Raw genomic sequence first — 72089 nt, 5'->3', positions numbered from 1 at the left:
CATTACCGGCCCTTATTTAGAGGACTTGGTTTCTGTAATCTCTATACATGCTTAGGGGTTTTGTGTTCAGGTTTATGTGTCTTAGGAATTTTCGGCAATGTAATATATGATGACCTTGTTTGACCAGTTTAGGACATGATGATGGTGTTTGAAGTCTAAAGATCTGAAGGCTACAGTGGCATTATCTGCATGTAGGGGAGCTAGGATTAGAAAAAATTATCAAAAATTCTGGCACTGGATTATAAAAAGTATTGATCCGAACTGAAGCACAACTCCTCTACCCCGCGAACTGGAGGGCGCCACTATTTTTGGGGGAGTGTCGGTCTTTGATGACATCTTTGGGAGGGACAACCCTGCCCAAAATAGCACTGAGCGGTGCAGCCGGCATGCTAGTGCCACTGGTGACTTTGCCAATATCATTTAACCCTTCATATTGCAGCCTTATTTTCTTCATAACAAATTGCACTATTTATTATTCCATGCCATGTACTGGAAAGCTAGAAAAAAATGCAATGAAAATACATTAGTGCCATTTTCTTGTGGGCTTGGTTTTTACGGCTTTCACTGTGCGCTCCAAATGATACGGCTACTTTATTCTGTGGCCTGGTATGATCATGGTGATCCCAAATTTATATCGGTTTGATAGCGTTTTAATACATTTTTTTAAAAAAGGAGACCCGTAGGGAAAAAAAAATGCCCTCTTCTGATGCCAATAACTGTATGGATTTGCTTAAAACTGCATTTTTGCGTGAAATAAGATGTTTGTTTTCCTTGCTACCAATTTTAGGATGTTCCAACCTTTTGATCACTTTTTCTAAAAATGTTTATATTTTTTTAAAATGGCTTAAAAGTGATGTTTCCCGTTATTGAGTTCACCGCCGTGTTCCTACCATATACTGCAATACAGTAGTGCCACTTTAGCCACTGGCACATTGTAACAGATCAGCAAAAACCATACAGCCTCAGGTCTTAAAAAGTCTAAAAAAACTGATCGCTGCCCCCCCATGACATCACACAGAGTGACAATCAAAAACAAGATGGTGTCGCCCATGTGTAAAGGTTTACCACCCGTGATTGGTGCTAGCACCGATTGCGGGTTCTAGCAGTGGGTGTTTGCTGCAATATGCAGCAAACTCCACGTCTGTATGATGACAGCTTGCCCCATGAGCCCTCCTCATACATCTGTAACAGCTCCATGCAGTAATAGTACGGTGTGGAGCATTAAGAGGTTAAACAGTTAACACCTGCGATTAGTGCCAGCACCGGACCGGTACAGATTTTTAAAATTCAAGTTCAGCCAAGACAAAATTTTAAAGAAGTCGGCTCATGACTACAGGCAGTCCCCAGGTTACGTACAAGATCGGGTCCCTGGGTTTGTACGTAAGTTGAATTTGTATGTAAGTTGGAACTGTACATTTTATAATTGTAGATCCAGGCAAAAAAATTTTTTTTAACATTGACAATTGGATTTTGTAATTCTTTTGCTGTAATGGGGCCAAGGATTATCAATAAAACTTCATTACAGACACCTTACAGCTGATCATTGCAGTCTGGGACTAAAGTAAATTATGTAAAAGTATTCCACAAAAAGCTTTAGTAAAGATATGGGCATTCTGCTATGTCTCATATAAAGAAATTATAAAGGCTAAAATTGTTCTAAAAAGTGAAATTTAAGCTTAGAAAACAAGGGACAGAAATAGTTCACCAATTTCCTGTCCAGCAGGTGAGATTTCACCAGTTACACCTGAGCCGTCTTATACTGGTCTGTGCACAGGATTAAGCATCATTCTTGGAATCACTTCCTTCCTGTGAATCAAATACAGAAATACAGAGGAATTAAAGTCATGAAATATTCAAGATTATGTTTCCCTCCTTACTAGGCTTCATCGGAACAATGCAGAAATGTAGAATTTATTATGATCTTACATCACGGGACTCAAAGGAGTTTACTATCACAGAGAATATGCCATATCCCCAGGATGTGCCAACAATGTCCAAGCTTTAGCGTTGGGTCAACATTGGGTCTGAAAAAACACTCACCTCTCCACATATCAATGAAGAGTACAACATATTCATGTAAATCATCTCATGAGGGTCAAAACCCACCTCAAGGTTCTCAAGGTTGTGGATACCATTAATGGCCGAGGCATGTTCCCATATAGAATATCACTTACTGATATTGAGTTGCAAGTTTATTAGTCAAATTCACTAGTCTAAACTGTAGTTTTATGGCTGAATCCATAGACTAATGGCTAGGCAGGACGAGGATTGGGGTGAATCTTCCACAAAAGATTTAAAGTGACCAAATCTTTTTTTAAAAAAGAAAATCTGACCAACTTTGGGATCTAACTGGTTTTGGACCATGCTTGAGAAAAAGATGGAGCTCCTAAACATTGCAAGCGAGTTCCACACTTGTTATTGTCCAAGGCAGCGCATGTCCATTGCATTTTCCCCATGTTTGATTTACAAATATTTTTAAATGGACTATTATAACAAGGTCGCTTTCAATGGCGTATTGGTTTTAAGTGACTTGAGTTAAGAGATATTTGGCTTTGGATCACTCCTTAGGGACATGTTCCCTTAGCTTTCCCCTCATATTGGGATCTCGTCTATAAGGACCTTGTAATGAGGAGAGGGTTGTTTATCCACTTTGTTATTGAGCTGGTTTGCTATGGATCACTTGTTACCTGCATGATTCCTTGGTATTCACTCTCATATTGAGACCACGTTATATATGACCTTGTATGGAACAGCAGGTTGTAGAACCACCTTGTCACCTAACTGGTTTGACTTTGGATCACTCTTAACCTTCATGACCCCTTGGTATTTTCTCTCATATCTTCTCTAGAAAGACCTTGTATGGAGTAGCCATTGTGGGCCCACCTTGTCATTTAACTGTTTTGACTTTGGATCACTCCTTAGGGGCATGATATCCTGTTTTTCACCCTTTCACTCTCATATTGGGATCTCCTCTATAAACACCTTGTATGGAGCAGTGAGTGGTGGACCCACCTTGTCACCTAACTGGTTTGGCTTTGGCTCACTCCTTAGGGGTATCAAATCCTGGCTTTCACTCCTTCACCCTCATATTGGGATCTCATCAATAAAGACCTTGTATGGAGCAGCGTCTTGTGAACCCACCTTGTCACTAAACTGATTTGACTTTGGATTACTCCTCTCCGCCATGACCCCTTGGTATTTTCTCTCATGTCTCTCATTTTCTCTCATATCTTCTCTAGAAAGACCTTGTATGGAGCAGCGGGTTGTGGACCCACTTTATCATTTAACTAGTTTGACTTTGGATCACTCCTTAGGGGCATGATATCCTGGTTTTCACCCTTTCACTCTCATATTGGGATCTCCTCTATAAACACCTTGTATGGAGCATTGAGTGGTGGACCCACCTTGTCACTTAACTGGTTTGGCTTTGGCTCACTCCTTAGGGGTATCAAATCCTGGCTTTCACTCCTTCACCCTCATATTGGGATCTCATCAATAAAGACCTTGTATGGAGCAGCGTCTTGTGAACCCACCTTGTCACTAAACTGATTTGACTTTGGATTACTCCTCTCCGCCATGACCCCTTGGTATTTTCTCTCATGTCTCTCATTTTCTCTCATATCTTCTCTATAAAGACCTTGTATGGAGCCGCGGGTTGTGGACCCACCTTGTCACTTAACTGGTTTGGCTTTGGCTCACTCCTTAGGGGTATCGAATCCTGGTTTTCACTCTTTCACCCTCATATTGGGATCTCATCAATAAAGACCTTGTATGGAGCAGCGGCTTGTGGACCCACCTTGTCACTTTACTGATTTGACCTTGAATTACTCCTTAGCGGCATGGTCCCTTGGTATTTTCTATCATTTTCTCTCACAGCTCCTCTATAAAGTCCTTGTATGGAGCAGCGGGTTGTGGATCCACCTTGTCACTTAACTGGTTAAGCTTTGGATCACTCCTTAGGGACATGGACAGAGATGGTGTCAGAGGACAATCTGAGGTCAGGCAATGTTTAGTAACACAGTGATGGGTCAGGGCATGCAGCACAGGGATTAGAGGGCAAGAACTAGTCTGAGGTCAAAGACCAAATAAACAGACAAATAAATACTTAGAATAAAAAGATGTCAAAATCTGTACAACCTGACGTCCTAATACTCTCATATACAAACTGAAATCATTGTAAAAGACCAGGGAAAATCCACCTACCAGCCCAGCATGGAAAGGATTAATTGTGACACCAAGTGGGCCGTACTTGTAGGACCAGATTTGTGCTGTTAGCCGCACTAGAGTGAATAATGGGTTTTGTGTGCACATGTTCTAATGCACAGATCCCGCTGCAGCGCGCAGTTAGCATGTCTCCTCTATTATGTGGTCAGCTGTGTCTTTGTAAACCTGGCCAATGCAGGATGGAGGGATGAATAAGTGCTCTTGTATGAGCACACCTGGGCCTGGGACACAGCTGTTTGCTTCACAACAGGGTTGCTGTTTGCAGTTGCGAAACATTTTCACACCCGCCACCCACTCGCTGCTTCTTTAAAACATTTATTGGCTTCCGAAAGACGAGGACTGGACTGTTTTTTCTCTCTGTGCAGCAGATATCCGTGTATCATCTCATAAAATCACTAAAATATCCTGCAAACTGCGGCTTTGCCCTTGATAACTGCAGCTAATCCTTTAATATATCGGTGACAAGTCAGAACTTCATAGTGAGCCTCAGAGACGCAGGAAGAGGAGCAGCCGGGAGCCGCTATCACACCCAACACTCCGCACATCAACCCGAATACAAAGGGTTAAACACATGGAGGGAGGGAAATGATCGTGTTACTATAAGGTCACAAATAGTTTGTTTCATTTTGACTTTATTTTGACATCATGTTTTACTACTACTAATAATAATCTTTATTTATATAGCTCATACAGTCTATGAGGATGAGGGGGTGACACAGGAGCTTACAGTCTATGAGGATGAGGGGTGACACAAGAGCTTACAGTCTATGAGGATGAGGGGGTGACACAAGAGCTTACAGTCTATGAGGATGAGGGGGGTGACACAAGAGCTTACAGTCTATGAGGATGAGGGGGTGACACAAGAGCTTACAGTCTATGAGGATGAGGGGTGACACAAGAGCTTACAGTCTATGAGGATGAGGGGGTGACACAAGAGCTTACAGTCTATGAGGATGAGGGGATGACACAAGAGCTTACAGTCTATGATGGTGAAGGGGTAGACACAAGAGCTTACAGTCTATGAGGATGAGGGGTGACACAAGAGCTTACAGTCTATGAGGATGAGGGGTGACACAAGAGCTTACAGTCTATGAGGGGGTGATACAAGAGCTTACAGTCTATGAGGATGAGGGAGTGGCACAAGAGCTTACAGTCTATGAGGATGAGGGGATGACACAAGAGCTTACAGTCTATAGGGATGAGGGTGTGACAAAAGAGCTTACAGTCTATGGGGATGAGGGGGTGACAAAAGAGCTTAAAGTTTATGGGGGTGAGGGAGTGACACAAGAGCTTACAGTCTATGAGGATGAGGGAGTGACACAAGAGCTTACAGTCTATGAGGATGAGGGGATGACACAAGAACTTACAGTCTATGAGGATGAGGGGGTGACAGAAGAGCTTACAGTCTATGAGGATGAGGGGATGACACAAGAGCTTACAGTATATGAGCATGAAGGGGGGGGCACAGGAGGTGACTTGTACTATAGTTATAATTATAGTTAAAATTAAAAAAATTAATAACTAATGCTGAATGAACCAGTGCGAGCTACTATCAATATGCACTGAAACCAGGGTCCATCAGTCTGGAGAGAAACCTGTATAATTGTATCAAGTGATGAGGAATTACATAGACGGGAGGAGAAATCAGTGGAGGATTAAAGACAGTGACAGTGAAAGTTACATGCAGATAGGAAATGTGATTGGCCTGCCTGAAAAGATGTGTTTTTTGGGCAGGTTTGAAAGTTTGGTAGCTAAGTATTAGCCTGATAGATCAATGTAGTGCATTCCAGAGAATAGGTACAGCTCTGGAGACGTGAGTAGGTGGTTCAAATTAAGGAAGAAACTAATCTCAGCACACTGAAACATCAAAGAGCACAGGCTTGACAATTGAATGAGATGAGGGCAGCGGGGTAGAGAGGTGCAGCACTGTGCACAGCTATATGGATGAGGGTGATTCATCTGAATTCAATACAGAAGGTGATGGGCAGCCAGTGCAGCGACTGACACAATTAAAGTTTGCTTCACATGTAAATTGAAGAGAGTTACATTAAAACTTAGTGACAACATGCAGGTCAGTGCTATCAAATATGGTCCTTATTATTCTGCCAGCCCATGGAGACCTATGTTGGAATACAGTATTTCAGTGAATTGACATGCCTGTCATTGCGCAGCTGCATGCTCTAATACCAGCCTGCGTACAGCACTGTAAATAGATCTGGTCAGTAGCTGCAGATGGCTGTCAAGAATAGCTAATAACAGCAAACAATAACAATTACCATGTGTAAAAGGACAGACTGAAGAATGGAGGAAATCATGTTGACATCACTTAATGTGCCGCGTTGTTTGCCCGGGTGTATAAAGGAATAATGTTAAATCAATAATATGCAGCGATATTGACTTACTAGGAAAGAGCGCAATGCAAATTATCCTGCAGAATAAACAGTCAAATATTTATTGTTATTTTGCAGGATCCTGGGACCCCCGGGGGGCCGCAGTACAATCAATGGAAAGTTTATCATTCGTCTTTTGAACAGAAATTATTTGTTTTGTTGAATGGAAACATTTGTTACAAATAAAAATGATGTCTAAACGTTCACTTTGTCTAAAACTGGGGCAGATCATGGATAGAAGCAGGACAAGGCCTTTTTGATGCTCTAGGTGGACAGGACTATGGTGTCCCCTCCCCCAATAAACGTATACACTCTGACTATGACCAGAACAATGTTGACATACGAAGCCCCCTGGAATAGTAGATAAATAATAGGTACAACCAGACACTATACATTATATAAGGCCTCATGTACAAAACGTATGTTTCCTTTATTAATATAGTGCACACAGATTACGCAGCGCTGCACAGAGCTTGCCAAATCAGTCCCTGTCCCCAATGGGGCTCACAATCTAATCAATCTACCAGTATGTTTTGGAGTGTGGGAGGAAAACCCATGCAAACACGGAGAGAACATAAAAATTCTTTGCAGATGTTGACCTGAATGGGACTTGAACCCAGGACCCCAGCACTGCAAGGCTAACCACCGTGCTGCCCATTTCTATGAGCTCTTACACACAGCTGTAGTTTACTGAGCCAAATGTATGAGCCAACAGCCAAAACCCAGAGCATATCCTATTCTTTCCTTTGTTTGAGGCTCAGGTAGTAGACCTCACAGATCAATGACACGTAGCTCCCAGCTCCTGGGCTAGAGAAAGAGGGACAAAGTCCCTCACATTTTTTTAAACCACGCCAATTGTTCCGACCCTTGCACCACCCCCAAACATAGTATAATATCGACCTTAATGGCCTGAACATAGTATAATGCCCCCTTCCTTTGCCCAATCACCCTAATGACCTATATAATACCCCCTAATGCAACTCAGCAACATATAACCCCTCCTATAATTATATCCTCCCTTTACTTTTTTCTCTACTTTTATTTATCTCCCTCTCATAATGCTCTAGCTTTCTGTAACCCGGCCCTCCTCCCATCTCCTCCACCTCCATCCCCCATCCCCCCATGTCCTTCATCCCCCTCATTTTGTAGCCTCCCATTCCCCATCCTCCTCATATTGTGGCCTCATGTCCTCTATCCTCCCTCATATTTTGGCCTCCTATCCTTCACCCTCCCTCATATTGTGGCCCCTGTCCTCCATCCTCCCCCATATTGTAGCCTTCCCATTCCCCAACCTCCTCATATTGTGGCTTCCTGTCCCCTCATATATTGAGGCTCCCCGATCCATTCCCATATTGTGGCTTCCCTGTGCTCCCCTGATCCTGTGCCAAATATCTTTCTCCATTCCATAGCAGTTTATCTTTGCTTTGCATTATGTAAATAATGTGTTAATCCCTTTATGAAAAGTGACAAAAAGATGCCATTTGTAGTGAAAAGTCCTTCTGTACCAGACTCCACACAAGCAACACAAACACACACCCCTCCCCCACTGACAATGCACAAGCTCCCCCTCACTGACAACACACACCCCCCCACCACACAGACAACAAACACCCCACCACCACACAGACAACACACACCCCACCACCACACAGACAACAAACACCCCACCACCACACAGACAACAAACACCCCACCATCACACAGACAACACACACCCCTCCCCCACTGACAACACACAAGGCCCCCTCACTGACAACTAACAACCCTTTCCTCACTTGAAGCATCCAAGCTCCTCCTAACTGACAACACACACCCCTATTCCACTGACAATAAAAATCCCTCCCCCACTGACAACACACATCCCTCCTCCTGTGACTCCACACACATGTTTCCTGTTTGCTCTTGTAGCTGGAGGAGGTGTAAGTACCTCTCCAGCTCTGGAGCATGCAGCCACATGATGAGAGACCACGTGTTGGCATCACAGGACTGAATAAAAGTGAAGCATCATCCCTAGGTGTCAGCCCTGCACATCCAGGATGCACCCATTCATCCAAACCAGAGCAGAGGTGGCACCGTAGCCCGTCACCTACCTCTACCTACCCCTCATCACAGCCCTGATTAGAATATTGAAACACAAGAAGATTTGCTGTAATGCTGTAACTGTGTGAGGATCGGGGAAGCTCCACAAATCGGGGGCTCTCCAAGACCAGTTATTAATTCCTCAGCCCTTTTGCATTTTTATTAAGTCTTTTTCTTTTGCTCTGCTCTTTCCAGAAGCCTGATTTTTTAAAAATGTGCATTTCCATGTGAAGACTTGTTTTCTGTTGTACATATTTTACTTGGAATATAATATTATATGGAATTTAATATTTCATGCAATGTACAAGAAAGCTGGTAAAAATCCCAAAATACCATTTTGTTATCGGCTTTATTTTTGCTCCAAATGAAGCATTCTCTTGTGCAGACCCAAACCTGTGATGTTTAAGGCAAAGTTTTTGGTTCGGCTGGCCCCCCATTCCACACCCGGCCATTTAAAGGGGTATTCCCATCTGGGTTTTCACCTTTAATTTAATTAATTTAATTAATTTAACAAAAACCTTTTGTTTCTTTGTGCAATCACCCCAGCAGAGGTGGCCGTATCCAAGGACACAGTCTTGTTTCCAAGGGGCAACATGACTACATTTATGAGAAATTATCTTCACACAGGAACATTTTTTTAATAACATCTAATTGAAGAAATATTTATCTATGGCAGATTAATGAAACTGAATGTGAATGCCCAGACGAGAATACCCCTTTAACATCCACTACCGGTGCTGACATGCGTGCTACCAATTTGCTGTGAATTGTTGCTCCCTAAGATGTCATCATATCCTCTGCAAAATGGTGGTTGGCAACATTTATAGAGTTAACACCAGTGATCGGTGCTGGCCTGTTACTTGTGGGGGTTTGGATTCAAACAAAATTTTTAGGTGAATTTTGAACATTATTTTTAATGGGTTCACTCATCCCTAATTCTCTTAATTCTTTTGGTCAGTATGATCACAGAGATACCACATTTATTAAAAAAAAATACAAGAAAAGACAATACAAGATAAAAATTGAACAGGCACTTTGGGGCACAGAGAAATTCTGGTTTTGCTTGATTATTCACTATTATTTGCATTTTAGGGAATGGGGTGATGTGAATACTCGACCTGCTCTCGATTAGTTACCGTATTTTTTGGACTATAAGGCGCACTAAAAATCCTTAGATTTTTTTAAAATCAAAGGTGCGCCTTATAGTCCAGTGCGCCTTATATATGAACCGCACTTACAGACAACAGCTGCCTTGAACTGTGCACAGGTCTGCCACCTGCTGGTCATTCACCCTTATAATCAGGTGCACCTTATAATCCAGTGCGCCTTATATATGAACCGCACTTACAAACAACAGCTGCCTTGAACTGTGCACAGGTCTGCCACCTGCTGGTCATTCATCCTTATAATCAGGTGCGCCTTATAATCCGCTGCGCCTTATATATGAACCTAGACGTTTTAGTAGGCATTTATTGATGTATTGATGGTGCGCCTTATAGTCCGAAAAATACTGTAGTAAGAATAGGACTCCATTCTTGTGAACGATGGACAGACCCCATTTGTTCGATTGTTATGCCCTACACTGTGGACAAATGGTGTTTTTTGCCATATTCTGGATGTGTAAAAATGCTGAACAGAAGTAAATTAAGTGTAAGCTCGAAGACAAGTTAAATGAATAACTGGAGAAAACATTGATATTTTGAATGTTGTTTGGTTTCCGACACGTTGTAAAACCTGTTACCATTCAATTGAACAAATCACTTAGAGCTTCTAGTAACCGCTTATAAAAAGTTTATGGATATTAGCTGTAGCTGATAGTGAGGTTATTGCTCCATCACTCAAATTCCTCTTGTATTCTAGATTACGGTAATAAATGTTTATGGCCTGTTTGTTCAACTGAGATTCCAATATACAAGATCTAAGTTTAGCTCATTATATCTCATCTGTCTGAGAAATCTGTCTGAACTTGTTTATACTGAATAGTTACGGAAAAAAGTTACGTTAAATGGGTGGCTATGTGCACCATGCAGAGTGACAGGGGACAGAGTGTGGGGTCAAAAGGGACAATGTTCAACCACTGGTACATTCACCTATTTCAAGGATAGAGGTTCGTTTCCCTCATTTAAAGGGAGTGGCAGAATGATCAAAGACGATCTGTTCATTCCCTATGAAAGTGTGGGGTATAGCAGAGTATAGAAGTGGAAGGAGCGGTGGTGCGCGGGCAACCGGCCACTCCAGTTATACCACAGTACAAGGAACACAGCGAGGTGGGCATCTCAACAGTTAAACCCTCATTTATCCATGAGTAATTTTGTAACAAACCAGAGGACCAAACCATGGGATCAATAAAGTTGTATCATATCGTATTGTATTATAGATGGGCACTGGTTTAAAAAAAAAACCAATAACAATTTGGGACACTAAACCAAATTATGGACCTATTTTACCTATATCCTATATCATCCCAGTCCTTGGCTGCTTTAAAAAAACTTAAAATTTATAGTTTATACATTTGTATAAATTCTATAGAGTTTATACAATGATGCCAGTGCAGTACACCTGGTAGCTGGGCTACTTCGGCTTCAATGAACAACTATGCAGGTACCAAGAGCTAGAAACCAAGGTGAGTATAAGTGTCCTGAAAAGAGATGATATAGGGGAGTGATAAATAAATCAATTGTCCATGGGGATTTAGTGTTCCAAATTGACCTCACAGGTTCCCATTATAATAACTGGAATATCCCATTAATACCAAAATCCCCAAATTTTACAAAATATCATTTCTCTGGGTGATCGGCAGTGCACTGACCTATTAGCTCATCGCTTTCTTGCTCCTTTTAAAGTTTGATATTAAAACTGTCACTAGATTAAACTTGTGTTTGATGCTTATTTTTCATTATTTTTCCGTGACAATTAAATTTAAAATAAATTAAAACCGCTTACACAAGTGTTTATGTAAAATTAATAAATAGCGCCTGAATATTCATGATAGCGAATGAGATTAGCCTATTGTTCTTTTTTAGAAATGTATAAAGTGATAAGCGGGTCCCCGGAGAAATCGTGAACATGTTATCAACTTCACATACTTTGCATATTTTGATTAAAAACAAATACATGGAGGTATCGGAGGAAGGTTATCGCCGGAGATTTTAATGAGTGTGTGATCCAATAAGGGGGAGGGGGGGGGGGAGATATTTTCTTTCGTTTACAAATCTGATAATTGTTTACATTTATGCTTCTGATTTAATTACACAAACGGATATTGAGTTGCTTTTTAATAAAAAATAATATCTTACGTTTCATCAGAATCCTTACAGCTCCCCCCTCACGCTTTTTCTCTGCATTTCCATATAGACCATATAGAAAAAACAGTAACACTATATGCAGTGAGACACTTAAAATCATGAATGCAGGAGTAACATTCAATTCTTTTGCCCCCTATGTAAGAAATCCAGACCATCGCTATGAAGACACCAGTAAAAGGATAGCTCGATCTATATAAGGACAGATTAATGCTGACATGGGCTCTGGGCTGTATAAAAATTGTACGCCCCGCACTCAAAGTATACGTTTTTTAAAAGTCATTTTACACTAATTGCCTTTTTATAGCACCAGAACCCCCAGATTTTTGTTTTGTCACAAAAGCAGATTTACAGTAGTAGTAGTTTTATATAGTGCTTATATATGCAGGTTAAGGCTACATTCACACTGCTGTATGGGGGATGTATATACGGCCGATGTACATATGGCATATATAGGTCCCCCATAGACGGCAATTGGTGCATGGTGCTATACGGGAGTGGTACGGTGCGGAACACGTGTGTCTTCGCACTGTTCCGTAGCCGGGAGAAAGATAGGACATGTTACAAAAGGGACGGGTATGCTACAATACGGGCAAATGTTAGAGTGAATGTAGCCTAAGGCTACATTCACACTAACGTATAGGGGACGTATATACGGCCGACGTATATACGGACGATATACGTCCCCCATAGGCAGCAATGGGCGCACGGCACCCTACGGGAGCGGTACGGTTCCGTTCCGTACCGTTCCGTTCCGTACCCGGGATAAACATAGGACCTGTCCTATCTTTTCCCATAATACGGCGCCGTGCGCCATAGGTTGCTATGGAGAGGGGCGGGGGTGAGCTGCGCTCACCTCCTCCTCCTCCTCTCCCCGTACACTGCCGTTGCCCGCTATGGTACGGTACGGGCGGGCAACGGCAGTGTGAATATAGCCTAAGAGTAATAGTACTGTGCAAAAATGTTTTAGCTCAATGTTGTTGGTAGTGACCAGAGAGTGGACCAGTTGAAATTCGTCTGATCCCAACTCTTAGAAACCTGGCAGTTTAACTTTGGGTACCGAACCCAGACTTGAACCCCACCAGAAAAACCTGTGATCATAATGGCAATTAATGGAGTGTGAAAGCGCCAGCACTAACATGCTAGCAGCCATTTAGGGTTAGGGTCATCTCTTATGATGATGTCATTGGGCAGTGCCGATCCTCCCCAAAATGGCGGAGCTCCATTGATTTGAATGCTGCTAGCAACTTTGGAAGGAGCATTTACATAGTTAACACTGGGTATGCTTAGCAAAGACCTGAGATGGATGCAATACTTTGTTTGTCTCCCATAGCCTTCATTGGCCTACACTGAATGTATATGTCACTTGATGCGTCTTTGGATTTTGTATTTTGCACTGTATGTGATGTATACTGCGCAGATAGAGGCAAAAAGGATGCCATGGATATGTCTATGCATATGATGAGTATACATCAGGAGTTTTTTCTGGTATGTATGCTTAGCATATCAAGGAAATGAGGCATGAATGTAAATGTAATAGTAATAGAGGTTCTGTACTCATTTATTTGCCCATTTATACCGGGTAAGAGCAGTGCTGTGAAGCGGCCATACATAAAGAAGGTCCAACATAGTGAGTGATTTAGGTAGCCATAGGCCCCAGGCCACCCTCCAAAATTCCCATATTATAATCCGCTACTGAACGCGAAAAAATTTGTTGACACAAGTCAACTTCTACCCTTCTAGATACTGCACCATGATTTATTTCTGAGAAATAGGATTAGGACTAAATAATACTGCCATAATGGGGCAGATTTACTTATCCGGTCCATTCGTGATCCAGCGGCGCGTTCTCTCCGGTGGATTCGGGTCCACCCAGGATTCACTAAGGTAGTTCCTCCGACGTCCACCAGGTGGCGCTGCTTCACTGAAGTTCCCCGAGGCCCGTTGGAATGCACTGAAGTTCACCGGCCTATTCCTGGTGAAGGTAAGCGCGAGTCCCGCGACACGTTTTTTTTTTTTAAATGTGGCGTTTTTTCCGAACCCATCGGGTTTTCGTTCGGCCACGCCCCCGATTTCCGTCACATGCATGCCAGCGCCGATGCGCCACAATTCGATCGCGTGCGCCAATATCCCGGGGCAATACAGGGAAAATCGGCGCAAATGGGAAATATTCGGGTAACACGTCGGGAAAACGTGAATCGGGCCCTTATTAAATGACCCCCATTGTGTTTGTATTATGCTGGTTGATAATAATACTGGTAATGATAGAACCCCTAGTTTCACAAGGTACTCGTGGTGCTTCATTCTAAGATTACTCTTGAGGATCCAGTTCTTTGTAGACTCATTGTAAATTGGGATATTCCCCCTAAAATTACAATGACCCCTTCTATCCCCAAACTAGGAGCAAAATGAAGTGCGGTACAAAATGAGTAAATATTTAGATTACAGAAAAAAGGGGCCAGGTCCAGAAGTAGACCTCGCTGTTCCATCTTCAGAATGGGGCACATTTAGATACCGGTCACCGGAGTTCACAGAAAGTGCACTGTCCGACAATAAAGCAAATAAAATAATGGGATGTATCAAGAGAGGAATAGATTCTCATGATAAAGACATAGTTCTGCCCTTATACAAATCCCTGGTCAGACCACACATGGAATATTGTGTACAGTTTTGGGCACCAGTATATAAAAAGGATATAGTAGAGCTGGAACGGGTGCAGAGGAGAGCAACCAGGATTATTAGGGGAATGGGAGGACTAGAATACACTGACAGATTACAAAATTTGGGATTATTCAGTTTAGAAAAAAGACGACTGAGGGGAGACCTCATTACAATGTACAAATACCTGAACGGACAGTACAAGGATCTCTCCAAAGATCTTTTTATACCTAGGCCTGTGACCAGGACAAGGGGGCATCCTCTACGCCTAGAGGAGAGGCGATTCTACCATCACCATAGACAAAGGTTCTTTACTGTAAGAGCAGTGAGACTATGGAACTCTCTGCCGCAGGAGGTTGTTATGGCCGACTCTATGTACATGTTCAAGAGAGGCCTGGATGCCTTTCTGGAGAGAAAAAATATCACAGGTTATGGGGATAAAACATTTATTTAATCCTTGAAGGTTGGACTTGATGGACTTGCGTCTCCTTCCAGCCTTATATACTATGATACTATGAATAATGCCGTGTGCCGCGATTCACTAAGATCGTGCGCCCGATATCCTGCATGTGTTGCTTCCCCGCTCAGGTCCGACAGAGTTCTCCTTCTTCCTGGTAAGTGCATTGTCTTAAGACACAATTTGAAAGGGAGTCTAACAGCTCCCAAATGGTCTAGTGGGGAAGACATGATGCTTAGTTCTGATCTAATTTCCTAAGTCTGCCTTTGCCTGGACCTTGTTGGGTTGGGGTCCTGTTGAGTAGGCAGTTTTGGAAAGCCATCTTTGTTGTTCCCTGATTTTATGATACAGAATGTAAAAGGCGTAGGGTATCAGTACTACATCCCTCACATTGACATTATATGATCTATCACATTGGTTGCAGCTGAAAATTATGGAAGTTGTAACAAGCAGATAAAAAATTGAAGAACTTTTTGCCCTTTTGTGGATTATGTGCAGTTGTAGGGATGTCATACTGGCCTACGATGAGTGTAAGTAGATCCTGCAAACCGAGGCAATGGATGTGTTGAAGTCGGAGGTGTGAAATGAATTATGTGCAGCCCTTTGTATCAAGGTTTTTGTCTAGTGTCCCACTTTTTTTTCCCTTCGGATCCAGAAGTAGACCTCGCGGTTCTATCTTCCATAGACAGAATGTGTGACATATGATTTACTTAAGGAATAGCAGACTCACAATGTCCTTGGTTTTGGCACTGAGCTTCCTGCAGACGGCTTTCTAAATTTATTGATCTCATTAGATGATAAACGTGCTGCAGATCGCTCATAATACTTTGGAGAAATGTAAAATCATTAGCAGGTCATTGTCAAAGTTATAACATGTCGCTTTAAGCTGCTTAGCAAACTGGTGGCAGTGTATGATACGGGGATTAACCTGTGCCTGCCGAACGTGTGCAGAAAAATGTGGAAAAGGCAGATTCACTCTGCATAAAAATTGCAGCTCTGCTCCTCAGACATAGGAGAGGGGAGGGAGACGGAACGATTCGGAAAGGTCAATGAGATGTCGGAAGAAAGCTGAAAATTTACCTTTTTTTTGCATACAGGAAAGCAAAGTCTTTAGAAATTGAGAAATGACATTTTATGCAAAATATTAAAGCGAATAGAAAGCATTAACCTTTTCTCTTACTAATGTACAGGATATGGTAAAGGTCTTGTCTCAAGAGTTGTGTCCTTACTAGCGCAGTGTCTGATCTGTGAAGGTGCCACCACTGGAGTCCTTTGCAGTCATGAGAATGGAGGCTATCAATAGGTGGCAAGTGTTCCATAGGAGCCTCACGTTCATTGACCGTTTGCTAGTTGTACATGCTACGGGTAACTCACGGCCCCATATTACGGGTAACTAGACGGGTAGCTAATCGTGCAAGCTACGGGTAACTCTCGGCCCCATAGTCTTCTATTGGGCACATTCATGGTGCCCCATGCCTCACATCGGTAACGTGCTGACTGCCCACAAGGTAAAAGATATAACTGGCCATCATTGCAACCATAGCAGTCACTACCTATGGACATTGTTGGGTTGGGCAGGGTATGGCCGGTTCTTGCTGCCCAGAAAATGCACATCACAGATCCAGTCACTTGTGTCACTTATGAGATCCAGCAAACCCTCATAGGGGATACATTTCTATAAAGAGAAAAACCCTTAAAGAGAACTTGTCATGCAAATTAACCAACTCAAAATAGAGACTTTATTAAAAACTATGAATAAAAAGAATGGCCCTTATATAAGGAAACTTATATTCAACTCAGCTGATGTGAGTCCATCACACTAAGTGAGTCCTGCATGGTAAATTTTACCTGCATTGCCCTGCCTCCGGATTGATAGACTATGAACTTCTGCTATATGGAGATCTCTGTTACATCCATCCTTGAGCACGTAAAGTCATGTAACCAGGATGGCATCATCCAAGGTCTTGTTGCATCTGCAATATCTACCTCATGTATGTATCTGATCACATGATATCACAGCAGCCTCCATTGAGAATCATGAGAAGTAGAATTCCTTGGAGGATGGGGAGGAGTAGAAGTCCAAGAATTCTGTTGTGATTTCATGTGATTAGATGTATGCATGATGTACAGTTTGATAATGCTAGGAGGCTAAAGGACCTGTGATGATGTCAATCTAGTCGCATGACATGCTACAAATGGCATGGGATAGAGAGAAGTAGATGGGAAGGGCTGGGTGAGTAGGAGACACCCCCTCTGATGCCAGGGAGTATAACATAAAGTTGATTCATGTGGATGTCAGGGAAACAAGTTTTAGTAAACGAAGGCTGTTATTTAATATGACACTATAAGAACCTGTCACTAGCTAAATATGTGAAAATGCGGTGACAGGTTCTCTTTAAATCCTTTAGATATGCTGATTCCCTGAGGTATCCATGTTAACGTTAACTAATTGGGGCAGATTTACTTACCCGGTCCGTTCGCGATCCAGCGGCGCGTTCTCTGCGCTGGATTCGGGTCCGGCCGGGATTCATCAAGGCAGGTTCTCCGACGTCCACCAGGTGGCGCTGCTGCGCTGAAGTTCCCTGAAATGCACTGAAGTTCACGATCCTATCCTGGCTGAAGGTGAGTGCAAGCTCCGCGACACAATTTCCTTTTTTAAATGCGGCGGTTTTTCCGAATCCGTCGGGTTTTCGTTCGGCCACGCCCCCCGATTTCCGTTGCATGCATGCCGGTACCAATGCGCCACAATCCAATTGCGTGCGCCAAAATCCCGGGGCAATTCAGGTAAAATCGGCGCAAATCGGAAATATTCGGGTAACACGTCGGGAAAACGCGAATCAGGCCCTTAGTAAATGACCCCCATTGTCTTATTTTTTGTCTAATTCTGGCCTGTTATAAGAACACCCCTTCACCCTTATTGTCTTCACATATTACTGGGGCCCCCTAAAATTATTAAACAAAATCTTAGAATAATGTAAGATAACAAACTGAGTTTTGCCTTTGCAATTGCTTGAAGCACCTTGGCTACCAAATCTTTGCAGACACGTGACCATGGCAACCTTTAAACGGCACCTAACTTAAAGGACTTGTCTGGGATAAGTATTTTATTTTTAATCGGATCCAGGTGAAGTAGAAATACTTACTACTTCGATCATTACCTCTGGTCCAGCCTGACAGCTCCTGACAACTGCCAACAGTAGCTCAGCGGTGAAGTTGCGTTGACACAATGGGGGATATTTATCAGGGGCCTCTACACCACGTCAATGGTCAGAAATGCTAAATTATTGCTAGCACTTGTGATTATTTACCCCAATCCGCCACCTTCACGCCAGTGGCGCGTGGAGAGGGGCGCGGCCAGCCGAGCAGAGGGAGTGGCCAGGAATGGGCCAGTGCAAGGCGTTACTGTCCCCACGTCTGCGCACTCGCTGTGAAAATTTGCCGGCTGTGTTTATTTCTTCTCCAGGCTATTTGAGTCTATATACAGACCAGAGCGGTAGACTGCAGCCGATATTCTCCCTCCATGTAAAGTCGCTGTGGGAGAGACTAAGCAGGAGGTAAGTAGACGTTATTTTCATACCATTCGAGACCCAACAGAATAAAACTATTTTAAGCTAGTCCTGCCTCACAACAACATGAAACAACCCCGCCCATGAGTTGCAGGAGGAGATATCCAGATCTAAAAGTAACATAAAACAGATAACTTTATATATATATAGACATAGACTGTAGGGCAGAGCCCCTGTAAACCACCTGTTAGGGCACTTTAAAAAAATTACCTGTCACATAAATATCAGTAAACTTTAACAGTATAAGTAAACTTCCAAAATATTACAGATACTTCCTTTATTTCTTTATTTATATTTATTTATTTTTATATATTCTATTGGGATAGAAACACACATTTCTGAGCCCTGGGAGCTGCATGCCCAGGTGGACTCCCAGATGGCAAGTCGGCCAACCGAGCAACCACTATCTAAAATCTTCTGCCATTCCTCCTGCTGTGACTTAAAATAACTATAAAATACAAAGGAAAAACATTAACAAAAACATTAAAAAAAACAAAACATGCCGGCCTCCTCAATCTTAAAATTAAAAGAGAAAAATCTCAAAATTCTAGAAAAGTGTCATATGTTTTTGCTATCGGCTTTTAATAAGTAAAAAAGAAAATCTTGATACATTACCTTCAAAATAATTGGTTGACCCCCCAAAAAACCCCAATATATATTGCTTTCTGGTCATCAGGATTCACAGTTGTAGATATTCACAGAGTAGTCTTAGTCTCACTGGTAATGAGCAGACCTGATCCTCTTGTTCTGTGGACCCGAACCCGCAGTGTTCTGTACAAACTGGAAACCGGGTCCTGATTCGGCCAAACGCGCCAAACTCTAAAATTGATGTTTTATTAGTGTAAAAATGAAAGTTCCTAATCATTGACAGCAAACAGTGATCTTGAAAACCACAACGACAATAGATACTTTGCACAAATGTACAATAAAAAATCTTTTCTGCTGATATTGTAATAACTTTATAAAAATGGAAGCCTGGCACGTAATGGGAAGCGCAGTACATGAACGCAGCCTAATGGAGGAGAGTTAATATCAGGGAGTGTAACTGACGGGACATAATCTCTAATGACACATTGTTTCTATAACTAGATGGAGACAGACAGCTTTTCATTACCAGTAACATGTGCAGGGGAGACGGTTTTCATGCTCACATCCATTTAGATGTAATGTTTTGACAGATTCACAGTCTGTCATTTCTGATGGTCAGTGGAGAAGTGTGAATGACTTGCCGCTAATTTGGCAAATATTTTCACAGCTCATGACGGAGAATCGCGTGTTCGTTAAATTGTTTATGGATCCCCAGAGCCGCTCTGAATGATTGGTAGAGATAATATAATATTCTTTAAGTTATGATACTAGAAGTTTTAGTTAGAGAGGAGGTGATTTTTGGCATGAGAGAGGCTGCATATCATGTATATACCAGCAGTAATATACCAGGACAAATCAGAGAAGTAAGCCGGGGCCCAGAATACTGGAGTGGCTGGCAATGCGGCCTTGTGGCCAGCGATGATCACAGAGGAGCGGAGGCCTCGTCCACAGCTTGGCCGGTCGAGTAGGGGCTGACAGTGTAGGTTTCTAGTTTGGGCAGCCCACATATAGTCATGGGAGCCCGGTGTTGGTGAGGGGGGCCCCCTTGTTGGTAGACAGACTGGCACTGGGATCATTTAGAGGCAACGTTGGTAAAGGTAAAGCATATAACTTATAGTTCTTTATTTTGGACCTGACAATGGACACAACTTCAGCAACTGGATGGAGATACCTAGTTCGATCTGGTTCCTCAGTAAGATTCTCACAGCCCAGAATGGTGGCCCTTGCCGGGCTTGATCTGTTTCCTCAATGAGATTCTCACAGCCCGGCAAGGTGTCCCTCACAGTCCTGAAGTGGATGGGTAGATAATCGGCTGCTTCAGCAGCAAGGTAGGGCAGACCCTAATAGTACAGGTCTGCTTGGAGCCTGGTGTCTCAAGGAACTCTCCTGTGGAGCAAAAGACCTCACAGACCACTCTGTAACCTTCCAGCCACAAGGGGTTTTATAAACTCCCCTCTGTGAAGTGGCAACCTGTCTTATCCAACCAGCTTTCTCCTGGCACTACAACTGTTATAACACACCTCGTCGGTCAACAGTATTAGCATTCCTTCACAGGTAGAGAATTATAAGCTGCATTACCATTATCCAACACTTGAGACCGTCAGTGAGTTGATCAGGCCCACTGAGAAGATGTATGGCAGTGGTGGCACTCAGAGCCCTTTCTGTGGGCACACGTGCCATCGCCCCAGCACACCAGAAAGGACTCAAAGAATCTTCCTGCAGTTCCAAGCAACTTAAGAGATGCTGCTTTCAGTCATATTTTGATACTTACTTTGCTACTTGGGACTGTAGGAAGAGGGAGAATGAGTAGACAGGGCCTAATTATCTTTGGAGGACCTCCTGCTGGCCCCTACAGGTCTACAGAGGGACACTGGAAAGAAGCTAAAATGATGCAAATTTTCCATCTTTCTACTGTGTTGCTGGCAAATATGATTGTTGAAGAACAGGGAGCAGTAAGTTACTGCTTTAATTTTTGGTTGGCTCCTCGCAATAAATAAGGGGGGTTAAAAGGTTCGCCATCACTGATCTATGCAGGGCTGGCTCCAGGTTTTAGGGCCCCTGGGCGACTGAGCCTTAGTGGGCCCCTCCGTGAGCCGCCCTCCAGTGGCCACACTGCCCCCCCTCCCCCTGCGGACACACTGATCCCCTCCCTCCCCCTGTATACACACTGACCCCCTCCCCGAAAGAAAAAAGAATTCACCTTTCCTGGTTCCCCCGGAGCAGCGCCTGCAGCTGTCTTCGGCCTGGGCCTCCCGTACGCGCCGGCTCTGAAGCCGGCACACGTGATCCGATGATGTCATCATGTGCGCCGGCTTCAGAGCCGTCCCGTCGCATACCCTGTGGAGCGCCGCATCGTGGGAACCGGGACAGATGAGTTTTAGATTCTGCCTCTATGCCTCGCTCCTGACCAGCGCAGCATAGAGGCTGAAAAGTGATCGATCCGGATGGTGATCAATTGTACCAGTGTCTTATAGCGACACTGGTACAATTGATCCGGGGGCCCGAGTGGGCCCCTCCAGTACCCCGGCACTTGCCCGGGTTGGCCGAGTGCTGGCGCCGGGCCTGGATCTATGACATGGAGAGGGATTTAGTTTCACAACACCTGAATTAACCCTTGCGTTGGCAGGGATGTTGCATAAGGTTTTGCCTACAGGTGGGGGAACTCAACATCTAACAATGTATCTTCTGAGTGTTAAATTGAGACTAATGACTAATGCCTAATGCCTAATGAGGAACATTATGCTCAACCCTCTCTTGCTTCTGTCTCAACAGGGCACCTTTTTTTGGCACACACTGCAAGTCTGGATACTTAAGCCCAGAACCGCAGCTTCCACCACTTGGACTCAGTACCATCTGAACCAGCCCAGCCTGCACCTACTATCAGGCTGTGTGCACTTTTCCCTTGGACGGGCTCTCCATGACCTTTGCCTGCTGTCTGACGTTCAATAAAGAACTGTAAGTTGATTTGCACAACGTTGCCTCTGTCTGATCCCTGAATACGGCTGTCACCACCACGGGCTTCCCCATCCATCACCCAGGGACTCATCCTACAAACATTGCATCAGCCTCTCCCTCCATATTTCTTGCACACACCACCTGCTGGAGCCCTGGCAGGCTGTAGGACAGCCCTTCGGTCCCCATACCAAGCACCATGACCACAGTGCACCCTAGGCCACAACCGCCAGCCACTCCGGTATCCTGGGCCCCGGCTGCCTCCAGGCCATAAAAAAAGGCTAGGCCCCAGTGGGGGATGTTGCAACCGCATTTGGAATTTTTTTCCTGCTTTCCAGTACATGGCATGGAATAAAAAATACCATCACTAGAAAGAACAATTTTTTATGCAGAAAACAAGCCCTTATATAACTTTGTACATAGAAAAATAAAAGTTATGGAATTTTAAAAGAGGGAAGCAAAAAATGAAAACTCAAAATGGGAAGAAGGTTAATCCTGCTTCATGTTATTAGGCTTCCTGAAAGTCAAGCTTGATGTTAAGGGGGCTGCCTTACAAGCTAAGTAGCTAAGAGGCAACGTTTTCCTTATCCCACCCAGGAAAACATATTTACTTATTCCCTCAAATACTGAAATACAATGTATCAGTCATGATTTATCGTTAGAAATCTTCAGTGCATGTTCTAAGTGTCTTTCTTTATTATTGTTAATTAAAAAAATTATGTTTTTATCCAGTTTTTGGTTGTAGTCATCCTGTAGTGCAGGAGCCGTGCCTTGTGTGATATCATGATGTCAGCCATGGAATGACATCACAGCACATCAGTTCTGCCCTCTCCCTAATAAATGATGGATGTCAGCCTCGCCCGGATGGCCTCATCATTGGTAGCATGTGTGGCATTTCATGTCCTTCTAAACAAGTTCTGGATATTTGTGAACTTTATGTTTCCTTTTGAGACGATGACTTAGCAGGGAATTTCCCGGCATAACCGCAGCGGCTAAGAATATTTTAGTTGGTGACAGAAGGTTAAAAAGTCAGATTTGTCTGCGAGAAAATAGGATCTCACTGAACATCTGATTTGATTTAAAGTTTTTAAAAGACAAGATTGTTATTTCCTCGACAAAGCGCCACTCTTGTCTAGAGGCCGTGCCTGGTATTGCAGTTCAGTCTGATTATTGAGACTAAATTAATCCTCTTTGACCATTGAAACCACTTTCATGTATCTTCCAATTAGGGGACATTTATCAAAACTGAAAACCCTGCATCAAAGGAGGATGAGTCCTTTCTGCCTTCTTTTAATCTGTGGTTTCATGACCTTTGGAGGACCTTTAAAGGTCCTGATATGGCTCTTGTGTACAAGTTTATTGAGAGCCGGAACAGATATACAAGGATTTCATGGATGACGGTCCTTCTCAGTATAAAATCTGGTTGGTGGTTTGGGTGGCCATGGGCCCCATTGAAGGCTTGGGCCCCGGGCTATCCATTAGCCCCATACATGAACATGTACAGCGTGTGACCTGCTTACTGATACCAAGGCACAGACCAGATTTATTCACTGCACCACAGCTGAAGTTCCCATATACTTTCTGTATCAGTTCCTCATGGACTTCTAGATCTTTGCTTTAGAAAGCTTCTATGTTTAGTTTCAGTGGATAGAAATCTGTCGCTGGTCATGTGATAGACTTGTGTATGTTCTGTCCACTGGAAGTAAACAGTGAAGCTTTCAATAGAAGGACAGCAAGCAGAGATCTAGAAAACCATGAGAAATGGATATAACAAACCATAAAAAAGCATATTTTTCTCACACAAAAAATTGTGGACAACCCCTTTTAGGACATGGCCTAAAATGTCCTTCACGACACAGCAACTTCCAACAGACATCGCATTTTTATTTATTTTATGACAGAGGCATAAGGCGGCTTAGTTCCCCCCCCCCCCCCTGATGTACAGGTTGTATTTTTCAATTTTAATATAGTATAATGATAAAAATGTATCATCTATTCTGAACGTCTATTCTGCACCTTTTTTTTGTTACTAAAACATTTACGCAGTTCGATGTACAGTATAAAAAACATCATAAAATGATTCTGTAAATTATTAAGATTAAGGAGTAAAAAAACATGTACAAATAAGTAAAAACACTTTTTTAACAAGAACTCGTTTGTTTATGTGCTGCCGTATTCGGAGGGTATTTGATTTTTATGTCATTCACAAAATTATAACATAATATTCTCGGGCAGGGCCTAATAGTCTTCTATACTTGGCAGGCACATAGGCCTTGTACAGGCCCCCCCCTGCTATGGCAGCCCCCAGCAACCTGCAATCACGTTGTGTGAGGCAACAGAGGCTACTCTTTTTCCCCAGGCTGTGTATTAGGAACCAGGCGTGTATCAGGGACCAGACCGAGTATCAGGGACCAGGCCTTGTATCAGGGACAAGGCCTTGTATCAGGGACCAGGCCATGTATCAGTGACCAGGCCTTTTATCAGGGATCAGACCTTGTATCAGGGACCAGGCCGTGTGTCAGGGGCCAGGCCGGGTATCAGGAACCAGGCCGTGTATCAGTGACCAGGCCTTTAATCAGGGATCAGACCTTGTATCAGGGACCAGGCCATGTATCAGTGACCAGGCCTTTTATCAGGGATCAGACCTTGTATCAGGGACCAGGCCGTGTATCAGGGGCCAGGCCGGGTATCAGGAACCAGGCCGTGTATCAGTGACCAGGCCTTTTATCAGGGATCAGACCTTGTATCAGGGACCAGGCCGTGTATCAGTGACCAGGCCTTTTATCAGGGATCAGACCTTGTATCAGGGACCAGGCCGTGTATCAGGGGCCAGGCCGGGTATCAGGAACCAGGCCGTGTATCAGTGACCAGGCCTTTTATCAGGGATCAGACCTTGTATCAGGGACCAGGCCGTGTATCAGTGACCAGGCCTTTTATCAGGGATCAGACCTTGTATCAGGGACCAGGCCGTGTATCAGTGACCAGGCCTTTTATCAGGGATCAGACCTTGTATCAGGGACCAGGCCGTGTATCAGGGGCCAGGCCGGGTATCAGGAACCAGGCCGTGTATCAGTGACCAGGCCTTTTATCAGGGATCAGACCTTGTATCAGGGACCAGGCCGTGTATCAGTGACCAGGCCTTTTATCAGGGATCAGACCTTGTATCAGGGACCAGGCCGTGTATCAGTGACCAGGCCTTTTATCAGGGATCAGACCTTGTATCAGGGACCAGGCTGTGTATCAGGGGCCAGGCCGGGTATCAGGAACCAGGCCGTGTATCAGGGACCAGGCAGGGCCAAGCCTTTTATCAGGGATCAGACCTTGTTCCTTGTTTCAGGGACCAGGGTGGGTATCGGGGACCAGGCCGTGTATCAAGGACCAGGCCGTGTATCAGGGACCAGGCCGGGTATCAGGGACCAGGCCTTGTATCAAGGACCAGGCCGTGTATCAGAGACCAGGCCGGGTATCAGGGACCAGGCCTTGTATCAAGGGCCAGGCCGAGTATCAGGGACCAGGTTGTGTATCAGGCACCAGGCTGTGTATCAGGGACCAGGCTGTGTATCCGGGACCAGGTCGGGTATCGGGGGCCAGGCTGTGTATCGGGGACCAGACCGGGTATCGGGGACCAGGCCGAGTATCAGGGATCAGGCCGGGTATCAGGGACCAGGCCGAGTATCATGGACCAGGCTGTGTATCAGGGACCAGGCCAAATATCAGGGACCAGGCCGGGTATCAGGGACCAGGCGGGTGTCAGGGACCAGGCCGGGTATCGGGGACCACTCAGTCTCCTGCTGCCAATCATACTGGTGCACTCAGAGCATCACTAGGAAGAGTATATACTTGTCCTAATACAGGAAGTCACTGCTGATGCGGAGGAGCATACTCCACACCATTTATGCTCTGAACTACTCCACAGACACCAGGCGGCCCCACTATCTATTATATCAAAGTGACGTTCCTGGTTATAAGTGACACTGATGAAATAAAATGGTCCAATGTAACTACAGTAACATCTGCAGGTCATAGGGAATCTGAGTCATAGGATCGTGACCTTTCAGGTGGTAGACATCTAGACATGACCCTAAGGAGATTTACCAAAGTACATTACTAGAAGTGATATGTACATTATAGTTGTAGGAAATAGATGGGTCTTTAAAGAGACAGATGATTAGATTTTTTTTTATTTCTAAATTGGCTTATATTCTTTGTATTTACACTCACAATTTGTAAAATTGCAGAATAGGATTACACTGGAGATGATAGATACATGTAAGATAAAATAGGAGATATGTGAATATGATAACATAGATAGGTAGATAGATAGATAGATAGATAGATAGATAGATAATATATTGATGATAGATAGATAGATAGATAGATAGATAGATAGATAGATAGATAGATAGACAGACAGACAGACAGATAGATAGATAGATAGATAGATAGATAGATGGATAGACAGTAGATATGAGATAGATAGATAGATAGATATGAGATAGATAGATAGATAGATAGATAGATAGATATGAGATAGATAGATAGATAGATAGATAGATAGATAGATAGATAGATGTGAGATAGATAGATAGATAGATAGATAGATAGATAGATAGATAGATAGATAGATATGAGATAGATAGATAGATAGATAGATAGATAGATATGAGATAGATAGATAGATGTGAGATAGATAGATAGATAAATGATAGATAGATGATAGATAGATTGCAACGCCCCCGCCCCAACCTGTGAATTGGGCGGAGAAGATGCAATTCCCAGCACTGCTCCTGGAATTGCGACTAAATTACGGCTTGTACGCCCGCATACAAGCCGTGATAAATGTGGCCCATATACTGTAGATAGGAGATGGATAACAAATATAGCCAAATCTAACCCCTTAATAGTTGCAGTTATCATAAACTTGGCTTTTTCCATTGATTTTATATGATATTACAGATTCGGCTATGGACGGTTATATACAGTACAGGCGGTCCCCTACTTAAGGACACCTGACTTACAGACAACCCACAGTTACAGACGGACCCCTCTGCCCACTGTGACCTCTGGTGAAGCTCTCTGGATGTTACTATAGTCCCAGACTGCAATGATCAGCTGTAATGTGTCTGTAATGAAGCTTTATTGATGATTCTTGGTCCCATTACAGCCAAAAATTTTGAAACTCCAATTTTTTTTTTGTCTGGAGCCACAATTATAAAATATACAGTTCTGACTTACATACAAATTCAACCTAAGAACAAACCTATGGAACCTATCTTGTACGTAACCCGGGGACTGCCTGTATATAGATTGATGTATATGTAGATGGATATTGTAGCACGAGATTTGTACTCTGTAGACAATGTTGTAGCTGCCACAAATATCTCCCTTCCTCCTGTCTTCTCCCGTTTCTTCTCTCGTTCTTCTCCGAGCACCAGTTCATTGGCAGAGAGAAGTGATTTAATCTTCTTCATCATCTTTATCTGTCTTTGTGTGAATTAAATCTGCAGATTGCATGTCAATACTTAAAGCGGGGTCATACTGATAACCCATCTGTATTTGATCAAAAAGCCAATCTGTTGCAGTTTTGTATAGGTAATCCCGAGCTCATGTGCAGAACCAAGACTGCGCTCCTGAAAAATACGAACAACTGCTTCCAACAGATGTACATATCCGAGATGTCACATATATTCTGCAGCACAAATAGTTCTCATTCAGAGATTGTATGGGAGATGGATGCCGGCAGCCAAGAAAGCCTACCTCCGTCCTGGTGCTAGCACTCCCTGCTTGATAATATTGTGATGATTAAAGATACAGTAATGGCTTCAATTATTTTAATGAATTCTCAAACAAAGCAGTAATGATAGGAATATTAGGATGTATTAAGAGGAGCAGGAATCCTTCATTATCCAGTGCATTCAGCTCATCATTGGATTGACTTTCATAGATCTACAGAATTTTTAGGGAATCTTTCACCAGTATTGACTATGATAAAATGCTGGCAGTTCTTGGTGTAAGACCTAAAGAGCTGTGTTATCATACATTTGTTTGTAATAAGAGTGAAAATGGGCTTCAAATCCAGGTTTTCAGCTCTTCTAAGTGCTCTGGGCAGGTCTTTCAGCCTGAAGAGCTTTCTGTTCTTTGTAATGAACTGTTCCACTGCCCCTCCCATCTTCTCTGCTGTAAGTATCCAACCAAAATTCTGATATAGCTCCTACTCATTGTAAAGGGGCAGGACTGTGGAACAGTACAGAGCAGAGAGCACAAAGCTCTTCAGGCTGAAAGACCTTCCCAGAGCCCATGCAAGAGCTTCAGGCCTGGGTTATAACTCTTATTATTACTATAACACAACTATAATACTGTTGACAGTCCTGTCACTGCTATCAACAGAGGGGTAACGGCCCAAGAGAGGAGATGGAAAATCAATTCTATGTGTGTTATTAAGACACACATACAATTGATTCAGCGACAAGACAGGCACATCCCTAGGCTCTGCCTTTGTTCACTATATGGCATGGCCGTGATGACATCGTAGAGTCATACAGTGTGCGCAGGCCAGCAGAGTGCAGGGACATGTCTCTGCCTGCTTCAGTGCAGACCGATGAGAAGAAGACGAGGGGGAACACCGTACCAGGGAGGCAAGGTAAGTAACATGTTTATTTTTTTAATGGCTCCTAGACAGTATATTTATTAGTTAAATTAACTGAAATAACTAGTAAGAGAAGTTGTTGTGTTACATATTAATTACTGGGGACAATGCTGATTACATATGGATTGCTGACGGGGAGCTGCTCTGCTGTTCTAATTAATGATGGACTGCAGGATTACATGTAAATTATTGGGGGTAATGATTTGCTAAATATTAATCAATGGGAACAAACAAATTCTGTATAACAATTAGTTGGTGCTATATAGTTTTTATCTATGTGACATAGAAAAATGTAGATGACTGTGGTGCTTTTAGGGGCGCAGTTTCGAGTTGTGCTGCACAGAGCAAAAGACGTCTTGTGATATATTCTGTAGCATGGGAGGAGTTCTGTAGTTGAAAGAGAAGAATTGTCATCGGAGAAGAGCCACCAAGATGAAGACTAGGACAGATCAAAGGTAGAAGGTTGACTGAGTTATACAGTAAGTAATGTCTATTTCTCCCTTATGGTAGAACTTGAGTGTACTACAATTTTTGCCGCTACTGTATAATGTGCAGTATATTCCCAGCTGGTATATATTTATCTATATGGTGTATTCCTTGCTGTGATATTATTTGTAATGTATGGTTATTAGGGTATATATATTTATGTGTTCCTGTATTTGAGTGCACCTATATGGTGTGGGTGCATTTGTATGTATATAAGTGTGGTAGAGTATATATGATACTATATTTACATATGTGTTATGGATACATAGCGGCAGATTTATCTTAGTCTCATGCTCGTTCTTTGGTTGTATTTTAGTGACTTCATGGACGCATTTGGGTATTTGTGCAATTTCTTGCGCCTTTTTCCAGCAGTTCACCACAGTTTGTTGGGTAGCAGTAATCCTGGTTTATGCCTAATTTGTCTTGATATTTTTCCTGCTTCCAGATGTTTGTGCCTTATTTAAAGGAAACCTACCACCACAAATCTACCTATAAAGGTAGATCGGGTGATAGGTGAATCAATGGGACGTGAGGATAGCCCTTTTAAGGGCTAATCCTCACGTCCCGCACTGTTTTATAAACTTTTATTACTTATATATGTTAATTTACTTATGCGGCTACCGGGGCGTGGAGTAGCCGCATCTGAGGTTACACGAGGCGGCTACTCCACGCCCCGGTAGCCACATTACCCCTCCTACTCACCATGTTCGGCGCGCAGCTGCTCGTAGCTGCGCGCCCTCGTCCGCCGATCCTGCCGTCTGCGCATGCGCAGAACAGCAGGCCCGCGCCTGCGCGGTCACTGCTCTGAAGCCGGGGCTGCGCAGGCGCGGGCCTGCTGTTCTGCGCATGCGCAGACGGCAGGATCGGCGGACGAGGGCGCGCAGCTACGAGCAGCTGCGCGCCGAACATGGTGAGTAGGAGGGGTAATGTGGCTACCGGGGCGTGGAGTAGCCGCCTCGTGTAACCTCAGATGCGGCTACTCCACGCCCCGGTAGCCGCATAAGTAAATTAACATATATAAGTAATAAAAGTTTATAAAACAGTGCGGGGACGTGAGGATTAGCCCTTAAAAGGGCTATCCTCACGTCCCATTGATTCACCTACCACCCGATCTACCTTTATAGGTAGATTTGTGGTGGTAGGTGCCCTTTAACATTGATATGCAATTTTAAAGCAAGACATCCTTGGCTACCTGGGACTATGGGAGGCTTTTGGAGGTGTGGACAGAGCTGGATTATCAGTAGAGATCCTGCTCCAGACCTCACTATTCCTCATGTTAGGGGGACCATGGATGGATGCTACAATAATAATCCTTCTTTCTACAGTATTTATGTCCTTGTGATGCTGAAACTATTGTAAACTGTAACAGAGCAAGAAGCAATAAGTTAATAGTTAAATTGCCATGTTGGCTTTTTGCCATATATAAGTTGGTTTTGTTTTTTTGGTTGTTGTTTTGGGCACTCAGGTTGGCCACCTTTGACGACTCAATGGCAAATTCTGTCAAGAATCCCAGGAATAAAAAATACAGCATGATAATAGATACCCATTATAGTCCAGCCATATTAAAGTTGTGTTCATTTGCTTCCTATCAGAAAATGGATCTGTAATCACCTGATTATTAGATAGAGGTGAAAAAAACATTGGAGATGTAAACTTGGCCTCATGCAATGATAACATTTGTACTATTTCTGTATTTATGATCAATCAGAGCCTTGCATTGTGCGTTTATTACATTGGAAGCAGGTGATAAGACTCTAAAGATACATTATAACAAGTCCCAGTAAATAATAATTATCCTGAGTTCTTACAATCCCTTCAGAATTGTCAGCGAAGGATCATTTTCAGAATTTTCCCTGAAGTCAATATCATAAACATTGCATAATAGCGTATAATCTGACAATGTGGTCTCCTCCGGGCCCGGATGTTGGCACACGGATTGTTTACTTACAACTAATACACTAGGATAAATCTATAGGGATCTGAGACACATGTGACACAGCCAGGATACATCATGTATGGGGAGAAGCTAAACACTCACAAGCCCCAGTGCAAAAGATCAGCGAGTGCCCATCAGTTGTATTACGTCCAAAAATTGAGAAGAATTTAATAACCCCCCAATCTGGTAGTGTCACCAAGATCTATTTATCTATCTATCCATATTTGAGATAGTGTTGTAACTGTTAATGAATTGGCCCAACTGCAATATTAGGGTCCATGTTGACCATTACAGGTGCGACTTCAACAAGAAGTTCAGTTTTGATGTTCGGCTCACCCTCCCTCACCTCTCTGGTAACACCCACGTTGGATGCTGGGTGTGTGGTACTCTGGTGGGGGTGAGTACCTGGACCTGGGCCCAGACTGAATTTCTCAACCTAAACTTTAAAAGGTCCGCTTATCCGTAGTAGTAACGCCCATTTTTAGAACATGGCAGCTTAGATACAGCAGCTCAAATCTCTGTGTGGTACTTACCTCTGTACTAGCAGCTTTTATACAGCAGCTTTACTATATGTATGGTCCTTAAAAAAGCAGCTTAGATACAGTAGTGTAGCTCTGCATAGAGTAAATGTCTATATAAAAGCATCTTAGATACTGCAGTTCAGACCTGTGTATGGTAGATACCTCTATAAAAGCAGCTTAGATCCTGCAGTTCAGATCAACATGTGATAGATACCTCTATAAAAGCAGCTTGGATACAGTAGCGCAGCTCTATACTTGTCAGATACCTTATAAAAGCAACTTAGATACAGAAGCTCAGTTCTGTGTATGGTAGTCAACGCTCTATAAAAGCAGCTTAGATACAGCAGCTCAAATCTATAATGGTGAAAAAGCAGATTTAATAAATAAATATATATATATATATGGTCCTTTAAAAAAGCAGCTTAGATACAGCGGCTCCATGTCACATATGGTAGATACCACTAGATACTAGGAACAGGTCACTAAATTTAGGAGTTATCCAATCCTTAATTTTCTTCAATTTCAGAAATAAATATCATCTTTCATTTATAAGTATGATTTTCTTCTTCCTGCTTATGCACCTGCACCTACCTTCGTTTTACTACAACCTCGCAGTCTTCATGATCCCCGCAGCAGCTCCTGACACTAAGAGGCCACCACAGGTCAATAAATGCGCCCATGTTACCAATCATCCTATATGACCTCCTGGCGGGATGTGACCCATTCTCTGGTAATACCAAGAATAAGGTGATCAATGCTATGATCAGGTGGAAGTAGAGGATTCAATAACTGGATATGTTTGGTCTCAAGAATAAAAAATAAACGTAATTCTTATTCCGCACTTATTGATCAATAAATATTCAACTTCATGAGCCCTCGCTGATCAGGACCATGGCCAGATGCCCGGCAGCCTCCGCACAGCACCGGGATGGGAGTGTTATCGTCCATGGAAATATTCTGATATCCTATGACAGTGGTGGCGAACCTATGGCACGGGTGCCAGAGGTGGCACTCAGAGCCATTTCTGTGGGCACTCAGACAATCACCTCAGGACAGAGTTCACCAAATAGGACCAAATCCATCTGCCCTCCCAGGCAACTTAAGAGATGCTGCTCTCAGCATTATTTTAAAGCAACATTTCCTTGGCTGTTTGTAACTGCCAGAAAAGCGAGAAGGTGTTGACAGAACTGCTATGTTTTTGGGGGTCACCCTGCTGGACCCACCATTCTTCTACAGAGAGATCTTGGAGAGAAGCTACAATGAGTCTGAATTTGACCTCCTTCTTTCAATTGTATTGGTGGCCTCAGGTGGTCGCTACAATTGAAAGATGAGGAAGAACAGGTAGCAATAAGTTACTACGTGAAATGCCATGTTGGCACTTCATAGTAAATAAGTGGATCTTGGTTGTAGTTTGGGCACTCGGTCTCTAGAAGGTTCACCATCACTGCCCTATGACGAGCACTGTGGTTAAATAACCATTGATCATGAAGTGACAGTATATGTCATCTCAATGTAGAAGGACTATTTCTGGAAGTAACACAGAACATTATGAGGAGTACATAAAATTACCCAATAACATCTGTGTAACAGATGGCTTCACCTGAAAAAATAAAATATCTATAGTAACATAAACTTTCTTTTAAAGCTATTACAATTACATGATTGAATCTTTAGTTAAAGGGGTTGTGATGAACTACCACTCTTGAGTCCAACCAGGGGATGCAACTACTCTATGGAGTCCCAGAATTTAGCTATTAAGCCCCGCCCACTTACACCATATGGCGGCCTTACGCTAAATTTACCCCTAAACACTCAGCACCCACACCAACTCACTGCCACCACCCACAAAGTACTTATACCACACAGACAATGCACAGTGATGATCTCACAGAACATGCAATCACTACCTAGGGCAGTGGTGGCGAACCTATGGCACAGGTGCCAGAGGTGGCACTCTGAGCCATTTCTGTGGGCAGCTACAACGAGAGTCTGAATTTTCCTGCCTTCTTTCTACTGTATTGGTGACCACAGGGGGTCGGTATGATTGAAAGATGTGGATGAACAGATAACAATAAGTTACTGCCTAAAATGCCATGTTGGCACTTCCCGGTAAATATGTGGATTTTGGTTGTAGTTTGGGCACTCGGTCTAAAAAAGGTTCGCCATCACTACCTAGGCTATGTTAAAGAACCTGGGAACGCAATCCCTTCGGAAACTTAGATTCTTTAAGGCTACAAGCAGAGGCTTATTAAAGTTAAAACTTTAATATACATTTAGGTACAATACACTCAAATCATAAACTTGTTAGATTTAAAGAAAAGTTCTAAAACTATATACATACAGTACATACAAACAGTTATAAGATAAAGGAAAGTAAATACCCTTACTATCAGATAGAGAGATATCAGCACGGAGAGATCTGACCAGCCTTCTGATTATAAGAGTACCTAGACTGACAAAGGCCTTTTTTCAGATTCACTAATTCAAACCCAGTGGGTTTTTGACCCCCCTGGCTGTGATGTCACTGAGAGTGGGAGGTCTGCATTTCCTCCTTTTGAGAGGTACTTTCTGTGTTATTATTAAAATCCCATAACTTTTGATTAGAAGATAGCACAACCAGGCTATTGCTTCCAATCACCAGGGTTCCTCGCTACCTCTCACCCCATACCAAACTTGGGGTGTCTAGGCCTTACATGTGGGGTGTGAATGCTCACACTTGGTGTACAACCAGGCTTCCCCCCAATCTTTGGTCACAAAGAGACCTCCTGGGGTGGTCGGGCCCCAGGTAACTCTGGCAGGTTGTAAAGATTAACCCCTATGGTACTCAGCCTCTTTTGGCCTTCAGGACGCGGTCCCATTTTTCAAATCTGACCTGTGTCACTATAAGTGGTTATAGTTTTGGAACGCCATGAGATATCCAGGGGATTTTGAGAATGTTTTCTTGTGACACATTGTGCTTCAAATTAGTTTAAAAAATTGGATGATATCTTTTGTGTCTAGTTATGAAAAAAAACTAAATTTGGCAAAAATTTGGAAAAATTCTTTATTTTCAAAGTTTTCAAATCCTCTACTTTTGATGCAGATAGTCAAAGAACCCAAATAAATTCATAACTTACATTTCCCAAATGTCTGCTTTATGTTGGCATGGTTTTTTAAGATTCCACGTATTTTACTAGACTGTTATAAGATGCCATGAATTTAGGTGCCATTTTTCATATTTTTGGGAAAATCACCAAAACTAATATTTAGATGGACCTGCTCAACTTTTAATTAATTGTGAGAGGCCTAAATAATAGCTAGAATTGTTTTAAGAAGTTTGTTAACCCTTTAGGTGTTTTATAGGGATTAAAACAAAATGGAGGTGCAGTCTACAAATTGTAATATTTTTCGACAATACACTCATTTTGGGTGGAAAATTAAACATTTGCAATGGATTAAATGAAAAAAGGCTCCACAAATAGTGATACCCAATTCCTCCCGAGTACACTGATACCCCATATGTGGTGGTAACCTGCTGTATGGGCGCACGGCCGGGCATAGAAGGGAAGAACCTATAGGGGCTTATTTTTTTGCCACATGAGATGCACTTTTCTGGTACGTAATTTTGGGGCATCTATAGCTAATTGGTGAGATTTTATTAACTCTTTGTTGGTTGAGGAAATGAAAATCATCAATTTTTAGCAACATTTTTTTGCTATTTTTTTGGCCGTTTACCATATCGTAAAAATAGTATATTATTTTTATTCTATTGGTCTCCAAAATTACGAAAAGACCTCAGTTTATAGTTTTTTTTTTTCATTCCCATTTTTACTGAATAAAAAGTAATTTGGCAAAAATGTTAATTTTAGCATCACCGACTTTCATATGCATACATTTTTTATTTTTCGGCTTACAAATTTGGTTAAGGGCTTATTTTTTGCAAAAAGGATTGTTCTTTTTAGTGGTCTTATTTTAGAGTGCGTAACTTTTTTAAATCACTTTTTAGAGCATTTTTTTAGGTTATTTTTTCATACGCAGAACCTTTTTATTTTTCGTCTGACAAATCTGGTTATTTTTTGTGAAAAGAGTTGTTCTTTTTAGTGGTCTCATTTTAGAATGCGTAACATTTTTTAAATCACTTTTTATATCATTTTTTTAAAGGTATTAATTAAAAATTATATTTTTTCGGAACGTTTTTTGCTTTTCTTTCCCCCGGTGTTTACCGTGCATGTCAAGTAATGATTCTGTTTTATTATACAGATTTTTACGGACACGGCAATACCAAATATGTGGCATTTTTTTGTGTGTGTTTTTTATACTTTATTAAGTGTTTATATGGGAAACAGAAATTTAAGGGCTTATATTTTTATGTATTTATTTTTTATTTATTTTAATGTGTTAACTTTAGTGTTTTTTACTTGCTCTGATCGCTGGTTCAAGTCCAATACTCTGACTGCCAAGGAGATCGGGCAGCCCCAGAGCACTCGGCAGACTTCGGGGCTGCCCAGAAGAGCATTGGATCCCACGGTAGGTGGCACGGGGGATCCGATCCATAGCAGGAACACCCTTACACGCCATGGTCATGCGCCGGCTCCGATCGCGGGTGTTAGCGCACAGTGTCAGCTGTGATAGACAGCTGACAGCCGCTGCTTCTGGTGCCAGCTCCGTTCGTGAGGTGGTGCCAGAAGAAGGACGTTATGCTACGTCCCGGTGCGCTAAGTATCTAGCCACAGGGACGTACTATTACGTCCAGGTGCGCCTAGGGGTTAAATACCATTTGCACTGCCAAATGGAGTCTCATGCCTGTAGTGCACTTTAGTCAGTAATAACTTAAAAAAAAAAGACAAGAAACTATGAAAAAAAGTAAAGCTGGTGAAATATTATCACTGGGGTGATTCTTAAATATACTCAGGATAACAAAATAACACATTCTCTAATTCAGTGTTTCACAGGAATAATTCCAACCTGTCTCTATTAGTCCTGGATCAAACCGTAAATCTTCTGGCTATGGTTGGCCTCTTATTATGAATAGCTTCTCTTGTATGCACACTGCAGTGCTCTCTGCCTGCTGCGTTACAAGACACAGGCACTTCCTGCCGGCAAGCAGCAGTGTGCAGAGACTTACTCTACTAGCAACAGACCAGCACATTGTCAGCACTTAGCATCTCACAGCACTAGAGGGATCTCCTTAGAGAGTTCTCCGCCCACACCCTGGAATCTTACACTGACCATCACTGAGTGATAGGATCTAATACAGCAATAAAACTGAATCAAATTTAAAAGTGAGGGGGCTAAAACTGATCTTTATTGTGTAAACATCACTACTGGATTAAAGAAGCCGACATTTCAGCTCGTACTGAGCCTTTTTCAAGGCGTGTAAAAGGCTAAGTTCAAGCCGAAACGTCGCTACAGCTTCACATTAAATAATGGAGACCACAACCTTCTTCACACCTGACTTTTGGAGTGCTGCTCGTTTTTCTCATTTTTAGAAAATCTAAATATGGAAACTAGAATCTTAAAATGCACTTTACCATTTATTGGCAACATATTAGCTTTAAATAATACTGCTATACTGTGGCTCTATAATGTTGCCAAACCCTATAAATGCCGTCTTATAAAAATATATATATAGTTTTCAAAACAGGTACAGAGGACAAATATATATATACAGTGTCGGACTGGCCCACCAGAGTACCAGAGGATCCTCCGGTGGGCCCTGGCTCAACCCAATACTGAACCCTAGAGGTCCATCAGAAAACAACACAATTTGAAGGCTACTAGAGTATATTTTCTGGGGGATAATGAAGAGTGGGCCCCCAGATTAATTTTCTCTGGTGGGCCTAAGGAAACCCAGTCCGACACTGTATATATATATATATATATATATATATATATATATATATATATGAAGAAGTTACATTTTGATGGTATGGTTTGCGGTATTATTAGAGTAGAGGATGGTGCTACATTTTTATTGCACATACATATGAAATATTTAACAGATAGGTTCTAAATATTGGTTCAGTGGGGAATGCAACACTCTTGTTACACTACTTGCATTGTGTTTTAATATTTGAGTGTAATTCCTGCCTGTTTATGCATGGATCTCACTGCGGTACATGCCAGTCCTCGGTGCCATCCCTGGGACTGCACATATTACGCATGCAGGTTATGTCGACAAGGAAAGCGATGAGCATCTCTGTTATCCGGATTTGTGGAATCACAGAAAAACACCTGTATATTCAGAGCATGGAGCGACTCAAGCATTCCCAGTGACTCAGTGCTAAATTTAAACTCATTGGCTTCCATATATTTATCTGGTGCCATGACACCCACCTCGCCACCTGTCTCCTAATACTGCGATATGTGTAATATTTTCCCTTTAATGTTGTTTTCTTGCCTCCTGTTTGCAGCAAAACATCTACTGATTTCTATTCAGATATTTATTCCTTTAAAGGAAATCTACCTTTTGTTTTCATGCATTGTGAACCAAGCATACCTTGAGAATGCTGTAGCTACACTGATGCAGAAACATATTTAGTTTAATCCCTGATCCAAGTGGTTTTGCTCAAAAAATAATTATACAATTCAGGACCTTGGGAAAGCTGGGTTGCATGCTGCCTGTAATTCATTACACATTACACAGATCTTCCTGAACTGCAGCTGGATGATGGTGCATTGATTGATTACTTTTGCCTGTAAAGCACAACACAATGATTACATCATTCTCTGAAGCAGTGCATAATTAGGGTAAGAGAAGAAGTGCCAGAGCAGCACACGGTGCCAGGGAGAGGAGGAGTGGATGGTGGATGAGTGCTGCTCACCCTTGCCCGTCTCCATAGAGAAAAATGGGTCATGGCGCCGTATTCCAGGGAAAGATAGGACATGTCCTATCATTCTCCTGGCTATGGAACGGTACCGCACATGTGCTGCACCGCACCGCTCCCTACGGCCCCTTGCGTCCATTGCCAGCCTATGGGGGACGTATATCCGACGTATATATGTCGGCCGTATATACGTCCTCCAATGGCCGTGTGAATGAGGCCTAAGTCAGACCTTCCAGGATGTTAGCCTTGTGTAAGTAGCTACATATTTGTGCTGTCAATTACGTTTCAATGACATTGTAATAATATAACCTTAATCGTTTTAGTCATAAACACATTGCTGAAGTCTATTAGTAATTTATAGCAGATTCCAAATTTTCAAAATGGCAACACCCATGACTATGCCAAATCACTTAGGAGCTGATGCCAGGCGCTTAATCATGAATCCCTGTATTCCTGTGAAACTGATTCTTTTGGGACGCTCTTAGTCATTCAGTCACATTTATTACAGTATGTTATTGCTGTTTAGATCAAAAAGAAGCATAAAACAGATCATTTCTCAAATTATAAGTAAGACTCCCAGTAAAAGTTGCATGCCTCGCTTCTTACATGGGTCGTCCCATCAGAGGAAAGTAACTTTTTTCCTATTCAGATGGCGTCCAACCAATTGAACCCTTTGGCAGTGTCACCGTAGCCCCATAGAAGTAAGTGGAGTGCTGCTCATACATGTTATTTATGTAATATATAACTTAAGAGGACAAAAAGTAGACTATAGCTATCCAGTATTACATTGGCTCTCAATGCAGTCTACTCCGAACATTTAAGACTTCTTAGGGTGACGTAGACACCAAGACAGATTTTCTGCCTGTGTTATATTCCCTATCAAACTACATATTTTTTTCCAGAAATAACAGGGATATACGATGTATGCTCTTACTTGAGCCACCAATTTTTTTAAAATTCTGTTCCCATTATATTTTATGGTGGTCAGAGCTACGGTTTTCATATAATGCCTTCCGACTGCCACCACTAGGGGGATCTAATGAGTTTTTTGCATACAATAAAGTTTTTTCTTTCTGGTGAAGCAAGTTATTTCCTATCCACTGGAGCGGAATAACTACTAGAGTAGGATTGAAGTGACTATGAGGATCTACATTGGTCATGAGAATGGGGGTTGTCATTCCTATGTTTTAATATAGGAATGTACATGCACACTACTGTATATCAACCATGTCCTTTTTTTTCATGGACAGAACACAGCTTATTACTTTTGACCCGATTGACCCCACCAGATTCTATACTTGCCTGTATTGCGGTGCGGGCTCCACTCCCTATTGAGTGGAATGGTTTGTGGAGCACTTACCCCTTCCATTTCCAGTTAGTTGTAATCTTCCCCCGGATTCCTGCACAGGTGCAGCACTTGCTCGTTTGCACTTACCCCAAGACTGATCATGGATATAAGTGCATGGGGCTACACATTTCACACAAACTCTACATAAATATAGTGAGGCAGCAGCTGTGCTTGGCTCAGTCAGCTCCCTAGGCAGCGAATTGAGTGGTAGAGAACATATTTGACACCTGCTCTTGTTACTATTGGTGGTCCCAAAGGTCAACATCCCAACAATTAGGCCGTTATCCTCTATTCAGTGATTATAATATTAGGATTACAAAACCACGGCTACTTTCTTTAAGAAAAGAGCTCCCCCATGTGCATACAGGTTGTTTGGTGCATTACAGCTCAGCTTCAATGCAGTAATTCATATTGTCTTGAAAAGCTAGTCATCTCCAGATGAACATGCCCCGACATGTCCATCTGTTTAAAGGAAATCTACCATTTGATTTCATGCATTATAAACCAAGCATACCTTGAGAATGCTGTTGTGTTACACTGATGCAGAAACATATCTTGTTTAATCCCTGCTGAGTGGTTTTGCTGAAAAAACAATGATACGATTATGATAATGAGGCTCTGTTGCTCCTGTGCTGGGGCTCGGCGCTTCTCCTCTCACATTAAGTATGCACTGCTCCAGAGAATGATGCAATCACTGTGTTGTGCCTGACAGGCAGAAGTAATCAATTGCTGCACCATCCCCCAGCTGATGTGTATGATTTATCCAGCTCAAGATGATTAGTCCTGTCTGAGCAGTTCAGAAAGCTCTGTGCAATGTGTTTATGAACGGCAGGCTGAAGCTATCCAGCTTTACCAAGGTCCTGAATGTTAAAATTGTTTTTTTAAGCAATACCACTAAGCTCAGGGATTAATTAAGATATGTTTCTGCATCAGTGTAGCTACAGCATTCTCAAGGTATGTTTGGTTCATAATGCATGAAATCAAATGGTAGATTTCCTTTAAGATATGTGTACTCTGAGTATCGTCATCATTGGCCAGTGTGTCCCAGTATGTATACCCAAAATATGATACCTGACTATAGAGAGTGCTGCCTCGTATCTACAAGCGTGAAACCGTGCACATAACTAGGTAACAATGAAGTAAGGATTTCTTCAGGGGAGATGTATATTACACAAAAATAGCAGTTTTCTTCATTTTTTTTTTACATTACTTTACATTTTTTACAACCAGCAAGCAAACACCTGCGTAGCTTTATTATATTTACATGGTGAAGACGCTTCTGCATCCGAGGGAGTTGACTCATACGCTTGGCGAGAAGTAAACATTTCATACTCAATGATAGATTTTTTTTTTCTTTCAGACGCACCACTATGAAACAGAGACACTATTTCGGGAGCTTAGTGGAGACCAAAATGAATGCGAAGCTCCACAAAGCAGCGTGACAGTGTCATGTGCAGCAATGAAGATGTGAGTGGAGGGCTGCGGCTGGGTTGGGGGTCGCGCAGCTGGGATTTGAAGAACTGTTTGATCTACCCTTTTTCAAGCTCTGATGATCCCGCTAAATTGCATCTAATGGACAAGGCGCTGCTAGAAAGAAAATGAAAAGGTCTTGTTATAAAACAATAAGGACAATTTAGGTTGAATGCACACCTGTTCTTTATAGTAAAGCAAGACATTGGGGTGACCGGAGTGGGGGAAGTGTAGAAAAGGTTTAAGAGGGTTACTATCATCCTGTAAGAGGCGCCCTAAAATCAATCAGGGGTCATTTATAAGGGGATGGGATCAGATGAGGTCAAGGATCTTGCCTAAATCTTGAAAGGCAATTTTAGTTCATATATTGGAAAGCGACTGTGTTTTCCCAATCATTCAACCGCATCTGCCGCCTGGTGTGTATATCAAATATTATAGAATAGATAGATAGATAGATAGATAGATAGATAGATAGATAGATAGATAGATAGATAGATAGATATGAGATAGATATGAGATAGATAGATGATAGATAGATAGATATGAGATAGATAGATAGATATGAGATAGATAGATAGATAGATAGATATGAGATAGATAGATAGATATGAGATAGATAGATAGATAGATAGATAGATAGATATGAGATAGATAGATAGATAGATAGATGGATAGATATGAGATAGATAGATAGATAGATAGATAGATAGATAGATAGATAGATATGAGATAGATAGATAGATATGAGATAGATAGATGATAGATAGATAGATAGATAGATATGAGATAGATAGATAGATAGATGGATAGATATGAGATAGATAGATAGATATGAGATAGATAGATAGATAGATAGATAGATAGATAGATAGATATGAGATAGATAGATAGATAGATAGATGTGAGATAGATAGATAGATAGATAGATAGATATTAGAGAGATAGATACATAGATAGATAGATAGATATTAGATAGATAGATACATAGATAGATAGATAGATAGATAGATAGATAGATATGAGATAGATAGATAGATAGATAATAGATAGATAGATATGAGATAGATAGATACATAGATTGATAAATAGGACATAGGTTTTATATATGTATATATAAGTAAATTAGAAACTTTATTATCCCAAAGGGAACTTAGAGTATCACAGCCGCATACACAGATAAAATAAAACAATACATATAAAAAGACACACACAATATACAACTAAAAAACAATTAGAAATTCTAAAAATCGACATGACTTGCTCCCCGCACCATTTGACATTTCTAGGACAGTTGGTATAGATTACTTGTATCTCTCAATAATCAATAAATATTCAGTTGCACCAGTATACAGGGTGTACAGTGCACATCCTGGATATGATACACCTTCCGATGCGGCTTCAAAGACAATGGCGGCAGACCAAAAAATAAAATTTAAGGTGGTTTCTGTATTCCTAGGGTGCAGCATTTCAGCCTCTTAGTCAGAAGCCTTTCTCAAGTTTAGGACATTTATACTACCGTATCTTTCAGACTATAAGGCGCACCGGATTATAAGGCACACCATCGATAAATGCTAAAACGTCTAGGTTCATATATAAGGCGCACCTGATTAAAAGGCAGCTGTTGTTTGTAAGTATGTTTCATATAATGCACACTGGACTATAAGGCGCACCTTTGATTTCTGAGAAAATCAAAGGATTTTTTGTGCGCCTTATAGTCCCAAAAATAGGGTATTTATAAATTAAATATATAATAAATGTATATTATTTATATATCAGATACTAAATAATATTTATATATTAGATACTCAAATACATTTAGTATGTAGATATGAGATAATAGATAGATATACAGATAAATATATGGGTGGAAATTTATCATCATGTTTCTGATGTAAAATGTTCTAGTTGCCCAAGGAAACCAATAAGAGCTCAGCTTTAATTTTATAAGGAGCTGTGTGGAAATGAAAGCCAAGCTCTGATTGGTTTTCCATGGGCAACTAGAATAGATCTGCTCTAAGAGACTTATGATAAATCTCCCCTATGGTATGAATCAATCCACTTGATTTTTCACTTTTGAACCTGGAGTGCTGCCTTTTTTGTTGGATATATCTAGATAGATAAATAGATAGAAAATATATTTTAGATAAGATGTTTTTTCTTTCCTTTTTTGTGGAGGGATTTGCACATTTTTTTGCATCTCTCTGAAGCTCCTGGCACACAGTTTTTTTTTGCTTTGTGCCCAATTCATTTTTAAACTGAAAAATGTTGGTGCATGATGTGTCACTGATTTGCTCCTAAAAAGTGGCAAATAATTGCACAAATACACTCCGCCAGGTGTAAGCAACTGTATTGTGTAGGTTACAACAAAAATTGTGCACATTTCAGAACTTGGACAAATAAATTTTATTAAGGAAATCAGCTCAAAGATAAATCTACAAGCAGAATAGTTAAAAAAGAGATATGCATATGGATAGAGTGCATATTCATACAATCCCACACTTTTATACACTCATATGATTAATAACAATCCCTGTATTTATATAGCGCATGTTACACAGATCTTGCCAAATCAGTCCCTGTCCCCATAGGGCTCACAATCTAATCAATGTACCAGTATGATTTGGAGTGTGGGAGGAAACCGGAGGACCTGGAGGAAACCCATGCAAACACGGAGAGAAAATACAAAATCTTTGCAGATGTTGACCCTGGGACTTGAACCCAGGACCCCAGCGCTGCAAGGCTGTAATGCTAACCACTAAGCCACCGTGCTGGTAGATGGATATATTAATAATTGTTAATTGACCATGGAGCTCTTAAGGCTCATTTGCATTATTTTAAAACCCTATTTTTTTTATAAAGACAAAGGCATGAGAAGATAAATGATAAGAGAAGAGCAGATCCTGCCAGAGAGGGCACACACCAGTATGTCAGTGTGCTTGGTTTACAGTCCTTCATCCTGGTGGCAGATGTCCTTTAAATTAGCTAATATATTTTTCAGAGTGAGCAGAGAAAAACTCTGCCTTCCTGTACATCAAATGTAGCTGTTGTGATGTCATTGTAGCTCGTGGTCAGTATAGTGTAGGGATCTGCTGTGAGGTGAGAGGCCATAGACATAGGTCAGGAAGAAATTAAATATTCCCATGAAGATTACCTATGCAGCTCAGGCCCTCTCACTTGAATTGGGCCGGACTACAAGGCCAAGTGACCAATGGACTAGTCTGGGAAGCTGAACCACCCATCAGTGGGGGGCGCCCACCAGTCTGATCCCACGTATAGATTATACATTTTTGCAATCCCGGATTTCCCCTATAAACACGCATTTGTTTGGGATTTTGCTTTCAAAAAATCTAAATTAAAAAACTTTTGTGAAGGTATTATTAAAAAACTGTATTCCTTGTTTGCCCTGGTAGTAAGATACAATAAAATATGACACATATGTAAATGTAGAAGAAAACAAATTGTAAGACCGTGTCGGGTTCTGTTTGCCTCTCTTGCAGTCGCTCCCTGTGTGTCACCCACGTAGCGGTGTCATTCTGCCCATCACAATTATCTACAACCTACGTGGCTTCATTTGTGCCCGCGTGCACCTATTTTTCTCCGGCTGGCGCTGGGCCCGGTATAGAGCAGACAACAGCTGGCTGTTGGTAAAAATCACTCGCAACTCAATGGTAATTTTGGATACACACCTGGAGAATCTTTATTGATACTTTAAAACTTAATACTCATTAATACTGATTGCAGCTTCAGGGAATGGAAGTTCATTAGAAATGAGAGCGGTGCAGCGGCAGAGACAACCTCATCAAAGGTAACCTGGTAGCAATGGCTTTACAGAATCCTGAGCAGGTGTGATAATGAATCAGGTTTCCACGTCTATGAGTGATTGTGTACAGTAGGACAGAAAACAGAGATTACATACCCAAGCTAAGAAGACGTACATATAGGGCTTATTGGTTCTAAAACTAAGGTAAAAATGGGTACAAATTGTGCCAAATTTATCAACATTCTAAATGGTCACATAAGTTGATACTTTGGGCTCCAGGGCTAGGCATGTCATGATGGGCTCTCATATGCGGGAACCAAACTCAACTGATGACATTTGGGTGCGTTGGCTGTTCCTGTCTTGAACCCCAGAACTACCCATCGACGGCCAAAAAGAGTAAATAGCTGTTAGATCTCTGAATTATCCCTTTCTGCGCCTACCTTGCTTCTTGGTTTTTGCTGGAACATGGTTCTGCACATCAGTATCCTGGCTGAGTACCACACCCAGTTGTAAATGTGCTGTGTAGGGCTGGTTAATTGACAGGCCAACATCCTCTTTCAGAAGGGAATTTGTGTACACACAGTCCCAAGAGAGAGCTGGAGTGCAGCTCCATTCAGCTTCCGGGGTGGTAACCAATAAGTCCATGTATTCCTTCTTGGCTATTACACAGATGCTTGCTGATGAGAATTATTTCTGGCTTTGATATTCTGAGTTTCTGCTATGTATAGCTGTAATTCTTAACTTTTTCCTGAACCTTGGCTATTCTTTTGTCTTCTTTTATTCTTTTTGTACTGGCCACCATCTTGGTTTTGACCGGATTGACTGACTTCACCTAGTTGTTTGTCTTTTCTGTTTGTTTGTCTTACTGTTCTCTGTACTTATACAGGTTAGGGAATGCTGCCCAGTTGTTCTTTTTGGTTCAGGGCTGGCAAGTAGGTAGGGACAGAGGTTTGCGGAAAAGAAAGGCTCACACTTATGTCAGGGGCACCCCCACGATCCATACCACGGATCGCAGGTGCACCCGTGCCCCTCTCCGCTGCCCCGGCCCTGCTCCCGTGCACTCACCTCCCCTGGCTCCCACTCCCGTCCGGACTAGGTCCCGCATGCGGCCCCGCTCCCTAGGGCGCGCGCGCGGCAGTGCCTCCAGATTTAAAGGGCCAGCGAACAGGTGATTGGCGCTGGCCACTTCCTGTTCTGTATTTTACCCAATGGCTCCCATCATTCCCTGCTGGATCTTTGTGTGTATTCCATGGTGAAAGCTCCCCTGCGATATTCCTGCGTTCCTGTCTGTCTCTGCGTTCCTGTGTTTCCTCCGTGTTGCCGTGATACCTGACTCCCTCCGTGTTGCTGTGTTCCTGTGTGCCTGTGTTCCTGTTCCCATCTGCTTGGACCTCCCGTTGCTGACCTCGGATTTGGACTTGACCTTGCATCTCTGCCGCCTGCCCTGACCTACTGCTTGGACCTGACCACGAGACTGTCTTCCGCTAAGGTACCTCGACCTCGCCTGCCACCGCGGGCTAGTCGCACCTATGGAACGACCTGGTGGTATCCTGCCGCAGCAAGTCCATCCCGCTTAGCGGCGGGCTCTGGTGAAAACCAGGTGCCACTTAGACTCCGGTCCCAGGTGTCGGCTAGTACCATCTCCCGCGGTGGTCCAGAGGATCCACTGACCCTGACAACTTATTCCCTGTTTTGACAATAGCCAAAGCAAAAAAAACTATCTGAACAAGCTCAATGATATATGGCTTTGGGTTTGCTAATCAAATAAAAGACTGTTATTACAGCAGCATCGGCACAGATTTAAAGTGTAACTCTAAAGTTACTGACGAAAAAATAGTTATAGCACAGCTGGAGAGAGACTTTGACAACAATTCCAACGATACCTATATCCTGCTGCTGGCTTCTTTCTATCCTGAGATATAACCTGGTATATCTATCATCCCTACTTATAAAATCATATACAGCTATTCCTGATGTGGGCAGCTGAGGGCACTAAAGCCAGAACTCTGAGGGCATTCATTTGAATCAGGGCAGCATGTTTGTAATTGGACAACCTAAAGCATGTGATGAGTCACATGCTTGTGACATCACCCCAGATCCTATTTTCTTGCACTCCTCCACTGCTGCCCCTCCCAACAAGCCCCCTCTGTTCTCCAGCCTTCCTGTATGGTTTTCCATGGTTACCAAAAAGCATGACAAAAGGAGAGTAACCTGGGAGACAACTTAAAACCTCAGCTGGCTGCTAAACACCTGCAGATAGCTAATTGGGCAAAAGTTGGGCAAAAGATTTTATACTTTTACATATATTTAGGTTCTAAAAAACATTAACTGTGATCCAGCTGTAGCCTCAATATATAACAACACAAAGACCTAAGAACATTTGAAAGGTTTTCTTCTTCACTGGAGGGAACTTCAATAAATTGGGCCCACATTTTTACATTATCCCTTGCACATACAGACATAGAGCTCCAAATGTCCTATATGTAGTAAAATAATAAATAATAATTCCTTTATTCATATAGCGCACACAGATTACACAGCTTGCCAAATTGGACCCTGTCTCCAATGGGGCTCACAATCTAATCAACCTACCAGTATGTTTTTTGGAGTGTGGGAGGAAACCGGAGGACCCCCACGCAAACACAGAGAGAACGTACAAATTCTTTGCAGATGTTGACCCTGGGACTTGAACCCAGGTCCCCAGCGCTGCGTGGCTGTAATGCTAACAACTCAACCATTGTACTGCCTTGTAAATTGGGCTTTCCTTAAAAGTCAGACGGATCAAGAGGGGTATGAGAGACGGCTCGGGGCGGCCTAAAAGTTATAATATATGATGAAAGGATGGGCTCACCTCCGGGACTGCGTACATCTCAATAGCTTCCGAGTATGGGCTCTGCGAGGCTCCTTAGGATATAGTGTTGTAGCATAGGGTTGCCCCAGAGTCAGTAGTCAGGTGAAAACTGGTCACAGTGGGGTGGATCGATGATCCAAAAGGAGTTCACAGAGAACGAAAGGTGGAGGGTGAGAAGATAAGCGTTATGTCCGTATGGGTTAGGGTTTTAAATGACACTGTAGTCACAAAAAAAGTCCCTATTACACCCTAGTTTAGGACGCAAATCTAGTATACCCTGATAGCCTAGCCTCGGGACTATGGTCCTATTTAACCATAGGCCCGACTGGAACCTGACCCTGCAATAACTGGCCCTGTTATAGACCTAATTGGCAGGTGGAGTCAGGTTCTGGTCTTAATATTAACACAGAGGTGCCGAAAATAGGTTTTTGGCTCCTATGTTGTGGGATGCAAGTCCTGAGGGGAGTATGAAAACCCGAATCCCGACAAGGCTTGTTTCGCCCTATGGGGCTCGTCAGGGGATCATTGGGTTCATCCAGCAGATTGTCCTATTAACAGATGGGGAGTCTGCTTTAGTTATAGACCTAAATTGCATATGCAGTGTAAATGGTTTGCATAAAGAGAAATTTTGTCCTACCTTGTCCCTTGTGGGGGCAACTTCACAGGTAAGGCGGCGTAGCCAGGCAAGATGGGCTTAGGGAGTCTGGTGTCGGCTCCTGGTCTAAGCCTTTGGGTCCAGTGGGATCTCCTGGAATGAATCTGGGTGCCGAGGTTTTAAATGAGCGCGCCGTAATACACGGCGGTGTACCCGGCGCGTGCGCCCGCGCCGCCCATGGAGGCAGCCTCCTGATCAAACCCTCTGATTGGCTGGCGCCCATGGACGTCGTTGTTGGGGGCGGGGCCTGGCACTCCTCCTTATTACGGCGCGCTCATTTAAAACCTCGGCACATATGGCCATAAGGTGAATTGCTTTTCATGCTCTTCTCTACATTGTGTTACAAGCATCTGTACACAATCTTTCTTATATATTGCATTGTTATCTTACCCCACATTGTGTTTGTGTTGCTGTGGATGATATTCTCCTTCACTATGTATTCATGTGTGTAGATGATCTTCCCCCTACACTCTGCTATGAACAGCTGGATATACTCCTGTAGATAATCTTCCCCTTATTGTGCTGTGCTTCTGTGGATCCTAAACTGTGCAGTGTGCTACTTTAGGTGATCTTCCCCCATATTGTGCTGAGTCCTGTGGGGATGTTCCTCTCCACTGTGCTCTGATGTGCTGCAGATGACCTTCCCCCTACAGTCTGCCATAAACAGCTGGAGACGACCTTTCCCCTGTACTGTCATGTGATCTTCTATGGATGGCTTTCCTCACATTGAACAGTGCCCTGCTGTGAATTATCTTCCCCAACATTGTGCTGTACTATGCTGTGAATGATCTACCCTCACACTGTCGCTTGTGCTGCTGCTGATATTCCTCCACACTGTGCTGTGCTATGCTGTAAATGATCTTCCCTCATTTTGTACTCTTTGCTGCTGCTGATATTCCTCCACATTGTGCTGTGATTGATCTTTCCTCATATTATGCTTTTTGCTGATGATTTTTCTGTGCTCTCCTGTTAATGATGTACCCCAATATCTTGTTGCATGTTGATGTAAGTTATCTTCCCCCATTCTGTGATGTGTACTACTGTGGACAACTTGCCCTCATATTGTGCTGTGTGCTTGTCAGAATTTGCAAAAAGCTCTGAATGGGAAATGATTCAGGATTTTGTGCTTGTAACCAGACCAAGAGCTGCTCTTTCCTTGGGAAAGCTGGGTGTGAGCTTGAGCTTGTTCTGTCTGCAGCTGCGGTTTGAGTGATGGACGGCTTAACCAATCAGTGTCCATTACTGCCTTATATTCTGCCCAGTTCCTTCAGGGGGTGTTGGTTATTCAGTCTGATCTCTGCTATTTTGTGCTATTTCTATCTTTGTTTGCTATCTTGTGTATGTGACTTCTGCTTTGCCAACCACTCTGTTGCTATATCATTCTATACCGTTGCTGCCATCTTGGTTTTGACCTGGTTTTTTCCAACTTTGCTTGTCTGTCTGTATCTGTTGGTTGTCCCTCAGTGTCGAGTATCTCCAAGTATTGCCCTGTTTTCCCTGTCTCTGACTTGTGTTGGTTTTCTATGTAACAGTATGAACACTGTTACCTGTCTGCTTCACCATCCGGCAGCTGACAGACAAAGTAAGTCTTCACCTTGTAGGGTCACTCAGGGACCGTCAGTTAGGTTCCTGATAGTGGGTTGGCCCTTGTCAGGGCGGCTTATCTGCTGCAGGCAGGTCCTTAGCCCGCAGGGACGTCGCAGGGTGAGTTAACCACCACTTACCCAATCTGACAGCTAGCGCCTAGCCTGGGTGTGGTTGCACTTTTGCTGGACAGGTACAGTGCTAATGTAGATGATCTCCCCTCATATTGTGCTGTGGATGACCTTCCCCCACCCTGTGCTCTGACTAATTTCAGGCATTTTTGATTCTATGAAATTCTTTCAATGGCCAAAAACCAATTTTATACTACATTATAAAAATGGCCTGTCATCCACTATTGAGGTATGTCACAAAATTATCCACATTTGTGTGTTTAGTATTTTACTTATTGTTTTGCTGCACAACAAAACCTCAATCAGTCATTGGCCCTGAACCCCCTTCTTTTTAATAATTGTTTTTAACAATTCTGTAGACTTCTACATCCGATACGATGTTGCACATATCTAGAAACATCACAGTCTCAACCCTGGCATTATCTTCACTGGCACAAACTTCTTTTCTTTGTCTATTTTCCTTGCTAGATTGTTTCCAAGCCAAGGTAAGAACGTTTTCCCCATGGCAACTTCGCAGAAGCACCTGCTCTCCATTGCAGATCACTGCCTCATTCCCAGCAGAGGAATCTCTGAACTTATTTGAGTGGCAATTATAGTGCATTGTTACTATTGCAATTTGCAGATTATACAAGTTTGTGAGAACGTCTGTTTTGTAGCAAGAATATGGCTCGTAATAGCTCCCTCGCATTAATACAGTCCCATATGTAGTTCTCCTGCTATACAGCAACCTTCTACACGCGCCAGACCTAAATTATCCTGCCACCACCTAAATTATCCCCGTCATAAGAAATGGATGTAAGAATAAAAAGAATACAAAATGAGAATATAATCACATATGTAACAAAATGACTCCGCACTGCAAAACTGCAACAATTTACAGTATGAGACAAGTAGAAAGCACACATTGGTTTACACATAAACAGACCTAATAATAATATTAATTTATATAGTGTTATCATATTCCACAGCGTTATACAGACCTATCCAATTTCTGGTGTCCCAGAGATGAGGTGCATCAGGATTGGGATTGACACACGCTCCAGGGGCATTACTACAGGGGTAGCAGCCATAGAAGCTGCTATGGGGTCTGCAGTGTCAGGGGGCCCCAGCATCTGACCAGACACACTAAAGAATGGAGGATGTGTACAATTTTATACAATTTTATGCTGCACATGTCGGGGGAGGTGGTGGGGACAGCAAAATGACAGTGGAATCTTTTAGCTCTCCTTCCTGCCGTCTACTATGTACACTCTGTATTTGTGTGTGTATCTATGTTCTATGAATGTATGTGTGTCTATATGTGATGTCTATATACTATGTGGCTTATTTACTAAGGGTCCCGCGGATCGCACTTTTGTCAGCTTTTAGAAATTTTCGGGATTTGTGCCACTGGGACAGGTATTGTGTCGCACGCAATCGGATTTTGGAGCAATGAATTTCATGCGACAGAAATGGGGGGGGGGCGTTGGATGATCCGACTGATTCGGACTAAGATTTCACTTTAAAATTGTCGCAAAACAATGCACTTACATGCACCAGGAAGAAGAAGGAGAACTCCTGTGGACCTGAGCGGAGAAGAAAAACATGCAGGGAATCGGCGCACGATCTGAGTGATTCATGGCAGATGGGCATTATTATTGCACAACCCACAGTCGGGATGGCGACAGGACCGGGTAAGCGCCCCTATATGTGTGTATTTGATGTGTAAACACTATGGGTCGTGTATAAGAAGTATATGTATAGGATGTGTGTATAAGATGTGTATACACTCTACGTATATTTCCCTTTGTATAAATGTGTGCACATGTGTAATATTCTATAAATGTATGTATATGTATAAGTATTGTCAGGATCTGAGGTTTCTGGGTGGTTGATAATGACACAGACTCCAAGGTTATCAGTCCAAATAATGAGTTTTATTCACTCCAATAACGGTGTTCAAATGTAGCACATAAGCAAAACATAAAATAAACACCTGCCCATCTGGGCACTAACTAAACAGAAATTGGTTACCTAACCAAAAATGTAGACACCCGTTCACACAGTCAAGACTTTCTGGCTTTCTAGCCAAGCTCTGCCATTGTCTGCTCTAACATCAGTCTTCTTATGCTTCCCTAATGAGGACAATCCTGGGTGACCGGGGTTCCCCCAAGTGTGTCCACAAGGTGTGGACTGGATGGTATGGGAATGGCAATTCCCACTACCAGGCTATGTGCCATTCCCTAAAAATACAGCTCATGCATAAAAGCACTTAAGCAATGATGCTCAGTATACATAGCTGTTTGCTGAGAAACAAACAATCTGGACTTTCTCTTCTCACCCATCTCAGCAATCTGGGTGATATGTACATCCCTTCCAGTATCTTATTAGCCATTGGCTTACAGTTTATAAAGGTATGTGAATATATAAGGGGCAGCAAGGTGGCTCAGTGGTTATCAATACAACCTTGCAGCGCTGGGGATATGGGTTCAAGTCCCAGGGTCAACATCTGCAAAGAGTTTGTATGTTCTCTCCGTGTTTGCTTGGGTTTCCCCCAGGTCCTCTGGTTTCCCCCCACACTCCAAAACATACTGGTAGGTTTATTATATTGTGAGCCCCATTGGGGACAGGGACCAATTTGGCAAACTCTGTGTAGAGCTGTATATGCTATATAAATAAAGGAATTATTATTAATTATATGAGTGTATAAAAGTGTGAGATTTTTTATATATTTTAAGATTTTTATTCAGAAGACTGCTATGGAGCCCATCCCCACTTTGTTACACTCCTGATATGCTCCCTAAGTGATTTAATCTGTATTGGCATCCACAGGATACAAATACAATTATCTTAATAAGATACTAACCGCCTCAGGTCGGGTATTAATTGTTATCTGCTCTTTTATGTAAAATCTCACCCGTTTACCTATAAAAGAAACCTCCTCCAAAGTCAATGAGCAGAGAAGAGTCATATTTTCTGTATTTACATCCTTCTTAAAAACCAACACACTTTAGGCTAGCCATAACTAAGGTGGATTTTACTGAAAATGAGTTGGTTTTAAGGATGTAAGGACATGAACACATTTAATACATTTAGCACCAGAATCTTTATAGCTGCTGCATGGTGATTTTCTTCTTCTATGGACTATTTGCCTCTTGGAGCCAGGAGATATGTGTAACATTACACTCGTGCATTAGAAAAGCAGGCTTCATATTCATAGGCAAGATTCATATTTTGCCTGAGATGAGTCATGTTTAGAGGCTGCATAGGGAGTGTCAATTCATTCACTCCTATCTTAGGTTCTATAGTACCTAGAACCATTCTTTAGAACGTTATGTTGTGGTTCATAGATACAGACAGTTAAAAACATAGTTGGAAATGCAAAAAAAGTAAAGAGTCTTATCTTTAATATTATAATGTGGTTTCTAGGTGTTATAAAAACAAAGATAGAGGCGTCCCCCTAAAGCTCCCCCTGCAGCCTCTGCACTTGACCCATCTCAAATAAAACATGACTCTTTTCTGCTTGTAGGTCTTTTACTTAAAAGAGGAAGTTCTAGTAAGGACATTTCATCCCATACCTGAAGAGTGTGGCAGTTTAATGAGGTCAAATCTGATGACAGGCGATAGATTCTTTGTTTAGGCACACAGTGAGAGGGGGGAAGTGTTCCTGCACAGTGTAACAGCCTGTAAATCTAAAGCAGGGAGGGGCTCTAGTAACAACGCCAATCTGGATCCTTAGAATAATGTTATTTAGAAGATCTTCAATCAACACAATTGGCCCTGATGTGTATCTGAGAGGCTTTTAGATGGTGTGCAGGGAATGATATAGGTAATGACAGTCCTTATACAGCGCTCTGGAATAGGTTGGCGAGGTAAAGAAACATAGAGATTTCTGAGATTTTTGCTGTACCATAACTTATGTCTTAAAGGACATCTACCACCCAGCACACTGTCATACTGGTGTGTATCCCCTCTGGCAGGATCTGCTCTTCTTTTAGCTTCTTATTCCCAGTTTTATTTCCAAAAAAGGGTTTTAAAATTATGCAAATGAGCATGAGGGGCTCCAGGCAGCATAGGCGTTAAAGCCTTTTATTCATAATAATAATTCTTTATATAGTGCACACAGATTACGCTGCGCTGCCCAGAACTTGCCAAATCAGTCCCTGTCGCCAATGAGGCTCACAATCTAAACAACCTACCAGTATGTTTTGGAGTGTTGGAGGAAACCGGAGGACCCGGAGGAAACCCAAACAAACACGGAGAGAACATACCAACTCTTTGCAAACGTTGACTCTGGGACTTGAACCCAGGACCCCAGCGCTGCAAGACTGTAATGCTTACCACTCAGCACCGTTCTTAACAACAAGGGAATAATAAGCTAAAAGAATAGCAGATCCTGGCAGAGGGGGCACGCACCTGGTGGTAGATGTGCTTTAAGATGTCCTTATGTAAAGGAAAGTTACTTTACTGAAGAAGATGCATGCCTCTGGGTGGGAGGGTTTCTTTTTGTGTATTTTACCACAATACAGTTGTACAATTACAATCCATGGGAGCAGATTTGAGGTTGTTTTGTATGTTTTCATGCACATCTGCCCTTCTCATATTCATGTGACCTACATGGAGCGCTGCCAGGATCTGTATATACTATATGGGGGCGTCAGGAACAAGACGAGTAATTAGAGGATCCCAAAGAGAGTTCGGAGTCTGGAAAGGGCATGCGTCCTCACTCCTTACTAGAGTTTCTATCTGTCAAAAAAAAAAAAAAAAAATCTGAAATCTTGTCAAATTAATTATAGGGGCAAACCGGGGCCTCATGGCGAACAATAACAAAGTATTTGCACTGGGTCTAGCACCTGCACATTATAATCAGCTCAGACACATTATAATGTTATATTCATGGGTGGTGTAAATACAATAAAAAGCTTCATACAGAGATGACGCGTCATGAAAAGCTTCCTAAGTATTTCATATTGTGGAGTGGCGGCCAGAGAGCGTGCGTCCTGTACAATAGCGATCCGATTATTCCTGCTATTATTACTGATGGAGTCAGAATAGGCAACAATAGTGCCACCTGCAGGCCGCCCCGCTCATCACCCATTATAGATCTCAGACTGGATTTTACGTGTTGTGTAGATACATGCATTGCTTATGTTTGTGCTGTTATATTATTTGTAATAATTCTATTATTATGTAAGTAAAGATAGTCTGAAATGCCCATATTCCATCAATAATATTTTTGACAAATGGAAAGTACTGTTATGAAGTGACACATAGGGGCTCATTTATTAAGGGTCCGCTGACCGCACTATCGTCAGAATATCTGACGATTTCCGATGTGCTCCGACGGATTTGGACTAAGCACGGGATTTAACATTCAAATTTGTGTAGCAAGCCATGCACCGGGGAGAAGAAGGTGAACTCCGGCGGACCTGAGCGGGGAAGCGACACATGCAGGATATAAGGCACAGGATCTACGTGGATCGCGGCATAGTGCAGAATCATCAGGGAAGGCAGCTCGGGGATCGCGACTCGGACAGGTAAGTAAATGTGCCCTTGAGCCTTTTATATTGGATCAAGATCCATAGTAAACCTATATGTGCTGTAAGGTCTCCATGTTTAACATATCCCCCAATTGTACTGAAATGAACAAGACAGTCCAGATTTTTGGGTCTATTCTGACGTTTTAGTTGGCGGCAGGTACTGTTTGTGTTGGCCTTTAACTCTCTGAATCGGCCTGGCCCAACACAGTACTAGAGAATCCCTGTGTGGGTCAAGCACCTTCCTCCTGAGCGGATGTGTCCGCTGCTACACTCCCCAGCGCTCTAGCGGTCATAGCACCGCACATCTATCCACCTGTCTCTTTCTCAATATACCATGCAATCCGTGCCTGATGAAGGTCTCTGCATAGACCGAAACGTTGCATTTTTGAATTGGATTGCCATTCTAAACCTCCACTTGTAATAAAAATGTATCATGTTCAAATGAAAACGAACAAGGAGTGCCAAGTATTCTTTTTGAGAAAATTGTCGATGGTTTAGTAGCCTACTCGAGCACCCGAAAAACTACTCTCCTAGAGTGACGTGTATTATCTCTACACATGGGTCCAGGCACTAACCCAGGTCTGGACCCCAGAGGTGCAGCAGAAGACAACCCTATTAGGAGGTTTCTAGAGTCTGTTTTGTTGAAATTGATGGAGGGTTTGCCCCCAGCATAATTTACCTGGTGGCCCAAGTAACCCCAGTCCGACACTGTCTGCATCCATCAGACACGAATGAGTTAAGTATAATGATGATGCAGGGAGTCACTGCCTCTGTCCAGGAGAAGTGTGGCAGACGCTAGCAGTTTAATGTGATGACATCCTCTTGCCAGCAGGCTGCAGCGGATCAAGGAGAGGTAAGTATCTATTTTTACACAGTAAAAGGAAAAAATGGTGGTGTAACAGAAAATGGGGCATTATAAACATGGGGGTGTTATAAAAGGGGGTCCAACAGCAAAGGGGGAATAAATCAGGGGGCTACAGAAATGTGGACATTATAACAATAAGGATAGTGAAAAGAGGGCTATCCAAAGTGTGTGGAATGAAATTTTTACAATTGGGGACCACTAAGGGGCAAATCATATAGTGTTAGTCAGGATATAGTGAAAAGGGGGTTGTACACTGTGGGCACATAAGGGGGTGGCATTTGGGGTAGGAGCAGGGATGCCAAATCCTTTACTCCTCTTTCACCATCCCAAAGCTATTAATGAAGGGAGGTATGTACAGAGATAGACATGGAGCACACCAATGTCTTCTTCTATACATAGCATGTCCTTCCTACTGCTCCATGCACAGTGAATCTGTGATACTATATGTCACTGGCACAAACCCCTGAGAGCCCAGTTATCACAGATATATTCCCAGACTGGGCTCACACTGATAGGCAAGAATAACATGATATATTTAGGCTGCAGAAATCCTAGCCATGTCCGTTAGATAGTTGGTGTTGGATGGGAGATACTTTTTTGATCACCGAGGATCCAATATAATCTGGAACACTATGGGAGATGTGCAAAAATCCCCTTCCTCTTGTGCTCTTGATCAAAAGGATCCCACCACTCAGTGATCAAACCCTAGTGATGAAAGATGTATGGCCACCTATACATCTGACCATAAGGAGGTGTCATACACCCAATATGTTTTGAAGACTTATAGAAGAAAATGAATCGTAGCTTGAACCTGGGGCACTTTGGGAGACTTCCTCAAAACCTCTTCCTATTGTTTCCTTGATCATTGGTCAAACCTATATTAATAAAAGATATGTGACCACCTGTACCGGGTACCCAAACTACAACACGAAGAAGGGCAAATTTGGACTATCGTAGTAGCATCTTGAAATGATCCTCCTGTACAGGAATAAACATGGGGCCAGGAGAATCTCTAAAGATAATCCACACCTTTCCACATGTTCTACCTCTTCCTGCAGTCCCAAGCAATCAAGAATGTATTGCTTTAAAATAGCGCTGAGAACAGCATTTCTGGAGTTGCCTGGGACTGCAGGATGATTCTCTGTGCTATGCTGATGGCCTGGGTGCCCAAAAAGATGGCTTTGAGTGCCACCTCTTGCACCAGTGCCACAGGTTCGCCACCACTGACCTATACCTACTATACTTGACTAATGGAGGTGTCTTATACACAATCCAGCTTTAGTAGAGTGAGGGGATCCCACATAAATATTTAGTAATAGACAGAAGGTAATAGAGGGCAGCATTGTCCATAATTAGCGATCATCCAAGGTTTGCTACACTGAAGCTTCGCCAAATTTTTCCAAAGACTCAGATTAGGACTGAATCTATCCCATCTAAATCAATGTTGCTCCTGTTGTGCTGAAATTACTATATAACCCCCTCTAGTCTTTTCAAACACATTTTTAATAAAAATTTATAAATTTTTTGTACAAAAAAAAATTTAGATTCGCTTTGGTGAAAAATGGTGGATCCGTACCGCATCTATGAACCAAGGAATACATTGGCTCCACTCTATCCATAAGACAATACCTGTTAATTCATGGCATGGCCACCACTGGGTTTGGCTTGGAAGAGAAAGTGCATAAGGAACAAAAGATAAAATTTAAACATTTATAATATTGTACTAATGAGCGGAGATCTCTCCATTTACAGCCATGGCAATGCCGCACTTTATTTCTCTAGTTTTTCACTTTCATTTATTTAGTATTTTCCAGCTCAGATCAGAATAAAGCTGTCGACTAGTTTCTATGCCCTTTACTCTCTCTAGGGGACTACAAACTTCATCTGGACCTGGCTTGACTTGAGAGTTTTCTGTTCTGGGTTGTTGTGAAGAAACATATGGTGAGCAATGATTCATCCTTATCTCTGATTCACTGGGAAGAAAATAGGAAACTTACATCTTAGATCAAGAGAAGCGAGCATTAAAATATAGCAAATGTCATGTTTTACCAATCCTACAGAGAAATACAGCTTCCTAATAGCGCTGGAAATATCAGTCCTTGTCTGGGGGGAGAATTGCTGCTCGGATCTCTGCAGTATAAATGCTCATAATATACCAATGGGAAGGAATCCAAAAGGAAAGAGCCTGAAATGTCCCCAACCTCACAATTAAAGCATTATTGGGGACCTGCAAGTTCTCATTATTCATATTTGATTTTATAATCATACAAGACTGCGATGTGATGGGGAATGATGATGGTTAGTAGACTCTACCATTCAGGCAAATTCCTTTATACGTGATGAATTTATCTCCAAGACTTCCAACTTCCAGGACTCCGAAAGAGTCAAATAAGATGAGATCCCCCTCCTATGTCCCCTCCCACACATTGTATAATCCCCCTCCTATGTCTCCTCCCACACATTGTATAATCTCCTTCCCTATGTCCCCTCCCACATACTATATAATCTCCCCTTCCTATGTCTCCCCCCACACATTGTATAATCCCCCTCCTATGTCTCCTCCCACACATCGTATAATCCCCCTTCTATATCCCCTCCTACACATTGTGTAATTCCCCTCATATGTCTCCTCCCACACATTGTATAATCCCCCTTCTATATCCCCTCCCACACATTGTATAATCCCCCTCCTATGTCTCCTTCCACACATCATATAATCCCCCTCCTATGTCTCCTCCCATACATTGCATAATCCCCCTCCTATGTCTCCTCCCACACATTGTATAATCCCCCTCCTATGTCCCCTCCCACACATCGTATAATCCCCCTTCTATATCCCCTCCCCCTCCTATGTCTCCTCCCACACATCATATAATCCCCATCCTATGTCTCCTGCCAAACATTTTATAATCCCCCTCCTATGTCTCCTCCCACACATTGTATAATCCCCATCCTATGTCCCCTCCCACACATCGTATAATCCCCCTTCTATATCCCCTCCCACACATTGTATAATCCCCCTCCTATGTCCCCTCCCACACATTGTATAATCCCCCTCCTATGTCTCCTCCCACATACTATATAATCTCCCCTTCCTATGTCTCCTCCCACACGTCCTATAATCTCCCTCCCTATGTCCCCTCCCACATACTAAATGTCCCTCCCACACATAGTAGAACCCCCCTTCCTATGTCACCTCCCACAAATTGTATAATACCCCTCCTATGTCCCCTCCCAGATATTGTACAACCCCCTTCCTAAACCCCCCCCCACATTAGACAATCCCCCCTCCTATGTCTCCTTCCACATATTGTATAATCCCCCTTTCTATATCCCCCACACATTGTACAATCTCCCCTCCTATGTCCCCTCCTATACATTGTATATTCCCCCCTCCTATGTCCCCTCCCTCACATTGTATACCCCATCCTTCCTCAATCCCCTCCTTAATATTGTATAACCCCCCCTTTTCTGTAGCCTCATCCTCAGAATATTCTTTTTTCTGTTGGTTCCTCTTCAAAATTACCCATTTTCTGGAGCTCCTCCATATAATTTGCAATAGAGAAATATTTGATCCGACACTATGGGAACTTGTGATAAGATACAACAAGATAAGATACATCTGTAGTCCACATGTTTAAAACTTGTACATAGCCACGACAGAGAGAAATGTTGCCTACCTGTATCAGCAGTGAGACTTATTAATGGTTTAGTCTATGACTGGAGCTTAATGCCGAATCGGCCACATGTCTCTATTATGCTCACAAGTTCCTTGAGTGCTGGAGAAAATGGGGGTCATTTACTAAGGGCCCGATTCACGTTTTCCCGATGTGTTTCCCAAATATTTCCGATTTGCGCCGATTTTCCCTGAATTGCCCCGGGTTTTTGGCGCACGCGATCGGATTGTGGCGCATCGGCGCTGGCATGCACGCGACGGAAATCGGGGGGCGTGGTCGAACGAAAACCCGACGGATTCTGAAAAACCGCCGCATTTAAAAAATAAAAATGGTCGCACGCGCCATACTTACATGCACCCGGAAGAGACTACTTCCATGCCAAGGTTTAATGTGCATGGAACAGATGACATGATACAGATCAGTCTGGACCACAGAGCTAACTCTCTCTATTGCATGTTCTGTAATACATGACCCATATGGGCTTGGACCATAGAGCAGCAGAAGAGGAGAGCAGGAACCCTAGACCTGTATGAGGTGGGGAGGTAACTTTCATTATTTGCTGGCCACATTGAAGCATAAAACCGATGGATGTACATAATCTATGGAGTCTGACTATATAAACTCAAACTATGAAGGGCTGATTATAAATTATATGCAGCCCTTCATAGTTTTATTCTACACCGCCCCCTCTCATGGATTAATTATATAATATAACAAATCCATAAGGGGGAAGGGGAGCTATATATATATACTAAAACGGTATAACATATTAGTTGAATATCCCGGTGGAAAAAAATATTTTTTTTGGAAAATCACAAACAATGAAAGCGTTGACATTGCACTTACTAATCAGAAACATTTCACTAACGTTCTGCTCACTGAAAATACAACATAGATATGGGCAATTTCTGACACCGTGCACCCGTAACATTTCCAGGCTGCGCTCCAGAAAGGCTAAACACAACAAAAAAGGGCACATTACACAAAAGTCACAAATTACCAGCACTTGAGTTCCAGGGAACATCCAAAGTTACTTTTTCCACAAAAATTCCAGGAAAATATTATGTATCAGCCAATGTTCCAAAATTAACTTCATATTTGTGCCGACTCACAACACATGAGATTACTCAGCAGATGGAACTTCCTATTTTGTCCTGTTTTTGGACTAAATCATTGAAGGTCAGGTGATGATTTTTCAGAGATCTCATTATCAATAAGGGTATGTTAGATTACTGCTATGATATTGTAAGAGACCCTTATAGATAATCGGATCTGTTACGCTCCATTGGTGTCCGTCATGGAATGGATCAGCCACTGGTTCTGTTTAACTGATCTTTTGATGGAACAGAAATGTGTCATTTCTGATGGAAATGGGAAAAAAAACTCATCTTACCTGTGAGCACAAATAAATATCAATAAAGTCCAACAGAGGGGTTATTTTATCATGGTATAAACATGGAGCGAAGATTGGATGATATTCTATCAATTCAACAAGATCAAAGAAGATCTTACTGGACTTAAGAATATATTTAGAACACTAATGTGCTAAATCCTATCCACTGCATCCCATTAAATTTCCCAGCTGAATTTTCACAGCTGCAAGTAAGACACAGAGGGACAGATTTACTTACCCGGTCCATTCGCGATCCAGCGGCGCGTTCTCTGCGGTGGATTCGGGTCCGGCCGGGATTCATTAAGGTAGTTCCTCCGACGTCCACCAGGTGGCGCTGCTGCGCTGAAGAGCATCGGAACGCACTCAAGTTCACCAGCCTATTCCTAGTGAAGGTAAGTGCCAGCTCCGCGACACTTTTCTTTTTTTAAATGCGGCGGTTTTTCCGAATCCGTTGGGTTTTCTTTAGGCCACGCCCCCGATTTCCGTCGCGTGCATGCTAGCGCCGATGCGCCACAATCCGATCGCGTGCGCCAAAATCCCGGGGAAATTCAGGGGAAATCGGCGCAAATCGGAAATATTCGGGTAACACGTTGGGAAGCCGCGAATCGGGCCCTTAGTAAATGACCCCCAGAGGGTGCGAGAAACACAGACTGTGTAAATGTAATGATGGAGATGGGTTTGGCTCGTGGTCACATGTCCCGACTCAAGCTTACCTTTAGCCAAGGTCAGGGACAAAGCATTTTGTGCTCTAGGTAGACAAGCAAAATTGCGCCCTACCTTCCTCCTGTAAAATTGTAGCAAAAAAGGGCTGATCCTGATGAGAAAAATGAAATTCTGTGCAATTAAAAAACCATAAAAATGAAATCTCAGAGGCCAACTGCTATGGGATAATCTATAATAAGTAACAGCAGTGCATATAGTGCAAATATAAAAATATGTCCCTACAGCAAAAATACTACACAGTTATATATATGCCTGAATTACCACAAATTTAAATATATACCAGCAATGAAAGTAGCAACACAGACATACCAATGACTAAGCCACACATATAAATATATACCAGCAATAAATATACTCCACATCTGGGCTGCACTCGGGCACAGACATCACCTGCTCCAGTATATCTGTAATCCCAGCACATTTCCCTAGTATATATGTGGTCCCAGTGCATTAGATGGATAGTCCCAGTACATGCCCACTGTAGATAGGTAGTCCCAGTACATGCCCTGTAAATAGATAAGCCAGTACATGCCCACTGTAGATAGGTAGTCCCAGTACATGCCCCCTGTAGATAGGAAGTCCAGTGCATGCCCCCTGTAGATAGGTAGTCCAGTGCATTCCCCATGTAGATAGGTAGTCCAGTTCATGCCCCATGTAGATAGGTAGTCCAGTGCATGCCCCCTGTAGTTAGGTAGTCCAGTGCAGGCCCCATGTAGTTAGGTATTCCCACTACATGCCCCCTGTAGATAGGTAGTCCAGTATATTCCAGCTGTAGATGGCTAGTCCCAGTACATGCCCCCTGTAGATAGGTAGTCCCAGTACATGCCCCCTGTAGTTAGGTAGTCCCAGTACATGCCCCCTGTAGATAGGTAGTCCCAGTACATGCCCCCTCTAGATAGGTAGTCTAGTGCATGCCCCATGTAGTTAGGTAGTCCAGTGCATGCCCCATGTAGTTAGGTAGTCTAGTGCATGCCCCATGTAGTTAGGTAGTCCAGTGCATGCCCCCTCTGGATAGCTAGTCCCAGAGTATGCCAGCTGTAGATGGCTAGTCCCAGTACATGCCCAATCCCCCAGAAGATAGGTAGTCCCAGTACCTGTCCCACATAGCTAGGTGCTCCAGCAACCCCTCATTATATATAGAGCATTAGGGGAGCAAAAAAATAAAATTAACCCTCAACTACCTGCGCTCCTGGCAGACTCTGCAGTACAATATCCTTATAAAGGTGCACTTCCTCCATTCTTTAGTGTGGCAGGTTGTGTGGCCTGGCCCCCTAACACTGCGGGCCCCATAGCAGCTGCTTTGGTTGCTACTGCAGTAGTTATGGCCCTGATGGTCATACGGGGTGTAGGCTATCTTGGCATCAGCATACCAAAAGAAAATTTCTCTTGCATTTATAATAATCTTTTTAAAAAGGTTGTCCAGGATAAGAAAATAGTTAATATGTGACTGGGGGTGTATTAAAACAATAAACATCTTATACTTACCTCTCTCCTGTCCTCCCTGCGTTCCCGTTCTCCTGCGGCAAGGGCTGTTACTGCCAGCTTCTGTTTGTGTACAGAGGGCAGCAGTGGAGCGGCCTTGACGCTGCATACACCATTGCAGTCTGAGGACAGTTTCCCACGTGCCGTTTTGTTGCGTTTTTAAAATGTGTTTCCAATGTAATGCGTTTTGGCCAAATCCTTTCCAATAAAATGTGTTTTGGCCAAACCCACTCCTGCTTGCGTTTTGGATGCGTTTAAAAGAGCAACGAAAACGGCACACGGGAAACCGCCCTGAATCTCCTGCTGTAGCAGCCCACGCACTGTTGACATGACATCACCCTACACAGCCATCCATATATGAACTTTTTAAATAGAGTAGTTCTGATCTTGAGTGGAATTGCACCATAGCCTGCACCTATAGGATGTGCACAGGTGCGGCGCAGCAACACCTAAGCAACACCAAGGGCGTAGAGGGTGGTCGTAAATCACAACAAAATCATGGCTTGTAGGACTGTTTTCCGGAATACAAACCATGATAAATCCCCGCTTTGTATAATTTGTGCAGTATATTCTAGAACAAACTGCCTACAGATAGGACATTGGGGCTCATTTACTAGGGGTCCGAACGCCGCACTTTCGTCAGGTTTCCCGAATATTGCCGATTTGCGCGGAATTGCCCCAGGATTTTAGCGCACACAATCGGATTGTGGCGCATCGGCGCCAGCTTTCATGCAACAGAAATTGGGGGGGGGGGGTGTCGGACAACTTGACGGATTTGGAAAAAACGCTGAATTTAAAAAGCGATTTGTGTCGCAAGATGAAGCACTTACATGCACCGGAACGAAGAAGGTGAACTCCGGTGGACCTCGGCGCAGGAGCGACACCTGCTGGATATCGGGCGCACGATCTTAGTGAATCCTGGCAGACCCGAATCAGTGTCAGACAATGCATCGCGGGAACGCAACTGGACCGGGTATGTACAATGTACACGCTCCTCCTGCTCTATAACATGCTGCAATATATAATGCAGGGCAATATTTAAATGCATAAGTTACACTAATACATGTTCTATAAAAAACATAAGGAAAAATTTTGCAGGGCTGGGAAGGATCCTGTTATCATATGTTACACATCTATTAGGTACAAATGTACGCATTTCCAGAGTTTGAGAAAAGGCGACTATTTGGCAGCATGTGGAGCTGCTGGATTTTTTTCGGCTAATGATTGTTGTGTGAATTGAGCTGTAAGATGCTGTAGTCATTGACCATCGCTGATTGCTTCTCCTGACAGGTGCTAATGTAAAGAGGGCAGGACACAGCTGCCTGAGCAGGGCTCCCATTATCCTTCCTGGGTATTGATTCGCCCTGTGGGATGGATCCTTTCTGGCTGTGTTAATTTTCTAAGCAGATTTGCATCATTCTGCGCTGAGATCGATAGCCAGAGGTGCTCCGGCTAAATGGAACTATATTATCATGTTTTTTGTTGTTGCAGGAAAATCTGCAGAGATCTAATGTACAAACCCCTTCATGTGATTATAGCGAATGACAAAGGGAAGGTCATATGACCGAGTGCACACAGGGCCGAAGCGTGCGCCGCAGACAATGTGCAAGCGGAGATAGTCTGCAGGAATTCCTGATGTGAAAAGAAGCCGATACACACCTGCAGACTATTATATAATGTGTCCGGCCTGATGCTGAGAAGATTTCTATCCGAGTTATTAATATGGTCAAAATATTATCTATCTATCTATCTATCTATCTCATATCTATCTATCTCATATCTCATATCTATCTATCTCATATCTATCTATCTATCTATCTATCTCATATCTGTCTATCTATCTATCTATCTATCTATCTCATATCTATCTATCTATCTATCTATCTATCTATCTATCTATCTATCTCATATCTGTCTATCTATCTATCTATCTATCTATCTATCTATCTCATATCTATCTATCTATCTCATATCTATATATCTCATATCTATCTATCTATCTATCTATCTATCTCATATCTATCTATCTATCTCATATCTATCTCATATCTATCTCATATCTATCTATCTATCTATCTATCTATCTATCTATCTATCTATCTATCTATCTATCTATCTATCTATCTATCTAAAATATCAAAAATAGAGGCAGCACTCCCAAATAAAGTGAAAAAATGGAAGGGTTTATTCACAAACCGGCGACGTTTCGGTGTTTATCACCTTTCTCAAGCTTGAGAAAGGTGATAAACACCGAAACGTCGCCGGTTTGTGAATAAACCCTTCCATTTTTTCACTTTATTTGGGAGTGCTGCCTCTATTTTGGATATTTTGTACATGCGAGTCTCCTACCAGGACTGGTGAGTCTTTGCACCCCCCCCTTCTCAGGGGTTTTTTATGTGACACTGTGCTGCTGTGGACTTTCTCTTTTTATCTATCTATCTATCTATCTATCTATCTATCTATCTATCTATCTATCTATCTATCTCATATCCATATCTCATGTACTTAGAATTGCAAATAAATGTAAAACTATATGAAGAAAGTGAAAACATATGAAGGGGCAGACATATCTTTTTCTTTTATTTCGCTTTAACAGCTTTTCCAGATTTCATTTTTGTGCTAATTTGCGCCTAGATATCAAACTGACTGCATTATTATATGCGAAAGCTAATGAACCTGAAGGGCTCTATGGAGCCCCTCACTTTTGCAGCTTCACAGGCTGTAATGCTCTTCTCTTCTTCCCTCTGCACTTCCCCCTCCCTCTGATTTCACTGCAGCAGGGGAAATTCCAGTACACAGTGGGAGGGAAGAAGTTCCCCTGCACAGTGTAACAGCCTGTGAATCTTCAGCATTACAGGGTTCTGGTAATGCCCCCAGGAGCTCTATAGGCTCATTGTCATAATTTTAAAAGTTGATTTTAGAAGGAAGGAGTCCATGGATAACAAATATAAGAAGATTACCACAGTCACTGGAGACATTGGGGCACATTTACTAAGGGTCTGTCGGACGCATTTTCATCAGGTGTCCCAAATTTTTCCTTTTTGCCCTGAATTGTCCCGGGATTTTGGCGCACACGATCGGATTGCGGCGCATCTGCGCCGGCTTTTATGTGACAGAAATGGGGGGGGGGGTGGCCGACTGATTCGGAAAAACAGCGGAATTTAAAAGGAAGAAGAAGGTGAACTCCGGCGGACCTCAGCGAGGAAGTGACACATGCAGGAAAATGGACGCACGATCTTAGTGAATCGCGGCAGCTCCGCCCCAGGTGGTCTACCCCCACAATAGCAAACAGTGGAGGTGACTAAAATATAGACTTAATTAGGAACTAAAGGCAGTAAAGGTGTCCCAGATAGCATGACATTTGATTTCCTCTTTCCTGTGGATAAATATCTACTATATAAGTATTGTGTAAAAAACCCAATGTAAACGCCACATGTGAACGCAGCCAGAAGACCACTGCTACAGAAGATGACTGGGGGGCAGCTTGTCACACACCTGTGGTCATGCTGTGGTGTGGGTGCGGAGCTGCCAGGAGGCTTACACTTCGGTGACAGAAACAGAAAGTGCCACAAATTTACTCCTTAGGTCCGTTCCACACTTGCGAGTGTGCTGCGATGAACTCGCATCACACTGGCAACGCATGCTGCCGGGAACGCACGGCCCGAACGCTGCACCGCGGGAGTGAACTCAGCATGTCAGTTCGGTGCAGCGTTCGGGCCGTGCATTCCCCGCACCTTGCGTTGCGAGTGTGATGCGAGTTCATCGCAGCACACTCGCAAGTGTGGAACGGGCCTAAAGGCTCTTTCACGTTAGCGTTTTCCTTCACATCAGTGATTTTTTTCACTGAACCCATTTTGAGCTATGAACACATATGATTGTTTTTCTCTTCCTTTCAGTTATTTGTCACTGATTTCTTCTGAACCATTCTTTTCAATGGGCTTTGTCACACTTCAAGGGGTATTCCGGGAATATGAACATCTGATACAAAAACACATAATGCTATAAATAAATATATCAAAACTCAATGTCATTAGTCACAAAACGGAGCTTAAATAGTTTGATTTTATGATTCACAAAATTTTATGGAGTTATCACCAAGATGGCCGCCACTGGAAACTACAAGTCCCATGATCCTTTAGTTCTCAGAAACTCCTCCTCCCTCTTATGTTCTGTCCCCAGGGATGATGTAACCAACTGTCCTGCTCTGTTACCATAGAAATGACGTCACTGAGATGACCTCTCACTACAACACCGGCCATACTGGATGCACTGCAACCAACCAACTACAGCCAAACAAAGTGGTGATCACATGACCTGCCCAGACCGGTGCAGGACATGTGATGTGGACATGTGACCAGCGGCCATCTTCGATTCTGTGTCTGCTCTGTGCGGAGGAAATTAACAGATTGATTAAAGGACCTGTAGCATTTTAATTCTTCATTACAGTTTATGTCATCAGCATTTTCTGCTAAGGGGAGTAACATTTTAGATAACAACTAATTACATATTAGCTTCTATTTTAATTACCCATTTGTATATGAATTATGCTGATTCCTGGAATACCCCTTTCAGTATTTTTCCACTGATCAAATGTTGTCGGTGACCACAAAAAGTACAGGTTCTAAATCTTTTTCCCCACTGATAAGTGTGAATAAGCCCATTGAAAACAATGGGGCACATTTACAAAGAGTCCGAATCGCCTTTTTCCACCGGGTTTTCCGAATTTTACCATTTTGGGCAGAATTGCCCAGGGTTTTTGGCGCATGCGATCGGATTGTGTCACATCGGCGCCGGCTTGCATGCGGCGAAAAATGGGGGCATGGCTGTCGGAAAACCTGGCGGACATGGAAATATTGCGCTATTTAAAAAAAAAAAAGTGTTGCTTGACACACACTTACATGCACCAGGAATAGGATGGTGAACTCCAGCGGACCTCGGTGCAGCAGCGCCACCTGATGGACATCGGGCGCACTACCATAGTGAATCGCCGGAAGACCAGAATCCTCGACGGAGAACCCGCCGCTGGATCGCGACAGGACCGGGTAAGTAAATGAGCCCCAATCGGTCAGTAAGGCATCAGTAAAAAATCACTGAAGCCAGGAAGAGAACACCGATGTGTATGTGTCTATAAGTCAGAATGGCTTTTAATGTGATCTAATATATAACTTGTCTTGGTTCTTCATCTCTGGGCATCTTGGGTTTAGAAGTCCAGTAGGTGGTGCTACGTACAGATTGAGCTACTTCTTTGTATATCTATGGATACAGAAATATCTGTCAATCACTGAGAAGGACCTCCCACTGGACTCCTTAGTAAGGCAGAATCCGTAGAGATGTGAATGAACAAAGGAATAGTAACGCTGTATCGTTGCTATGTACATTGCCCCATGTTTGGTGTCCACATCTATACTATTGGAAACAATGAAACAATGGTGGACATTTCTCTAGACTTTCTGGCGTACAAGTTCTGAAATAATCGCTATTACTAGCGAACCGCCAGTAACTGCTATTATTTCGTCCTCTTCACGCTACGTCCATGGAAAGTAGAGGCATAAACGGGACACGGGCGGTGGTGAAGTTGGTTGGTGCAGGATGTTCCTATAAAGCTTGACTGAAGGTTTGCAGGTAGGGCCTGGCTTAAATTTTCGAGCTGCTCTGCTCAGCTGCAAGATACACTATGGTCAGGGGCGTAACTTGGTGTGGTGGAGAGGTTGCGGTTACAACCGGGCTCAAGAGGCTTAGGGGGCCCATTAGGTGTCACTTTCCCATATGAGAAGACTAGTACTAAAATCCATACATTATAGTTGGGGGCCTGGCACAGACTTTGAACTGCGGCCCACCAGCTTCTAGTTACGCCATTGACCATGATCCCCCCAAAGTATCTGAATTTGACTTGAGCCAGGGTTACATTCTTGTACTCACAGACCAGTCAAACTATACAAGGGTGAGTGCAAGGTGTTGGAGATTTCCAGTTTCTGATAGGATGCACAATGTTCCATTGTATATAGGACTTGATAATGAATCAAGGCCACGATGAGCCCATCAGGGAGATCTTCTTGTATATCACCGGTGCTAAAATCACTAACCAATGTGTCACCCCTACAATACAACACACACAATTCTGACCCAATACATTGCTCAATCTCTAATATTTCAGAGAAATTGTGGCAGTTCTTTCGCACAGAACATCATCTCCAGCTGCAGCTCAAGTTTTGCCAGATTTGAAGAAATGAAGTTAAACTTTTTGGCGCTCTCCGGTGCTTTTTCCTTGTTTGCAGCTTGTCGACTTTCTTATCGATAGATCATGAATACTTAGAATAAAAGGATCGTGGAGCAGGGGGTCTTGTAGACCAACGCAGATGGTAATGGTTCGGCTCAAAGAGATCCAGCTGTGTACTGAGACTTGTTTATAAAGCTTTGTGGAAAAAAAAGTATGCAAATGAACCTTCTGTTTTTGCTGGTGCCACCTATGGGAGCTAGTTTAACCCTTTAATGAGGCTTTTATCAAGACAAATGACATTAGCCATTACTGCAGGCAGCTGTTCTGGGTATCTTGAAACCCTCAAATGAGTCATAGATGTAAGAGATCGGTTTCCTAGTTGGTCACTTATCGGCCCCTAAAAAATTCTAGATCAGAAACACAACTCTAGTCAGGACTGAAACCCGAGGTCAATACCATGGACTGAAGTAAGTATAATTCCAAGAGAAAGGAAAGGTCAAAATGTAGAATAAATATGACTGGTTACAGAAAAGCGTAATATACCCACAGCTGGACCACATGGAACTAATAAAAGTTCACCTTCTAGTTCTGCCAAATGGTGCCTTTACCAAAGAAAATACTATTATGAACACTAAGGATACGTGCCATGCAGAAAATGTGCTAATCCTTTCATATCTCCTGATACCATATGGCACCTTACACCTTCCAGTCTCTGACACAGGAAAATATTCAAATAAAGAGAGAGATTTTACTTCTCCAACCTAGTCAAAAGCCTCAGGCTAAACCAGTTCCCTACACTTTACTGAATACATGTAAAAACATCAAAACAATGCTGTTGCAATGGAACCCCATGGGGCCTGACCACAGTGTGGGGACAGCTGGATTACCAGGGACCAGAGTGGCAGGCTGTAGTGTGGCCTTGCACCACGATAGGTGGCTTGGACCACATGAACAGACCTCGTCCTTGCCCATCAGGGCCAGTGGGGAGAAGCAAGAAGAGGCCACAATGTAAATAAGGGATCTCCCTGGGGCACTCCCGGTGTGTGTGTGGTAACAGATCCCTGGGCACATGGAGAAGGACAGGCCAGTGGTGATAGTGGCAAGCCAGGGATCACACTGGAACAAGGGGAATCTTTGCAAAACTCAAAGTTTCTTTAATGGCAGACACAGTCCACAGAGCAGCAAGTAAAATTCAGATAACATTCCAACCAGCAGGGACACACAATGCGGATAATTGGTTGGCTTTGGCAATCATTTCATTGTGGAGTAGAAATTTAGGAGTAACTCAGCCTTGATCCAGTAGTCATAAGGCAGGAAATAGGAGCCAGGTCGGCTCTGCTACTTGGGCAGCAATCGGGATGCAGAGATGTATCTCTCTAACAAAAGACCAAAGAACTAAGACCCAGCAACTTGGAATGAGCTCCTATTTATAGATTCTTGCAGAGCTTATTCCATAGCATGCCAACCAATCACTACCTTGGATTCTGCAGAAAAGTTAACAAATGTTTCATCATAGCTTGAATATCACATTTCAACCCTTCAGTAATAGGCATGATATCCTGCGGGTGTAAACACTACATTTTAGCAATAGACAGCAAAACACAATGAAGCATCACCCCAAAGAAGAAGGGCATTTATTCACTCGTGGTATAAGGCAGCAACATTTCAGCTCCTCTATGGAGCCATTTTCAAGCAGAGGAACTAAAACATTGCTACCTTGCACCACGGGTGAATAAATTCCCAAACCCTCACCAGCCAACCAGGAAACTTAGCGCTACATTTAGTAATGTGGGACATTACATT

At 42.8% G+C, this 72089-nt stretch overlaps 1 long non-coding RNA gene across 2 annotated transcripts; it reads left to right on the top strand.

Annotated features, from left to right (window-relative positions):
* Nucleotides 1-29247: 29247 nt before the first annotated feature.
* Nucleotides 29248-65730, top strand: LOC140120691 (uncharacterized). Of its 2 annotated transcripts, none has more exons than XR_011853950.1 (3): nucleotides 29248-29341; nucleotides 41320-41426; nucleotides 65561-65730. It is a non-coding gene; the product is annotated as an uncharacterized lncRNA (long non-coding RNA). The 2 variants fall into 2 exon arrangements; XR_011853949.1 differs by lacking the exons at nucleotides 29248-29341; nucleotides 41320-41426 and adding exons at nucleotides 55720-55926; nucleotides 58662-58735.
* Nucleotides 65731-72089: the final 6359 nt, after the last annotated feature.

Source organism: Engystomops pustulosus, chromosome 3, assembly GCF_040894005.1.
Source record: "Engystomops pustulosus chromosome 3, aEngPut4.maternal, whole genome shotgun sequence".
NCBI classification, from domain to species: Eukaryota; Metazoa; Chordata; class Amphibia; order Anura; family Leptodactylidae; genus Engystomops; species Engystomops pustulosus.
Note: the sequence above shows the minus strand (reverse complement) of the source record. Positions and strands in the feature narration are given on the sequence as shown.